Source organism: Micrasema longulum, unplaced genomic scaffold (genome assembly GCF_059751315.1).
Source record: "Micrasema longulum isolate JH-2025_06_02 unplaced genomic scaffold, ASM5975131v1 h1tg000381l, whole genome shotgun sequence".
In the NCBI taxonomy this organism is placed as follows: domain Eukaryota; kingdom Metazoa; phylum Arthropoda; class Insecta; order Trichoptera; family Brachycentridae; genus Micrasema; species Micrasema longulum.
In genome coordinates this window covers 178,576-232,202 of record NW_028277582.1, presented here as the reverse complement: position 1 = coordinate 232,202, position 53,627 = coordinate 178,576, and the positions used below count along the sequence as shown (strand labels likewise).

The following is a 53,627-nucleotide window of genomic DNA, read 5'->3' as shown; positions in this document are numbered from 1 at the left end:
CCATACTTTGGAAATAGTCAATTTCGGAAAAGAAAACTAAAATGAACATTTTTTAAATTCATTGATCGACTGTTCTGTGTAATTTATAATGACATACGATAGTGTACGTCTCTTTAATCGAATTGTTTTCGAAACGGCCATTGGTAAAAATCGACACGGCACTGTAAAACTAGGGAGTATTTATTTAAAATTTATTCAGCGGGTAGTCTTACGTAAAAATCCGTCAAAAGGAAATCGAGTGGAGATAATTTAAACTCTTCGTGTATTGGGTATTGCGTTTCCCTAACATTAAACAAAAAACGTATGTTATTTTTATTATTTAATAAATATCAATCTATCTTGTCGTGTGGATTTTTACAAATGAATTAATCATCAAATCAAATTTTACAATAGGTCAAAGAAAACTTTTAAAAAGGAATGTGGAAGTCTTAAATATTATTTTACATTTGAATATATCTTTTTTAATTCATGATTTATTTTTACATCATCCATAACATTTATTTTACTACAAAAATAATGTATCTTCCTTTTGATCTATTACATAATATATGACAACTACATTATAACAATTTAAAAAAATAAACATTTTATTGTTAAATTGAGTACAGGAAGAACTTAAAACGGAAGACAAATACACTGTTTAAATTTTTTTTATATTCAATAGTCGTTTATTGTTAATACATGAATTTATTTCATTTTAGATCTAATAACATAATTGAAGACTGTTAAGTAAATAACAGCATTTATTGATATTATTCCTGGCCGATTACCTTTCGTTCCCATCTTTCCTTTGACCCATCCTTATGGTACCTACCTAACCTCAAGATAGAAGATATTAAAAATTAGAAGATTCGGATTTAGAACAAAAACCAAACAACATTTTTGACTCGACATAAAATCGGATAAAGAAGTGGTTGAAATCGTCGCGCGTCGTGGAAAACATTGTCTCATTTTATGGTTCATTTTGTCATCCAGTGCCAGAAATTGAAGAACATTCAGACCATATTAAAGGTAGGTATCCATTCCATGTGCCTATTCCTTTCTCAAATATTTCCCAATCACAAAACTGAATGAAATTCTATTTTCATTTACAGTCCGCCTTTTCGTTAACAAAGACATCCAAATAAATACAATTTTTTTTTTAGACGTACTTAAACATAGCAGCATATTTGTGTTTAAAATATAAATCTGTAATTATTGGACCATTACTTAGGTATAATTCCGACTTACATGCTGTAGTTATCGATTTTTTAAATGAAGTATAATCATATTAATATTTTAGTAATCGTTTAAAAAAATGTATAACACAAATAAATTTAAAACGAATTCCTTCTACAAACACCATCATCTTACTCCTTAATTTTTTGTCCTAGCTTTAATTTTATTTTGCTTGTACCTGTATATATTATAAAGAAATATATTAACCATTGTTAAATGGACTAAATAACACCGCAAATAAATATATAAATAAATGATTAAACTTAAGGTGATAAGTGAAACTTAAAAAAATATATAATTTTCTCACTTTACATGGAATACCCCTTATGCAAAATAAATAAACATGTAAATTCCACTTTCCACCTTCACACAGTCGTTGCAAAAATATAAAAATTCCAAAAGAATGTGTCCTATCAGCACGTTGGTTTCATATTATAGTGCAACTACCGTGGTGAAGGTGCATAGTGGAATTTAGATGTTAGTATAATTAGTGTACATACGAAATCGGTGGACATAGAAAAGTCGTTAGGTGGTTACATACAAATATTAAAATTAAAATACACGAAAGATTTCAATTAAAATAAGTTTAAAAATAAATCATTAGTAAATAACGACTGTAATTTTAAATAATTACTTTTTAAATTGGTGTCATTTTAAAAATTTTTAATTACAATATTTAGTCAAAACCCACAGGAATGTTTGTACGTAGAAATTTATTTTTATATTATGTAAATAAAATAGCTATTTTTTTTTCTTTTGGAATGTTGATTATCTCTAATTGTGATTTAGAAATATTAATTATTTATTTATTGAAGAATTCAAATTCAAAATATATGTGCACTTTTGCTAAAATCAATACCTTCCAACCAACCAAAAAACTGGTTGGTCAAAATAAAAAATTGGTCAATATTTGTAGTTTTTCAACAGAATTAAAAAAAAAACTATAAATAAATACAATTTTGATCAAATTTCAGCTCTTTTTTAGTGAGTAGAGCTCGCTCATATAAACTTATTCATAAAAATACTTATGTTCAGCATATTGAATGCTGAGAAAAGCGGGATCAGGTTATAGGTTTGGTTTAGAGACAGATAGAAGATCCAGGAAAAAAATGGGAAAAATCAATTTAAAAAAAGAAATAATATCAATCCGAAATAAAAGCATGATCAAGAGACAGGCAAAAAGATCAGAGAAATCGGAGAAAATATGATACATTCAAAATTAAAATACAGAGAACAAAATCTTACATCTCAAAATAATAATATTATGATTTAAAAAAATGCCTTATCAAGAAAAACACACAAAAACCTGATAGTAAAAGAAAAGTGAATTCAAAGCTTGTCTTGAAAATTTTTGATGGTATTTAAAAAAAAACTTAGGGTAAACTATTTTTTGAATGATATACAACTGGTATACTGTTGTCACTATTTATATATAATAATATAAAACTAAACCGACTCAGATAATTAGAAAAAAAAAACTGTGCATAAAAAAACAAATCACTATTTTTTTGACATTCTTGAAAACTTGCTAAGAGAAATTGAAATTGATCATACAAAAATTACATTTCTCTGAGCCAACAATTTTTTTTTTATGTTAGCTCAGAGCAATGCAATTAGATAACTAGAATTAAAAAAAAATAAAAAAATTTTTAACGTTTAAATTTGGGGGTTTTTGGCAACACAACAGGCCAGGAGGCCCAATTATAGTGGCGAATCAGCACAGAACACCCGAGCTTGAAAAAATAACATTGTATTTTTTTGTTGGAAGGATCTCGTGTTTGAGTCAAACGTCTTAGCCGCGGAGGCCCACCTCATTTTGTATGTACAATATTCGTGTTAAGTTTAAACTTTACAAATAATTTTGTCTTTTTGAAGCTAACACCATTACATTATATTTATTAATATCATAAATATTGGATTTTTTGTATTTCGATAAAAAATAACGTCTTTACATTTTAATCCTATTTAAAACTATTTTCTAAAAATATTTATTTCCTTGCTCGTCTTTAAAAAATACATTTAAAAAAAAAACCGTAAGTAAAGAAAAATGTGCATACCTTTGCCGTTTCCAAAATTAACGTAAACACATTTCAAACATAATATAATACAATAAACCGTAACCACCATGACAAACAATACTAGAAGGTAATTAATTAGTGTTGTTGTTTATAAAAAAAAAAACTCTTTTTGGAATGATATATATTTTCGGGTTAAAAAGTAGCCTGTATCGATTACCAATCCTTCAACTATTGCTATAAAAAAAATGATGACGTAATATCGTTATTCTTTTCACAAATCCAAAATCTTACTACACAATAAAAACGAAAAGAAAATTAAACTGTAGATAAAGCAAAGTAATTTTTTTATGAATTTATGGTAATTTAAATTATTAATTTAAAATGTTTTTTTTTTGACAACCCACCTGATCGCCTATTTATTGCAAATAATGTGGCTCAATTTTGGTATATTTCTTTATTTTTTGTGTACTTTTTAAATTTCAAAATGAAAAGTAAGTAGTATGTAGCTTATTACACTTTCCGGCTATCCCTATGCAAATCACGTCGATCGGTCGCTCATTTGCGACGTGAAAGAAACACAAACAAACAGACACACACTTTCGCATTTATAACATTAGTATGGATTTACGTACTCGCTAAATCATCCTTAAAATAATATCAATTCTATTCTTAATGAATAACAAACATTTTGTTCGCTGTAAATATAATAAAATCGAACCACTTGAAGTGCGTAGTGCTTACCACTAGAGGCACAACTAAAAACTAATATTTTAAATACGTATTTACAAACAAATCTCCTTGGTTTATTCACTCGAAATATTTTTTCACTTCACTTCACTAATCGTCAAAAATAGAGCGTCCAATACACAATTATAAAAATAAAATAAACTATCACGATTCTCGTTTTTCATTTATCGGGAAAATTACGCTCGAGTAAAAACATATCGCTTAAAAAATTTTCATCCAAATCATCTAAAGTGTTTGGTTTTAATTTTTTAATAGTTTGATTAATTGTTAAACTGTAGTGTTAATGGTGACTAGTAAAAATATCGTATTTGTTTGGGTAAGTTAACTCGAATGATGTTTTTTTTATATATATATTATCGTTAAATTTTACTATAAAATGTACTTTGTTTTTACATGAGTACCAATGTGCTATTTTTTTTTTAAATTTCAAGAGGCCTTAACCCTTACGCTGCTACGCAGTTTTTCAAGAATCTAATCAGAAATCTTATTATTAATACATTTAAAAAAATATTTTATCGAATACGTTGTTTTCCAAACACACTACGGTTTTAAAAATTAATGGCAATTCCAAGAAAAATCTTCCATTTCATAATTATCTAATTCAAGCCCAGTAGAGTGAGCAAGATAGACAACTCGTGCCGCCCGCAACACATTCTCGTACAGCGGTTGTAAACCCTTTCTTAATCGAAAATAAAAACAAACAAAAATGATCTCGCACAGCAATCTCAGGGCGCATTGTTTTAATAGTTATTATTGAAACGACAGTATTATGATGGTTTTTTTGTTGATTGCGGGGCAAAGTGCCCTTATTATCAAACCTACCACTTCCATCAATGCATGCTTAACAAACTTTGAGTAAAATATACCTTGGATGACTCATATGAACAAGTGATGTCGTTCAAAGTAGTTCGTTTTTATTAAAATATTTTATATTATTTTTTTTATTTTTCAAGAAACTTTGCTGTACACAATTTAAAGTTCAAATTTTTACCGCGCTTAAGAAAACATTTTTTGTAGTGAATTTTCCGTAGGGCTGAAATAGGTACGAAACTGAATAATAACCCGTCGAATAAGTAATTTTTATGTTTTGAAAATGTTTTATACCACTGACGGTTAAGTGCAACAAGCAGTTCCCGAATTCATTTACCCTTTTGGGGATTATAACGTCAGCATCAGTCTAGTTAGAACTTTATGATAGGGATTAACAACAACGATATATCGTTGTTTAGCAGTCTAAGGGTTAATCTGCGGGTCGAAAATCATATTATATATTAGTTATATACAACTTTTAAGTATATATATTTTTTTAAATATAAGAATATTCTAAGAAAAAAAATATATGTTTTATCTAATGTTTTCTTTAAGGGCGCGATTTTGAAAGGACGGCATTTCAAAATGGCGAAATCGTATTTTTTTACATTTATCATTTTAGTAATAAGTTATGAATATTTTAGTTTTATTAATGGTCAATTATAACCGTTTGTTTTCTTTGAAATTAAAGTTAATTGAGTTTTATGAATTAAAATCATATTTTTTTAAGGATTAATTTAAAAAACAATACTCCACAAAAAATATTTTTCTAACCACCATTGTAATATGTGTGTAAAATATTTTAAATATGTAGTTTCTTCTTAAGTATAAATAATTGCTCGTAACTAAATATGTTTTTACAAAAATATTTATAATATTTTTTGTCAATAATAAGTTCTACATTTTTTTATTGGCGTATTTCAAGATAATTTTACTTACACTTATTGGAACACAAGCCCCAATTCCTTTGAGTTAAAATTCTATATTGAGTTGGAATTTAAAATGTTTTTTTTTTCGAAAAATTAGCGATCAAAAACGATTTTATTAAAGCTTGTAGCTTGGCATAACTTTTGGAGTTGGGTTCTGTGGGTCAAAAACCAGAAAAAAGAATCGGCGATGGTTTTTTACACGAGAGTTTGAAAAAATCGTAAATCACACGGGAAGCGTATTTTTGGCTTCCGGGGGCACGAGGGGCAGCGCGCTGGGTTCGGCGGGGGCCTGCGCGGGGGCGGCGGCGCGCGTCAGGCGGCGCAGGCGCTTCTTGTCCCGCTCGCGCTGGAAGTACAGGCGCAGGTAGTAGCACGGGAACACCACGCACTGGCCGCCGGCCTCCTCCGCGTCGATGTACACCCCGCGCACCATGACCGAGTTTGCGCAGTTCAGCAGCATGAGCAGCGCCAGGCAGCCCGCGTGGGTGATCCAGTTGCTGAGCATCGGGTTTTCTGCACAAAAACACATCGTATCACAAGGGCTTACATCATCAGAAGAACGACGAAAGAGAGGCGACTCGGTACAAACATATCAGACCAGAAACCCTAGAGCAATGGCTAGATATTATTAAAGCATAATACTCTCCAATAGCACGATTATTTGCCTCTTAAACATAGTTTCACTGACGTGAAATATGTCGATCTTCAAATGGGTAATGTTCAGTCGCCTGACTTCTTTCTATCGGCATGACCAGAGGCAAATTAGTTTTAGAAGCCGTCGGAGATATCCATCCGAAACATGCAAATTGATTCTCTCCTCCAAAATTGCCAAGTTCCCGATATAACCTCTAATCAGCCCCAAAACATTGGTTGAGCGTAAACCAATCCCTTCTAAGTTGCAAACTGCTGGGTCTCCATCATGTCCAATATAAATGCAGTGAGATAAAGTCACGGATAACTACCATACTCCCTCATGTAGAGATACTTCAATTATTTTGTATGGCCTAGCCTTGTGTAGACTCCATATTGCCGAGGCGCTCTCATGCCTGCTCCGAAACAACGAGTTAAGGATTCTGAGTGATGTGATTCATCATAAGTATTACGAAAGAACCCAGATTTTCAGGGAACCACTAGCTAAACCTGAGGGTGTGTGAGCACTAGCCCCCTACCTGAATATTCCAAAACTCTAAAGACCTGGCCTTGGAGGTTTGGCAATGGACATGATAAAACTCGCCCTCCACTCAGCAGTCCGGCTCTTTAAAGATCTAGGTTTGGAGGCCGAGTATTAACTTACGGGGAGACCGGTCACAATAGATCTTCACAAGTTGCAGTGGCGTCAGGAGCTTATTAAGCACCCAACCATAAAATCAATCTGTATCAGGACTTTAAGGAGTTGCCAAAAGAAATTAGGGATGCTTGGTCCATAGCATCGTTTCGTGGGATGGCGATGACTTTTGTTAAAAATAAACATCCATATGAGTTTCATCGGAAAGCATCTGGATTTTATAACAATGTTTTGTTTTTTAAATTATTTAAAAATATTATATTGTTTATTAGTTAAGGTATAACTAGATGTTCAAATTTTATTTGAACAACTATCTAAAATAAATACAATACAATACAAACCCCATCATTAAGAATAAAAAAATAAGAGATTATTAACTTAACAATTCAACTCTTTGCCAACGGATTTTAAAAATTATTAATGGAAAATTAAAGCGCTGACAGAATCAAGAGCCCAGTAATTAAAAAAAAGTTTCAGAGGTTATGTTTCAGTTACGTGAAAAGGAAATTTTTGTCTTAATTTTGCAATTTTATAATGTTTACAAATACTAACTTATGCACCCTAATTTTTCAAGTCCAAATTGATACATATACTCATATACACACCCTCACCCACCCTTTCACACCCTCACCCACCCTTTCACACCCTCATACACACAAACAGAGCCACCCTCACCCACCCTCTCTCTCTCACACACAAATTTTTATTCTATACCTACTTGATTATCTATAATGTATTTTAATGGATATTTTTGTGGACAGCTTTAGATACATCGACATATTACACTGTAAAAAATATATATAACAGAACAGATCTGTTAAATACATTTTAAATGTATCTCCTAACTTATAACTTATAATTTTATCTTTTAGTTTCAACTTTTTTTTAATTTAAATTTTAACTTTTAATTTAAATTTTGAATTGAAATTTTAACTTTTAATTTAAATTTGTAATTTTAATCTGAACTTTTAATTTCAACTCTTAATTTTTACTTATTCATATGTATATTTACTACCTGCATCTAATTAATTATTGTTGGTTGTGAATTTTTACTAAGAAATATAAATGTTCATGGAAGCAGAGAGAGAGGGGAGGAAAGTATAGTTGGAGCTATACAATGTCTTCTCCCTTTATGTACTTTTTATTTAATATTTATATTTTTATTTGGATGTATTTTTTTAGAATTTAATTATTTTTTCCCATCGCCTCCTGCATTCATAATAAATTAATAATAATTTTGTAATTGGTTTAACTTTTTTTATTGTTCTTTTGCACCTTGTACTTATATAAAGACTGTATAATTTCCTTAATAAATAAAGTTAATTTAATTTAAAAAATAAGTCAATATTTACCAAAAAGTACAAAACCACGTAGATTAATTACTTAACAGGAGAATCATAGAATATAATTATACTCTTAGATCAAGACTACTGAAAAATGGACAAAACAGCACCGACAACCCTGGCTAAGGCGGCGCTATATGTCTCCAGCTAGAGGGAGGGACAAACCTGGGATGAAGTAAATGTCGAGCAGCATCCACACGCTGCGCCACACGTTGATGGTTGCCACGAAGCTGAGCAGCAGGAACAGGTCAGCCAGCAGAAGGCGGCGTGCAGCCTGAAGGTGAGTGCAGGCGCGGCGAGCCAGAGGCTGTAGCAGGAACGTCACCACTGCCAGACCGTACCCCACAACCTGCGCAGTAACAACACATTACAAAACGTTTTTTTAATATTATTTTTGCATTTTGCGAGAGGTAACTCTTGTTTAGTAAATAACAGCAACTATCGATATAATTCCTGGCCGATTACCTTTCTTTCCCACCTTTCTCTTGATTCATTCTTATGGTACCTACCTTACATCAAGAAATTCAAGATAAGAAGATTTGTATTTGAAACAAAACACACCACATTTTTGACATAACATCACATTGCATAAAAATTGTTGAGTCGTCGCGCGTTGTTCTATAGTTATCATAAATAGTTAAATATATCATAGTGCATTTCATCACCCAGTGCCCGAAATTGAAGAACATTCATATCATATCAAAGGTAGGTGTCCATTCCATGTTCCTACTCTTTATTCAATTACTCCCAACCTCTTACAAAACTAATTGAAATTCGTTTTTATATTACAGTCCGCCTTTTCGTTAACAACTTTTGCTGTAAGGACCATTCTATATGCGTCATCTAACTTCAAAATACGATTGATGCACTTAACATCAATAGTTTTCTTAAAAACATTAAAAAATAAATATTGTTTCAATATTAAGATATATTATTTTCACGAATGCGCGAATATTCACGATTCGGAGAATTACGTTTTTTTTTTAAAATTCGCTCTATCTTTTAATATTAATGATTTTAGTTCAATGAAATAGAATTTTAGAAACTAATAGCTCTCGCGATTTCTAGAAAAACTATCATAATATATTATAATAGTATGGTAAATTTATCATCGAAAAAAAATACTAAAAATATTATTTTTTGCATTGGTATATATTTATACAGTAGATTTTATTTTACTAGTATTTAGTTAATTTTTTTTATTTTTTATTTATTAGTTTTTCCTTGTACGCTAAGCAAATTTAATGTGAAGCACTGCGAAAGGGCGCGACGTACAGCTTTGAATTTAGAGTAAGCGGCATATAAACAGTTAGTCCCTTTTACTCGGGTGTTTTACACGGCAATGTTTATCGATAATTTTTAGAAAAGTATTTCAAATTAGCTTAGTATTTTAATTATACTTCAGAGTTTTTTGTTTGTAAAACGAAGACTGACATAGCCAAACTTGTAATTTTGACAATGACAATAACTAAAACTGTCACACAACCGATACAGAACAACAATATTAAAAAAACAGACATTGATTTTGTAAGTAGTGTAAGTGGGAACATTAGGTTTAATTCAAAAAAAATAATCTAAAGATATCATTATCATCAGTAACGCTACAGCCCCTTGTGAACCCTGACATCCTTTATAATCTGTCTCCGTTCCTCCCTGCACCCTGCGGCTCTTCTCCAGTTCGTCAGGCCAATTGCTCTAATGTTTCTTCCCACATTATCCAGCTATCTTAATTTTAGTCTGCCTCTGCTTCGTCTGCCTTCCAAAGTGGTGTAAAGAATCTTTTTTGGAGTACATTTTTATGACTGGTGCAATTTTGGATTTCGCCATACAGTGCCTCTAATTCATGATTAAACTGTCTCCTCCACACTCTGTTTTGGTTGACAGCATCAAATATCTTCCATTATATTTTTATTTCAAATACTAATACCATGTTTTCATCTCTTTTGGTCATAATCCAGCTTTCGGCAACATACGCAAGGACCGGTCTGAGGAGAGTTTTGTAAATAATGGTCTTAGTTTTTCTAGTGAGGAATTTGGATCCCAGATGTTTAAACAAGCCATAATTAAATATGTTTGCTGCCGATAGCCGTGCTCTAATCTCGGAACTAAAATTGTTATCATTAGTTATTTCAGTACCTGAATATTTAAAGGAGTTGACATTGTCTATGTGGTGTGACCCAACGTCAATTGCCTATTGTGCATAGTTTATTTGTGACTTTCTCACTAACATATATTTAGTCTTAGATGTATTTATTTTAAGACCCACGTCACTTGCAGCCATCTCTAGCTTTAAGAAATCATCTTTTAATCCCAGAATAGTTCTGGAAATTAAGTCTAGGTCATTTGCATAGGCTAATATCTTGGTGGTCTTTCTAAAAGAAGTTTCTGTTGTTTACACTCCTGCATTGAAAAATATTTTTTCTAGAGCAATATTAAACAGGCACGCCAGTGCATTACATTGCCTTAGACTGTTGTACGTCTGGAATGGATCTGATTTGCTGTTTTGGACTTTCACCAAGCATTGTGTTTTGGACATTGTAATAAGTCGTATCAGCTTTTTAGAAATGCCCGATTCGCTTCGACCTCTTGATACTGTCACATGCCGCTTTAAAGTCAATAAACACGTGGCTGGTCTCAACATTATATTTCAGCATGTTTTCCAGTATGATTTTCAATGTGAATATTTGGTCAGTTGTTGATCTATCTGGTTTGAATCCACTCTGGTATTAAATTTTTAACGTTTGAGAGAAATCTTCTAAATAGGAATCCAGCAAAGACTTTATAAGCTGTGTCTAGCGGTGTCATGTCTCTATAGTTATCACAGTTCAAAAGGAGATGCCATGGCATCTCCTTTTTTGTGCAGGGGGCATATAACACCAAAAATATATACAATTGAAAAAAATCAATCTTAATTATTTGTAACTCGAAAAAAATATTCTTTGTTAACAAATAACAACAGGGATAGAGAATACCTTTAATAAGGGAATATGGAAGTCTAAGCATTTACAGGGCTTATGACCTGTCATTGGCTAGTTTAATTGGCCACTTTACACACTGTGTAACATTTACAATTTCGCCTTTAAACATCCATATTTCTTCAATTATTCCATTTGTTGATTTAAGTGAAGTTAAAAAGCTGAAACCTTTATTGCTGTGAAGAAATTCGTCTAACTGAATTGTTTCAAATACTAGGCAACGCTTGAAAACAATTTTTTAATTTTTAAACTTCTTCTTGGACCAGTTGGTTTCATTACAATATTTGAGTTTGTCCAAATGTTCGTAGACAAAAGACTGGATTTCACCCCCTCGGGAATCATTAAGATTGACAAATAACAACAGGGATGGAGAATACCTTAAATAAGGGAATATGGAAGTCTAGGCATTTACAGGGCTTTTCCAGTCCTTTGTTTACGAGCATTTGGACAAACTCAAATATTGTAATATTCTATGTTTTTTTTTATCCCAAGGGCAACAAAAATTCCATTTAAATATTTTTTAGGAATTGAAGACCCATTCTTTAAATAATACTTTGAAAAACATATTTAAAAAATCTATAAAATATTAAAAATTCTTATACCCTTAAAATACAAAGGGTAACATACAAATTATTTTTTTTTTATAATGCGTTGAAGAAATGATTACTTTAAAAAAAACAGGCTTCTTTTCTAATAGCCAGTACAGCCTGCTTTTTTTATTACAGAAAACTCATTCATTTCACATTTTTATTTTAGATGAAAAGTGTCTGTAACTGTAATTTCTTCTCGTGTTTAATGTTACTTTTTTAAACGTTCCGTTGAATATAAAAATCGGTCTTAAAAAACACGGCCATTATTTTTGATTAAGTAGACATTCGGGTACTATTTTTATAATTTGATAATCTTGTTTACAGATATTCTCGAAGCACTTAATTTATAACGGGCACCACGTGCTATTTGACGACATAATACTATTATTAAACCTTACTTGTTAAAATATGGAATCGTTAGATCTATTTATTGGTGCCAAACAATGATAACCTGTCACATTTATACACTACACTTTAGAGTTGAATAAATCCGAACGATAGATATTGTTTGTCTTTCGTAGTTTGGCTACGCGGAACGAATGGATGATAAAGGAATATTAAAGCTAGTATGCAAGTAAGTGTGATTTAAAACGTAGGATGAGAAAGTTCAAAGAAGACTTGTCATGATCGGATCGAATTTGGACATGATAAAAGTCCACATAATCGAAAAATATGACAGACGAATAAGCTGCTGACGTTCCAACTACTATGCCCTAATGACGTAAAAGGTGTTTTTTACCTTCGGCTACAAAATTATGATTTAAAAAAATATTTTAATGTCCCGGACCTGCGCTTTAAGCGTTAGACTGTTACGTTCATGTAACAGATGATCAAAATATAATGATAATGAAAATTAGTGAAATAACACCATGAACAGGGATTTTAAAAAAAAAGTACCTAATAAATTATATTAATCCTTAGCTTGTGATGACAAAGTACATTGTTTTCCTGAAATTACAAATTTAAAAAGTTGAAATTAAATTTATTCCTTTATTTAATCAATTTGTAAAGCGCCATTGAGGTATTATATTACAAAAATGGCGCTATATAAGTTATCCATATTAATAATTAAACTACAATAAATTTCAACAATATTTTGAGTTTGTCCAAATTTTTGTAGACAAGAACTGGATTCAACTCCCTGGGGAGCTGTTTATATTAACATATTATTACATAACATTATTACAAAACATATATTATTATATTAACTATATTACCTTCTCTTGAATGTTCTTCATTTCTGTTGTAATATGTTAATTAAACAGCTCCCCAGGGAGTTAAATCCAGTTCTTGTCTACAAAAATTTTGACAAACTCAAAATATTGTTGATAAATTACCTGGTCCATGAAGAAGTATAGAAATTGAAAAAATAACATTTTCAGGCGTTGCCTAGTATGCAGGTGAAATAATTTAATTAGATGAATCTCACTCGCATGAATAAAGCTTTCAGCTCTTTAACTTCACAAACATCAACAGATGAAAGAATTGAAGGAATATAGATGTTCAAATAAAGGTAGAATGGTGAATGTTACACAGTGTGTAAAGTGGCCACTTAAACCAGCCATTGACAGGTCATAAGCCCTGTAGATGCCTTGACTTCTATATTACCTTCTCTTGAATGTTCTTCATCTCTGTTGTAATATGTTAACAATAAATTTCCTTTAAAATCATGAATTTAAAGTAGGTGTTGTAAGCGAATGTCTTGGCCCATACTGACCTTTGATTGAGTTAAAATGAGTTAAAAACTGAAAAATTCTAACGTTTGCCGATGACAATCTGACAAGACAATTACTGTGTTGTTTACAGTTAGATAACGACATTTTTTTGTTCTATCAACTCACTTATAAATTGTACATAAATGGAAGATTTCAGCCGGTCCATCCGCCATAGCACAGTGGGTGTTATAATGTTCAATCTGGCATGCAATTTTTAGTCCGGGGGTTACAACTATGATTTGAGTTGAGATATGTTAAGATTAATGGCAAATCCTTCCCGTGAAGTCATGTTTAGCGGTGTAATTGGCGACGAAGGCTGCACACTCCAAGTTGCTTTTGTGAGCCAATCACCGCGAGCCAATGTCGCTTGGAGTGTGCGCGGAAATATGATGGATACGAGGGAATTATTAGCGGCACAATGCGGATTGGTCTGATTCAATCATAAAGATATTCGGCAACTCTCGACTGTTCCGAGATCGCTACTAGCAAATTGATACGCTAAAAGAAAATATGTCTACGCAACATGCAAAAAATTAACAACTCTAATCAAAATATTCTAATAGCTTCCAAAATATAAAGCTAAGTATAAAAATATATGAATAATAAAATAGATGGGCGCATATAATCATGAGAAAATATATTATAATTAATCATTTTAATACGAAGTCAATCAAATATCTTAATTTAGTTTTACTAATTATTTTATATTATAAACTTTAGGGGGAAATGCTTAAAAACTTGCGACATAACGCCTTCATTCAATGAGGAACTTCAGCTCTACGGGAAATTAGATACAATAATTCGATGGATCAGTTCTATACAGAGATAACTAGATATAGCTTGTTTTGGTAATGGCTGACCAAAGTACTGACAGACCTTAATTGATTTGTAACAAATAATTATTTACATCACCTTAAGTGTAGTACATATGAATATATTTATGTAAAATATGTATATCGGCCTCGTGGTGTAATGGCCAGCGCGTTAGCCTGCCATGCAAGAGGTCTGGGGTTCGATTCCCGACATGGCTGATGTGAAATATTTATTTAAAATGGTGTTTTCACACTAGAATATTTCATAGTCCCTGGACTGGTACCTGAAGCGTAAAACTGATCATCTTACCTGCATGTAACAAAAATGATCAAGATACGCTGCGATTGGTGTACCAATGCAGTGCCTTATGCACCATTAGGTGCGGAAAGGGAACGATGATAATGATAAAAATATGTATGCAATAGTTACTAGTTATAGGATTAAAGGTGTTATACAAATTATCACAGAGTTTAAATTAGTCACGACGCAGAGAGATTGTAAAGTTAATTTATTTCCATATGAAAACATTTATCTTTTGTGAGAAAATCAATATTTTTTAAGAGTTGCACCTTTGTAGAATTGAAAAGGGTTATTTTTTTAATACAATGAATAGTATAACTTAACATATCTTTTTTTTTTAGTTATCCCTCTATGGAACTGAGCCATCTAATTGTTTTCTTGCGCGCGGTAAAAATTGGAGTATTTAATTGTACCGCAGTTTCCTGAAAATGTACGCAAAAAATAATAAAAAACATTTTGATAAAAACGAACTACTTTGACCGACGTCACTGGTTCATATGAATCAACTAATGATAAACGAGTTATGGAAAATTTCTGGTTTGCTCACCGTGAATGGACCAATAGGCAGAACTGATCGAAAATAAGCGGAAGAGAACCTCTGACGCGGAGTTACTTCAGAAATGCAAAACTTTAAAAAATCGTAGCGCTGATAATACAATATATAAAAATTGAAAAAAAAAATATTTTGGCTTAGTTTAATAGTCAAATAACAAAAATTTAAAAAAAACCACTGAACTTCCTCATAGCTAGGTGCTGAGTCTTTTCGTTTGGCTTTTTCAACTTTCGTGTAGGTACATTATTAAGACCAATTAATTACAATTGTTTAGTATTATTGTATACTTTAATGTGATTTGTATAATTTTCAGAACAATAGGACAAAATGTGGGACAAAATTCTTTGGGATTGCTTTTTTTAGAAATGGGAGAAAATTTTGCAAAATCGTAGAAAGTTCGAGAAATTTCAACATTGCAATATGTTGCCAAGAATCACGCTCTGATTTCTATTTCAATATGCAATATACTCAAATAGACATATCTTTTAAACAGATTATAAATTAGTTTTAGCCGAACATAAAAAACGCGCATTTTGTTCAGGTTAAACGACTGAATATAATGGTGTGAAACAATTAATTTGATTGATTTAATAATAATAAAACATTTCAATAAAAGTAATGTGATGTTAGTTACACCTTTTTGTCTACAGTAATTGTGCCCTCAAAAAGTAAATAAAATAATTTATGAAAAAAAAAAAAAAAAAAAGTAGCATGGGGCGCATATTAAAAAATGAACTACGATTGAAGTCATACAAAATACAAAAAGTGCGAGATTTAACGCCTGCACAAAAGGCAGTTCACCTAGCAAGGCCAAAGGTGTTAAAACACTTGCAAATGTGCATTGAAAAAAAAAACGTGCATCAATTATGTTATTATATTAATCAATAAAAAAAATGTATTATTGCAATATGGTCATGAGGAAGAATGACAATATCTGACATAAGCCCTCCATATAATTTTTCAAACTCACAGTGCAAGAGGCAGTGAAAGCAGTATAGTTAAATTTAATTAAAATCGTGGCTAACGAAATAAATTTTTTTAAAGAGTAACTCGTTTATTGTCAAAAAAATATTTTTTAGTATGAGAGAAACCGATTAGGAGACCCACGGTCTTTAAAACGGTTTTCGGGTATGTAGAGGAAGCGATTTCATTGATGCCGGATGATGACATAAATAATGTTAAGAATTACCACTTGATCAGGCACTCGCGGGTCACCAAATGTGACGGTCACCGGGCTGAAAAGGAATTGACAACTTACCGCAGAGCCCCAAGCGCTCCACACCTTGTCGTTAGGGTAGAGGTAAAAGTCCAGCATGTCCCACGCCCCTCGCCAGACGAAGACCACGAGGGACCCCACCACGACTACGGAGAATATGCAGTCCAACACGAACAGCACTGGCTCTCGGGTACTCTGGAACCAGATTTAAATATGGTATATTATTTTGCAGTACAACAGGCTTCGAGTGCTGAATTACAGTACAGAATACTCATCATCAAACCCTAATCTGACCTTAATCACCTGACGGTACACAAGACACTGTTTTGTTAAAATAGGTGCCGTCTATTTCGATCATATGTAACAGGAAGGTAAGGTGAAAAATCTTACGCTTCAAGCTACTAAAAGCAATATATTGCCGTGTAATCCACCGTAAACTAAACTATATTTCTGAAAATAAAGAAGTTTTTCTATGCTTAAAGTATATGAATCGTGCATTTTGCTAATGACAGCATACGGACAAGAAACCATGTCTGTAACACAAACATGTAGCCAGAAATACCTAGGACTAACTCGAGGAAAAACGATTTTTTCTTTAGAGCATATCATTATTATAATACTGTTCTCTCCGGTCACGTAGACATTTTTTATCTCTCCTATATGAAATATAGAAGATTCTTTAAAGAAAATACGCTTGTTTATATATGTATGTTCATTATTATATTTTTTATCTTTTACATTATTTATATAGAACTATATATTTTTCTTTTGTATTCTTTACATTTTAAAAATATTTATTTACTTTATTTTTATTACTGTATATATACATACGTGTATTTTAATTTGTTTTTGTATTTTATTTGCAACTTTTAAGTGTCTAATATTTATCAACTTTTATATTGCTTTTATTTTATACCTATAATGTACTTAATCAATAGCTTACATCATTATGGAAAATTTATATTGACTGTTTTCACAATTTTAGTTTATATGTATTCTTATTTCTGTATGCAATATATGTAAAACAGTTTTTTCCCCCCAATAAATAAATTGAATTGCACGCAACGATCCATTAAAAGACAGATGCTCGGTGTGTGTCTAGAAGGCATAATAGGGAATGAAGACATAAGGCGCCGGACCGGAGTCGTAAATATCGTGGATCGTGCAGCAAAATTGAAATGGCAGTGGGCAGGACACTTAGCGAGACAAGATATTGCAGGTAAGAAAGACCCAGAGTAATAAAGTGGAGACCATAGGCAAACAGAAGAAATGTTAGAAGGCCACAGAAAAGATGGGTCGATGACACTGCCTCGATAGCCGCCAAAACATGGATGACGAAAGCGGATGATGGGAAACCACCGTAGAAGTGAATATTTTTTGTTTACCATCCCAGGAATCGAACCCGAGACATGGTAGGCGAAAACGTCAATCACTGCACTATAAGGCGGACTTATCTCCACTCAATTTGTTTCAGGATTTTTTACCGGAGAATACGCTATTGAGTCGAAAACACTCGTTCAGGATTCTGGTTCTATTTCACACACATAACTATGTTTTTCATCCGCCTGAACACAGACACTCAGGCGTGATAAAAATACTTTTGATTTTTGCGATCTTACCGGGAACCAAACTGGGAACCCTCCGCGTGGGAGGCCAGTTTACTAGACTTAACAATGTATTATTTTGCATTTGGCTGAGAATGTATACGTTTGTAGTGCATAAAAATATAATAAATTTTTATTCAATTGAAATGTAAATTAATGGGTACTATAATATGTACAAGCTTGCAATGTTAGCATTGATACATATAATGGAAGGAAGCTTTTCAATAATTTATGGGTTAGGGGAAAAAACAAGATTAGACACCAAAGATTTTTGAGTGAATTAAAGAAAACATTTTTTTAAAATGATGCCCGTTTTTTTAGGATTGCGGTTAGTTTTAAATTTACTAAATCTAAAAATACATGAATGTTTTAATTGATATATTTTACACTTTTTTCTATTTCTTTGTTTATTCTCTATGTATTAGTTTATTGTATTTAATTGTATTCTTTGTAATGCTGGCAAGAGCACCTGTCTTTTTTTGGAAAGACTTAGCTAAAATGTACATGTTTTGTACACATTTAGTAATATTGAAATTGAAAATTCAGAAAATATAATATATGATTTTAGTGGTACTGAAAACCTACAATAATTTTAAAACGTTTAAAAGAGATACGTTTTGAGGCCTTGAATTATAGAATATGTATGTGTTGATTTTAGTTTTAATTTCTCTACTTCAAAAATAATATATACTACACATAGTGCCTATTTACCTTACAAAAAATAGGTTATTTGTGGAAATAAACATTTGAAACATTAAGAAAACGAAAAAAGAAATTAAAGTTAGCATGAACGCCGCACTTAGTAAATCGTGTACATAAAAAAGGTAGAACAAGAAAAAAAAAGTACAAGTATATATTTAAAAATACACATAGGTAGATTAAACAAAAAAAAGTTAAAAATATAACTGTACAATTTTATTTCTTTTTAGAGCTAAAAATAACAATCCAATTAAATATATAAATATGTATTCATAAACGTTCAAAAGGTAGTAAAAAATAAACATATACAGCAAGATAAAATGAATAATAAATAAAATGTATATATTTATAGGTAGACAGAAATATTTTGTGTCATGTTAAAAAATAACACCTCAAAAAATGTACGTACAAAAAAAGTAGAAAAAAAAAAGAGAAAGTAAAATAAAAATAAAAATGTACAGTAAATATATATTATAGGTAGGTATATAACAATAGCCCGAAAAATGTAAATCACCGTTCACCATCTTTGAAATAATTAAATAGAGTTAATTTATATAAACTAAAATTAATGCTAAAAATATCAGCTACGTGAGAATAATTATTGCCAAGTGCATGGAATCGATTTAAAACAGCATAAGAGTCTATTTAATATATTAATTAAAGATCCGTTCTCCGATTCATTAATTTATTTTCTTGTGTTTAATACAAACTGCACCGAGCGTTGAAATTTCAATGAATAAAATGAATCTTTATAATTATATTTTAATCTTTGTATAAACAAGTAACGCTAAGACATTATTGTTGCTCTATGTAATTTTTTTTACGAAAGTGTCTTTTACTTTCATTTTTTCATATTCTTTAGTTTAGTTTTAAATATTTTATGTATTATGCATATAAAAATAAGATTTTTGAAAGTCACATTAGTTTCTTTGTTGACGTCGCTCTGTACGCAACTTCCGATTTAAATTCAACTATGGCGTATTGTGTTATTTTAAAGTGTAGAAATGCTGCTGGGATCAAAAAGAAACAGGATGGGATCACATTTTATGTGTATGTAGCAAATGCACGTGTTAGTAATCAATGCATTACATTTATTTTTCCACCTATAATATTGACAAAGGAAACAAAATGGACATTTTGTTAATGTTGTCAGGGTAGTAAATTTTTTTACGCTACTTTTTATAAATAAGAACATTGGTTTTAATTGACTTAGTGGAACTTTAGCTTATTTTTTGCTCATCTAATGAGAGAACTAACGAAAACTGTACCTCTCGGAATTAACAATGTCGTGGTGGACATTTGACCGAAATTGCTTTTTTGAAATATAATTATCTTACATTTGTGTTATGGTCATATTTTTCGCGATCTGGCAACAATACACGGCAACTTTATGCATGCGCGTGGCGAAAGTGGGGCAAAGTGGGGGGATTTTTGAACATGTAATCAAATATGATTCTACGCTCTCCTTCTGGACTATTCTTAATTCTATGGTGGAACGTTATATTTTATATTCTATGGATTGCTAGTAGTTTGTTATTGTTCCAAAAAATAAAAACCGTTTTTTTAACGGAATACAACCATAGATTAATTCCAACATATTAAAAGTTGTAAATAAAATAACCTGGCAAAAAAAAATATGTCGTTTTTTACTTTTGGTGCTTCTATTTAAATTTGCGAAACAAACGGACGCAGTTTATGTTAATAATTAATACAATAAAATAAATATAAGTAAAAAATAACAATAATTGTGTGAATATTACATTCTTAAAAAAAAAATGCAATTTAATGTCAGCGGTATTTTAAAACGTATGAGAGAATTTACTTCATTCTCTCGAACTCTCATTTCTAAAATAATTATTCTCTATAAAGTGTTCATTTTCACGTCATTTGAACTTAACGAAAAGCAAAACATATTTTATTTGAACCAGCTACTGAAAGCAAAATATAAATATGCACCGCTTATTTTTTTTTCTAATGAAAAATATTAAAAATCACAAGTTAGTTTCTTAGCCAAAAGAACGGAAACTCCTAGTTGTAGGCAATTTGAGTATCACTAGTGCTGACCCTGAAAATGTACGATTTTCAGTACACGTGTTAATTAGTATTGTTAATTCCACTCACGTTCAATAGTACACAAAATAAACACTTTTATTCCAAGAATTAAATAAAGGTAATATTTCTTATCTTAAGTACAATATTATTAATAATTAATTATAATAAAATACAATAATTATCACATCATTGGGTATATTTCGAATATGAGGTAGACTGAGAAAACATATTTTTGATTCAAAATAAAATAAACAATGTTTTGAGTATGTTGTTGCAACAGAGAAGTTGCAACAAATTAAGATCTTAATAACTCCTTAGGAAGGAAATTCAGCCTATTTGCAAACATTTAAACATACCCAAAACATTGTTGAATTAAGTAACTGGTATAAGAAGAAGTATATAAATTGGAAAATTGTTTTTAGGTGTTGCCTAGTAGGTGAATCGATCCAGCGAGATGAATTTTGCCCGCATGATAAAGGTTTCAGCTCCTTTACTTAACAAAAGTCAAAAGATGTAAGAGTTGAGGAAATGCAGATATTTAAACATAGGCGGGTGGTGAATATTACACAGTGTGTAAAATGGCCACTTCAACCAGCCCATGACAAGTCATAAGCCCTGTAAATACCCAGACTTCCATATTTCTTTCTCAAAAGCGTTTTTCTTCTCCATCGCAACAAATTTAGATTAAAATGAAATAACTTTTACAGTATCGTAACTCCAAAATTTAAAACACACATTAGAAAGAACAGGTAATGTAAATAAATTAAATTATTAATTAATATATAAAATAAAACAAATTAATAATAAATTAAATAAATAAGTAAACATGGAATTTTATTTTGATAAAGAGTGTAAAGTAATAAATAAGCTTGTAAGCTTTATACGAATTAGACATTTGCAAACCGTGCACATTTTTATTGTTAAATTAATTATTTATAAATATAAGTAAGCAGTTATTGGCTAATCCTATATTATTGTCCTTTATTTTTATTTGGAGTTGAAATTACATTTGTTTTTAAAAAGACTTACTTTATAATTCATAATTAGCGATAATTTTACACATTGATGTAATTTTTTTATGGATTAAATTGGCATTAGCTTTGTGGAAAAACATTTTTAGACCATTTGAGTTTATTTTAAAGCACTACTAGATTCAGAAAGCTAATATCTTTCCATCTACAGAAACTAATCATAAATGAAAAATCTTTCATTTTATAGATAAACTTATGATAATTTTTAAGTGCTAAATAAAGGAGTATTTATTTATTTTAATGATAAAACATAAGAACGAATTCGCATAATAAAAAAGGTAAATTTAAGCTTACCTAATGACAGTGTTTATTTGTAAAGAAAACTGTGTTTTATGGAATACTGAAATTATATAAAACTTCGCATGCGTCTAACTTGTTGAGAAGGTACTGAAGGTATTTCACTCACATGACACAGAAAAAGTTGTTTTTTTTTAAAGATTCACATTCTTTCCTATTTTTTAATATTATACATTTTTCTTAAGATTTATTTTTATAACTGGCTTTATTTTATGTTTATCAATGTTAATGCGTTTAAATTTATATTAATAATACAATGTGATTTCACCAAAAAACAAAATATTTTTTAAAAAGACACAATTTTTCATTTATTATTTTGTTTTGCAAAAGAGAACAAAAACGCTTTTGAGAAGGAAATATGGAAGTCTAGGCATTTACAGGGCTTGTTACCTGTTGTTGGCTGGTTTAAGTGGCCAGTTTATACACTGTGTAACATTCACCATCCTGTCCATATTTGAACATCTATATGTTTATAAATTCACCTGGTCCATGAAGAAGTATAGAAATGGAAAAAATAACATTTTCAGGCGTTGCCTAGTATGTAGGTGAAATAATTCAATTACACGAATTATATGAAAATGGATGTTTAAATATGGGCAGAATAATAAATTTTACATTTTTTTGTGTAAAGTGACCACTTAAACCAACTAATGTCAGGTAATAAGCCCTGTAGATGCCTAGACTTCTATATTACCTTCTCTAAAATGTTCTTCATCTCTGTTGTAATATTTTAATATTAACAGCTCGCCTGGGAGTTGAATTCAGTCCTTGTCTACAAAAACTTGGACAAACTCAAAATATTGTTGGTATTTATATTATTTTGCTTTTTTGATAAATTGTATTTTATGGGAGCTAAGACCACTCAAAAACACAAAGAAGCGCCCAGTTATTTCTGCCGTCTTCGGACGGACGGATGGTATACAATTATCATAGTTTTGAAAAACGGAAAAGGTACCAATACAGTAAATTTCACACTAATACTCTTTCGTAAAAAAAAACAGTTCAATTGTGGGGTGCTGATAATGGGAAAGCAAAACATCAATGTAAGTAAGGTTAAATTGTCCAAGGCATTTGCAAGAGAGTGGCAGATAAACAATATTCAAATACCTGTTCATAAAAAAACATATTTCGCCTATTCTCTTAAGGCTGTATGTAGTCTGGTAAAACGAACGCAAAATTAAGAAATCAAACGATTTTGCCATTTCATAACGAATATTTTTTTTGAATCGCGCAATAATAAAAAAATAAAAAAACATAAATTCTATAAAAACAATATTTTTTAAAGGTATTTATTTCTGTTAAAAAATATACTTAAAAACTTTATGTAACTAAAAAATAATTACTTTTAGACCGGCAGATTACGCCATTTCAAATTTAGACTAAACTTTGGTATCTAGGATCTCAATAAAGACTAAGTATTGAACAAAAATTTGGTGTAATAATTAATTTAGAAGATAATAAGTTGAATATGAAAGTGGCCTAAGCCAAATTTTAAGTTTTTGATTTTAAAAAGAAATACAGGCATTTTAAATCACATACATTTTTGTGGCATTTTCTTTTATTTCTACGTAAAATTATGCTTTTGGTAACACTTTGTAAAAATAAAATTTATTGAAATACTTTAGTTGAAAACTTTTTTATAGAATTGTATTCTCTTTTTTTAAAAAAAGAAGATATTTTTAATTTTTTTATTATTGCGCGATTAAAAAAAAAACATTCGTTTTGAAATGGCAAAATCAGATGATTTCTTGATTTTGAGTTTTTTTAATTCGTTTTTTGGGTAGTCTGATAATAAGTAAAGAAATCATACGTTGTTCTCAACTCGGTCCAGGATCAGGAGGATTGGAAGCGTATTATATATACATCAAATTCCTGACACCTCTGAAGACTACTACGCTCAGGTTTGAGCAAAACAATGAAGATAATGTCCCACATCCTTACGCTAAACAAATCAAATTTCATATACGAGGTAACATAAAAAATAAACAATTTAAATTAATCAAATGCCATTTTTTGCATTTTTAAATATTTTATGGTTTATTGCTTCAAATAAATAAACATCGTCTTTAAAGACACGAAATTCATTTATGTAGTACAACCAAAAAGCTTATGAAATACTGAAAAAACCGTTATGTTGTTTACATATTTATCGTTGGAAAATTTCGAGTATATCAAATAATAAGTAAATGAAGCATAGTAAGATTATTTCTAATTAATAATTTCGTCAAATAACTACAGTAATTGGTATTGTTATTGGTTATTAGACGTGATTTTATTTACTTATCACGTATGATAACATAATCCGACCTCATGTGGATAACGGATAAAAATGCTGATAATAATTTCGTAGTTGTTGGTGATTTTAATCTTAGCGACATAAAAAGGGACCAATCTTCGGGTGAAGTGTACCTTATTTATTTATTTTACTGAAACAAACAGTCGACAATGATGTAACAACATAAAAAAGATATGGTTTAAAGACAGATCAGCGAAATTTCTAAATAAAAATTATACATATTAAATTGTGGTACAACAAAAGGGTGTGTTTGTGTGTATTCGTATGAGAAAAAGTGAGAGGTGTGTTTGTGTGGGATTAAGGTTCAGGTATTTGAAAGTGTGAGCATCATTAAATAGCAAGTGGGATCGTATCGCAGCCAGAAAGAATGAGTCTTGATTTATTTTTAAATAAATTAAAGGTTTAATATCGTGTTTAATATATCAATAAACGAAAAAAAAACATTATAGTTGAAACAAGAACGATAGAGGAAAGAGTGTTGTGCATAGTTAGTGCTACAGATTCGCAGATGGAATAAATACTTATTTCTTGTCACGCGAAAGGGGACATTAAGATTAATTTTGGAGAGTAGATTAAAAGAGTCTACTTTATTATTTAATAATTTATCCAAATAGCTTAATTCAGATATAGTGCGTCTATTTTCAAGGGTAAAAAATCCATTTTGTTTAACAGATTGATTAAGTGCAAAGCGTTTTATTGATTTTATAATCTAGGTTTTTAAAAAAAACTTGTCGAACATTTTCAATCCTTTCTATGTTTGTTTTGTATTGTGGGCTCCACACAATGGAAGCAAACTCCAAGTTACTGCGTACAAAAGTATATACCTTATGGCAACATCTTACACGTATTCAGTTAGTGTACGGCTCATTGATCTTATGTCATACATAAATGCGAAACAATATAATCATGTACGCAATTCTAACTTAAGATGTCTGGACCTTGCTCTGGAAAATGTGGAATTAAACATAACACATTTTATGATTCCAATAGTGGCCGAAAATAACCATATTGGAAATAATTAACTTATATATATTGCCACTAAAAGAGATGCAGAACAAACTATTTATTTTTCATAACGCCAATTATACCTCAATCGATAAAGATCTTATAAACATTGATTGACATGACAACTTCTAGGAAATGAATACTGAGCATGCTGTTGACTCTTTCTACCTCCACCTTCATAAAACCATTGAAATTTACATACCTTACAAAATACCAAGAACCACTTAGTTGCCACAATGGTATTTTAATGCTCTTATTAAGGTTATAAGAGAAAAAAAATACCATAAAAAATTTAAAAACTACAACAACATAGCTGACAAACACACTTCAACCTTTTACGACCTCGTCAAAAGCGTTTAAACTGAAAGAAGAGTTTTACAGGTACATACGCAACACAGAAGCAAATATACTCGTTATTAGTGCCCCAAAATGCACCTGGAATTATGTTAAAAGTAAAAGGAAAAACAATTCTATCCCAAAAACAATGCGTCATGGCGGTAAAATGATTGAAGAAGGTATAAACATATGTGAAAAATTCTCCGAATACATTAATTCCACATTTAATAATTATGATCAAATTTATATACCAGATAAAACTTAAGTAGTAAATGACAGTTTATAAATAATGTTGATATTTGCGAAAAAACATTAATTGTACCTTAGTAAACTTGACGTCAGTACAGGTGCTGGACGTGATAAAATTCCTACTATCTTCGTCAAAAATTGCACTAAATCTTTAGCTTTACCACTAACGGTGATGTTATAATGGTCTATTCATAAAAGCGTAGATCTAAGCAATGAGAAGAGGCTTTAATAATGCTTATATACAAGTCAGGGTGCAGAAATGAAATAAATAACTATATGTAGGCCTATTCTTTCAGTATATAGTAAAATGATTGAATCTATTAATTACAATCAGGTTTATCCCGCAATTAAAAATATATAAACATCAATCTTCATGGTTTTTTTCGTAAATATCTGTTTTAACCAATCTAGCGTATTTGATTGACTGCGCTCATAAAAATATGGACAAAAAAATACAGGTTGACGTTCTATACATGGCTTTATTTAAAGCATTCGACAAAGTTTGTCACACGGTTCTCAAAGAAAAATTAAAACTGATTGAATGGTTTAGCTTTTATATAGAAAAAAAGACTTTACGCCGTGGTTGTGGCTGGGTTTGTATCTTTATTTAAATGTGCTCCTTCAGGAGTTTCCCAGCGATCGATTCTAGGTCCTCTTCTTTTTAATGTTTACATAAATTTCATTTTTTACTGCTTTGAATTTGCCTTTTTTTCCAGTACGCCGATGATATGAAAATTTTCAACAAAATTAAAACTTTAGAAGAAATTAACAATCTCTATAAAGACCTTGATAAGGTCGTTAAATACTGCGATGATAACTACCTTTGTTTAAATGTCTCCAAATGCTACCTTTACTAGAAATAAAATTATAAAACCATCCCTTTATTTTATAAATGAATGCAAAATTACCGAAGCAGTATTAGTTGATGAGCATTTGTATATTACCTTGGTGTATATTCAGATAAAAAATGGACATATGAAGAAGACATAGTGAAGACAGTTAGCAAAGCTTACAAACCACTGGGCTTTACAATAAGAGTCTGTAAGCCTTTTAGCAATCCACCGACACTAATAAAAATATATTTTACTTATGCACGCAATATCCTTGAATATTACTCTAAAGTCGTGTCTCCTCAATATTTCAAATATATTTTAAGAATTAAAAAGATTCAAAAACAAACTTTGAAATACTGAAACTATCGGCAAAATTTGCATTTCAATAACTATGAAGAAGCTGCAGTACATCACAAAATCGGTACCTTGTAATCCAGAAGAACCATCTTGATACCGTCTTCCTTTACAAAATAGCAATAACAACTTAGATTGCCCACAACTGCTTGAGAAAATTTAAATTCCTATCCCTCAACGTACAACTCGGCTGCAAGCATTATTGAATTTTTTTATTTGTGCTTAAAATCTTTCCCTAGAAACCTAAATTATTACAACTTTTTTTTTCCTTAAATCGATATATATTTCCTTGCTTTAAACAACTTTAAACAAAATGCTAAAACCTTAATGGCAAATAATAGTTTTAATTTAATCAAAATGTTCCTATTGAATTATTTTTTACCTATTTTATTTTTTGTATGCTTTTATATTATAATTATTTTCTCTTGTTTGAAAAAAGAAAGGAGGGAATGCTGATATGGGGTTACTCTGTATGGATCCACTGACGAAAATAATTTTTAGGACCGAGTAAGCAAAAAACTTTTTCTTTCGCATATTCTTGTTTATTTGTGTTGTAATATTTTTTTTTACAAGTGGAACGATGGATGAATGGAATTATTTGGTTAGGTGGGAAGAAATTGCCTTAATGCAATATGCTCGCCCTTATTAATATATACGTAAATATGTATATTAAGTACTTAAATAATAAATAAATTATACGGAATGGCTTTTCACGGGTCGCTTTTTTTCTTATTTTTTGGCATTTTATTTAGTTATACAGGATGGCCGGAGAAGTGACGTCCAAAGGTAAAATGTTCGTACCTCATCCGAATGTATCCGAATCACCCCCATGTATGTTCCGCGATTTTTCGTAGTTTTCGAGTTATGATTTTTTTAAATGGGGTTTTGAGAATTTTCGAGCGGATTGGTTTTATTTTTTTAAAATTTGTAGAAAGTTTTTTGGGATTTTTACTCATTCTTTATAAATTGTACTTTTACGCATAAAGTAATTACCTTTGTATCATTTACGGAAGTTACAAAAGTTTTTACCTTTTGCGTTTTAACGCAGAATTAAAGTTCGAGCGAGTCAGAAAGAAACTTTCAACTTAAAAATAAAAATCTAAAATGACAATTCCATAGTTTTTAAGTTATTTTAAAAATTGCGCTAGACTCTAAGCCTTTGAAATAATACAAAAAAGAAATAGCACTTCATAGGCTATTATTTTCTGAAATCATCCTTCAAAGATACGGAGCCGGAAAATTCCTAAGGATAATTATGATAGATGGTGTGTAAACAAAAAATAACTGTTAAAGATAAAATGGCGACACGATTAGCGAGTAGTAAACACAAGGTGAGAAAGACTGAGTGATTTTCCACCTCAGTATCTTTGAAGGCTAATTCCAGCGAATAATAGCTCATTACGTGCTACTTTTTTTATATTTAACAAAAGCTTAGAGTCTAGCGCAGTTTTCAAAGTTACTCAGAAACTAAATTAATAACTATAACCGAACTAAATTTATAAATATATATATCTATGTATGTATGTGTATGTAAGGGTGTTTATGTATATGTATATATGTATGAATATATGTGGGTATATGTATGTGTATGTGTACATATATGTATGTATATATGCATGTATATGTGTGCATGTGCGTGTATGTATGTGTGTATGTGTATGAATGTTTATAACGGTGCACACGTGTGTGTGTGTGTATATATGGCAATATATAAATAAACATATATGTTAGTCTGTTTTAGCACGGGTCTTCTCCTACTAGGCATTACTTTATAATATATATTTTTTTTAAATAAAAAAAAAGAAAATAACCGATTTCCTTCGACTAAAAAAAGAAAAGAATTGCATTTTAAGATTTTAATTTTAAGTTAAAAGTTCAAGTCTGACTCGCTCGAACTTAAATTCTCCATTTTAGGTTAAAACTTTTGTAGCTTTCATTAATGTCACAAGGCTGATTACTTTATGCGTGAAAGTACAATTTATAAAGAATGAGTTGCAAAAAAATCCCGTAAAAACCTTTCACAAATCAAAAAATAAAAACCGATCCGGTCGAAAATTTTCAAAAACTCATTAAAAAAATCATAACTCCAAAACTACGCAAAGTCGCAGAACATACGTGAGGGTGATTCGGATACCCCTCAATATGAAACACCTACCCTACATTTTACCTATGAACGTTATTTCTCCGGCCTTCCTGTATATAGAAAACTTTAATTATTAGCCTATAGTTTTGGTTTATTTGTAAATATTGTTTTTTTTGTTATAATAGTTGTCGTTTTCTTTTATTAAATAAATTAAAAAATATAAATACACCGCAAGAGTTTTTAACAAATAGCGGATTTACTATAAACCTTTTTAAATCAGTCACAATATTATTATCTATATGACGTTATAATGTTTTTATAAACAAACAGAAAAACATTGAGGTTATTTCAAATTCCGGGTGGTAAAGTAATTTTGTATACCGAGACCTGATTTAATTTTATTATGAAAATATATTGAGAAATTAAAAAAAAATGTTTGGAAGTAAGTCATTGGAGCATTTTATGTACTAATTATTTTTTTCATTTTTACTTGTAGTGGTAGGTAACATAAAATAAATATAAAATCTGTATTTAACAGAAATTTTTACTTCTACATGAATGTCTCCAATGTGTCCCAAATCTGATCAATGTAATTTGTGTATTGGGTTGGGCATCTCTTTATTTACATTACATTTCTGATTTGACATTAAAAAACTTATTGCACCTGTTATTATTGTTTTTGCTAAAACATACTGGTTAATATAGTTTTTTTAAAAAAATAAAAAAACACAATTCAATGAACTATAATAAACAAAAATTTCAATAAATAAAGGTTAAAAAATAAAATTAATAATTAGTATGTTTACATTTAATCTTAGGAACTTATTTTTACTACCGAATAAAAAAATTAAGATGTTAGAAAGAGTGACAATAATAATTTACAAGTGGTAACATCAAAATTCCAATACAGGGAGTGCTAAAGGTATTTTTTTTTAGATCTTCCTCAATTTTTTACCCATGCCAATATTTCCGAAAAAAAACACTTATCTTCCAATTCCAAATATTATAATGTTTGCTGATTTTGTTAAATAAAAATCGTATAAAATATCAACACTTTTTGTTCGCACAAAACGAATAGTGCAAAATTATTATAAATACCTAATATAGTGAGGTGAATAAATTTTCGATAGGTCGCGTTTAATAAATATGAAAATCTTACCGAAATACGGAATATTGACGGTACATCGAAGTACTCTTTAGGTTTGTCTAAAACGAGCGCGAAGGGGGGCGCCGTGATGTTCCGGAGACAGCGCAAGGCAGCCAGCGCCACCAAGCTCACCACTATGGGGGCTGCGGAGCTCCCGCGCCCCATCAGAATGCCCATGAGGCCCCACGGGCCGCGCCACGAGTTGACGCTCACCACGCCGTACACGTAGGTGTAGAGCCGCGAGCACACGTAGTAGCGCAGGCGGCCCTCGTCCGGGTGCAGGTGGCGCTTGAAGAAGGCCTGCGACAGCATGAGCGCCAGGTGGCCCACCGTGCCGAGGGCGAGCGACAGCGCGTGGCTGAGCACGGGGCAGTCGGGGTACAGCAGCAGGCTGAACAGCTCCCACGTGCCGCGCCAGTAGCCCACCACGGCGGGCGCCAGCAGCGCGCACGAGAACAGCGTGTCCAGCACCGCCAGCAGCGCGCGGTGGAGGCGCGACTCGCCCTCCAGCGCCTCCGCCAGCCCCGCCGTGCTGCCCCTCATGAGGCTCCGCGCGCGGCCATCCCGGGGGCGAGACGCGGGCCGATCAGCGGAGAGTAGCGCGCGCTCCGTCCGATTCTCTCCGTATCATGTTATCGTCATACGCGTCGCGCACGAGCGGGCGGGGTCCGGGACGGAAGCTAGGGGCCGCAGAGCTCGGGGCCGGAGAGCTCGGATAGCTGGGGAGACCGACCGGCCGCCTGCGCCTGACTGACTGCCGCGCGGCCCCCTCGAGAGGAGGTAATTGCGCCAGGCCAGGACTCCGATAATCGGCGGACCTTCACGCCCCCCGCTCCCCTGACGCTGCTCCGCCGTTCCTCTTCGCCCGCCGTACAGTACTCGCACCTGTGCGCGCGATCTCCTCGATCACAAAAGCAAACTAACCACTGACATTCGAAGTATAATGTTGCGAAGAAACGAACGGCAATCCGCTTTTCCTCGGTAGCCACTGCGTTATCTAGTCGCGACGGAAGTCTCTCGGTTTATCCTACATATAAATTAACTCCACGATTATATAAATTATTTTGATACGTAATAGGTTTCGATATAATCTCAACGATAAAATCATTCACTATTCAGGTTTTTATAAGCGCAACAGTCGATTCAGTGACCTGACTGTAGCAGCTAGCGGCACCGACAGACGTCGCACACGACCGACGTCAACTCTCGACGTGACGATCAACGCTGACATGGACAGCACGTGAGTAGAGAGGATTAGGAGAGTACGAGTTCTACTAATTGGCTGTCGGTATCTACAAAGTTCGAGGAGCCGAGAAGCCGAGCGCGGAGAGGTATGAGATTTGGCGCGGGTCCCGCGAGGTCGTCGGACTGACTGACCGCTGACTGGTGCCGGCCTCAGGAGGCCGGAGGTCGGAGGAGCAGCTCCCTCCTCCGCACTACGTGGCCGGGTCTCTCAGACTCCCATCTCCGTACCTACTACAGGGTTATCAGTACGGTCACGTTATTATGTGTTTCTCTATTTACAAGTACAAATGCATCGTGGCTTATATCGCCATTATTGTGTCATTAGAAATATAAATCACAGTATATTGTTATTATTTTATAAGGTAATTCAACGATACATTAAAAAAAAATACAACTCGTCGATATAATTCCACATGAATAAATAAAATAATGCACGAAAAACATTTTTAAATGGTAATAATAAATAAATACCCTTTTAAAAATTTATTGCAATTTTTATTTTAATAAAATCTTTTTTTTTTTAATAATAAAATTGCAATCGATCATCAAACCCCCCGTATAATAAATCATCACCAAAAACATCAAAAGGATGTATTGATTTTAAGATTTGTTTATTCAAACTTAGCATATCAGTAAAAAAAAAATTAAATACATGCTTTCATCAAAATTCACTAATTTATGTAACCTGAAAGATCGACAGATAACCCATATAAAAAAGGTACGCACGATAATATTTTTTCATATTCTGACTGTTGCATGCTCGATATAAACCAAAAGACAATCCAGTAAACTGTAAATAATTCATTTATTAGCTAACAAAACAACATGACTACCTTGCGAACTGTCGTATGGCGCGTATTTATTACAATTTGTGTATGATGAATATGGATATTTTTAATATACGCTTATCAAAATTTAAACAACTTAAACGATTAGAAATAAATTTCTAAATATACGTAGTATCTATATTGACGGAACATTTATCATTTATTACTGTCCGGTCTCTTTTTAATTTAAAAATATTATTCAGTCGATAAACGAGCAATATTAGTATAATTCGGATCCCAGTGAAACATACATACAGAATATTTTTTACTCTTTTTATTTAGTTTTCTGTCGATTTAAAGCAAAAAATTATTAAAATTATTTATTGACAATTCTTGATGAAATTCCATTGTAATAATATAATTACTTATATCATCAAAAAATATTAGTTAATATTAAACTGTCCAAATAGATCTACGTGATGAATAACTGGTGACTACGGCTATAATTCATAATACAATGTTGGATTTATGTACACGTGTAGATAAGAAGATTGAATTATTGCATTATGAAGCTTATTATGATTGCATCTGACAGTAATTTCTTCTCATATCACGAATGATTTATTATTTAAATGTTACCAGCCGATTCTTATATCTACCTCAAACATTTTGTAAATAGGAACGAGCGAGGTAGAGCGTTCTTTCTTATTTTATATGAAACAGAATTATCACTATCATACCAATTTGTGCCCCCAATGCATAGAGTAACAAACAAATATGTGGGAAGTAGAAAAATTAGTACAATATTATCATTAATTATAATATTGACCATACATTTGGTTTAGAGAATGTACATCTGAATGTTCCCAATAGGCGAATTAAGATCTTACAACACATTTTATCTTCCAACCTTCAATAATTATATGGAGCTCTTTGATGCATTATCACGTATGTTTAGATAATATAATTATGTAGAAAGTTATGCTGACATTGATGTATTTAATGATACGTTAAATAATTATAGGATAACTGCAACGGAATTTATAAAATCAAATAGTCCCTTGTGTTGGTTGGGTAATTCAATGGTCGACTAACCGCGGCTCTTTAGACACTCGAGTGCGGCTCAGTGCAAGTTACACTTTTTGCTCAAATTATTTAGCCTCAAGTTCTAGAAAAGAACTTCTAGGACTATTGCCCTTTGAATTATTGAGGATATTGCAAATACTGTAATCGAATGCATGGAGAAGCATCATATTAAACTTGATGAAATTATTTCAATTTCAACATATGGAGCTAGTATTATGACCGAAGCGAGAACGGTTTTTTTTCTATTTTTGAAGCAAAAATTAATCACGAGATGCTTTTTTACGTTGCGTCATTCATCAATAGGTGAAAAATTTCAAATGTTATGGATTTGGTGATCAAGATTGTCAACACAATTGTCGTTAAATCTCCTTTACATCGCTAATTTAAAGAATGTTTAATAACAGAGAGTAAATACGGAGATCTTCACTGCATAATAAGGTTCGTTGGCTTTGAAAAGGAAACAGTTCAGCGAAAAGAAATTTGGCTCTCAAAAAAAAAAAATCGTCGTAATGCTGATATTTGGCTCTTTTGACTGATAAGTTTGCCGACCACTGGTAAAATTTATTGACTAAGCTTATCCATTTAAAAAATAATTTTAAACTTGTTTTTACTTATTTGTGCATGAAGTGTTCACATATAATTGACGATCAATATCGAAACATCACAAATTATAATTATTACACCAATGTCGTATGAATTGTTCATTAACTTAATTTTAAAGTTCATCCAACTCCCCGGGGAGCTGTTTAGCTGGAAGCTATTGTTGATAAATCCACCTGGTCCATGAAGAAGTATGGAAATTGAAAAAATAACATTTTCAGGCGTTGCCTAGTATGCAGGTGAAATAATTCAATTGGATGAATCTCACCCGCATAAATAAAGGTTTCAGCTCTTTAACTTCACAAACATCAACAGATGAAAGAATTGAAGGAATTTAGATGTTCAAATATGGGCAGAATGGTAAATGTTACACAGTGCGTAAACCAGCCATCGACAGGTCATAAGCCTTGTAGATGCTTTGACTTCTATATTACCTTATCTTTAATGTTCTTCAGCTCTGTTGTATTGTTTATTGTTTGTGAACCATAATGAATAAAATAAAATAAAATACACAAATTACTCCGAGTGCATTCTGTGTCGGACTGACATACTTCCCCTTCCTATTCCTTACATATGACCAGCTTTACTACAAACTGCAGTGCACACTTCTAAGGCTTCGATAATAAGGAAGTTCAGCGCTACGGGAGTTGAATATAAAAATGTTTTCTTACGCGTGGTAAAATTTAAAGCATTTCATCGAAGTTTCTTGAAAACTTATTTTAAAAAAATATTTCAAAAAAACTAACTGCTTTGAACAACGTCACAAGTTCTTCCAAATCAACCGATGTAGCGTGTTGTGATATGGAAGCCAATTCACCAATCAGCAGAAATCACCAAAGAAAACATGTGACGTCACACACGGAGGAATTAAAAAACATTAAAAAACCATAGCGCTGATAATACGATACACAAGATATTTTTTTGAAAATATTGTATTGGTTTGAGAGTCTTTTGACAATTTTTTTTAATAAAACCACTGAATTTCCCCATTCCTGTAAATCGACTACAAAGATTTTTATTCCTACCTATTTGTACCTTTATATTCAAATTCAAATAAGGATATTTTGTAACAAACAAAAATAAATAAAAAGTGCTTGTACAATAAGCACCGTTCCTTTGGCTTCGTTTGATAGTCTATTAATATATTTAAAAAGCTATTGGACTTAATTTATTTATTTTGCTAAATTCCACACAGACGAAGGGCAAAATTATTATTGTAAATCTTAAATAATATTGGTATATTTTATGAAATTTATCAAAAATACATTAATTTTAAATTTTTTAATTACATTCGTTCCATTTTTATGTATAATGTTTAATTCTAACTTTTGGTTGTTTTTTTTTTCTTTTTCACTTTTCAGACTAATTATTGTTAGCTAATAAGTAATAATACTATTTCAAAGAAATTTAATCAAGGCTAATTCTTAGCGTTTTTTCAATGTTTTTTTTTGTTTTGTTTTAAGAAGTATGTACTAAGTTTTTCGTAAATGTTTAATATTATATATATATATTTTTCAATGTTTGTAGTACCAAAGAAATAAATATTCGCACTTAGATATATAACTTGCTACGGCTTACTGCTAGAACCTCCATTAAAAATCATAATGCTTGAAATTGTATTTTATTTCCATTATTTTTTTAATGTCACCCTTGTACAAACATATACTTTCATCATCATAATGTCCCTATCCGTACCTTGTGATACATAGGGCACTGCGCTAGTAGACCAAATGCAGTGTATATTAATCATCAGTTACATTACACAGAAAAGTATTATTAAGATCATCAACTATTTCCCAGTAATGCACTATACGTAGAGAGTGGACTTCTTAATTTTAGAAAATTACATTTATTTCAGTGCCTGAAATATGTTTACTTAAATAGGGAATTATTTAGTAATAATCTAAAACGGATTAACAGTAGATCCGATAGTTTACTGTCGGTTCCAGGATGCAGAACTAAGTTCGCACAGAGGCACTCCTCACATGTTGGTCCAAGATCTTTCAATCTTCTACCTAAAGAATAACAAAACATTAAATCACTGATACCGTTTAAAGTAGGTTTGAGGTCTTGGATTCGAATGGAAGGAATAGATAGATACCTTCTTTTAAAAAAAAAGATTAAATTTTATAATGAAATACTGCAAATAAATCCTGTCTTTTGTTCTATCAGCATTCGTTAATCTTGTTCGTTTTTTTCTTTCTTCGTGGTTATGTCATACTATATTTATATGCTATAAACTTTTAAATCATTAAAAAAGGAATGGCCCACGCTCAGACGCTGAAGTCTTTGTAGGCATTTTTTCCAAATTATGTTATAGCTTAATTTTAAGATGTATTTTTTAAAAGTATATTTTTGTAATTATAATTCTATGTAAATATATGCATGGAAAAATAAACAAAAAAAAGGTGCGGTGATCAGTCCTATTTTTCGGATGCCAGTCTAAAAAAAATAAATATTCCAGTGTAAAACCAGCTTTTAAATCAATATTAATTGTCCACCTTCCCGGTAATCGAAAACGGGACCTCAAGTACGGTAGCGAATGCGTCTACCACTACACTACAAGGAGGACATCTCCAACCGATTTAGTTTTTCAGGATTTTTACCCGAGAGCAGCCATCGAGTAGACAACCCTCGTCCAGGATTATACATATTATACTTTACTCGTGTAAATTATATTATGTGCCTGCCTAAAATATGCAAACCATACGTGTTATTTTCGTTTTTCGTTCAATTCCTAGTTTCATAATACATAGTTTGTACAAAACAATATCTATAAGTAGGAAATCATAAATTAACCATATTTTTAAAAATGAAATATAAATGTTGTTTGTAATGGTGTTGTTTTCTCAAAATAAAATAATAACAAAAACAACTGAATTGGACATGGATTTCTTTTTAAAAATACAATCGTTCGGTAAAAAAAAGTACAGTAGTACTCAAGTGGATGAATAAATATTGACAAAATTGAGCACATTCGTTTGAGGTTTAAAAAATAATCTAGTTTCTCAAACAAAATTAAGAGATAAGAAAATTTAATTAGTCCCAGAACATAATCTCACAAAGCATAGCAAACAAGGCATTACTATTTCATCTGACCGTTACATTGTAACTAGTATATGGTTGTAAATGTAATATAATATTGATACGTATTTCAACAGAAACGAAGAACAATTTTGATAAGAGAATAACATGGATTTCTTTATTGTCATATTTTTTTAGATGGGAGTTGTTATTTTTTACCTTCTGTATTGTGCAGCGGTGTTTTTTGTGCAAATTTTTTAAATACTATTTTCATTATATACGTTAAAACGAAACAAATATGCATTTATTGCATCTTTGTTTTGAGTTCTTCATTGTCTCTTTTTGTATAATTGAACAGATTTTGATTTCTCGTTCATTACATAAAAAAATATCGACGTACCATAAATAACTTATTTGTTTTAAATATGATAGTTGTAGCTGTTGGTTATCCGAATAAAGAATTTTTTGAAAAAAACTCTTGAAATACTGTGGTAAATAATTTCTTTACGTGCGTTGAAATGTAAAAAAATAAAAAATCCTCATAAAAAATATAATAAAAAATAAAGAATCTGTTTCACAAAAAACATCGGCCACAGAGCAGCGTCTCTGTCTTCCTTGTTCAAAGTTATATTCTCGTGAGATCTTACACAGATTTATTGCAGTATTGACGTCACGTTCATTCTTTGACACCATAACTAATATAATGTTTTTACTGTTTGTGTTTTCTTAACTATTTATTTATTTCTGTTTTAAATTCATTTTTTATAATTATTGTATTTTTTATTTGTTTTTCGCCAGTCTGTAAGAAATTGCTTGTGGCAATAAGTCCGCCATTCAATCATGTATACCTTTATTGTATTTGTTTGTATTTATCACATTGTATATCATTGGTTATCATAACATATTATGGTTAGTAAAGATTTTTCACTATTATTATTAAATGAGTTTTTCCAACAACTCCTTGGGAATATTAAATAAATTCACGTATAATCTAATTATCTAAACACAGTAAATAACGTACTTTATAAGTTTAAAAAAAGTTTTAATCATGATTCTAACGAGCCTTTACGTCTGATGAATATGCCTATTTATCGAAAGTGCACGTTGGTCAATGAAAAAATAATTAAAGCTACACCAAGAAGATAGATTGATAAATTATTTGTTTTTTGCTAAAAATGATTATTTCACTAAAATAGTTCAAAGTGATATTTAAAAAAATATATAATTAACGGCCGTAGCTAATTTGTACAAAATTGAAATTAAATATAATAGAAAGAAAACAAAGTTAATTGTTATAGTTAAAATCAATAAAAGTAATGCATAGTTAATAAAAATAATAAAAGATTTATAGTAAAACAGTGAAATATAGAAGAAAAGTAATAAATAAAAGATGCATTTTAGGTTTGTAAATCTTACATAGGCACATATTATTAGGCACACAAATTTAGCAAAAATAAAACTAAATAGGCATTTATACGAGTATATTATACAAACAGACTAAATCTCTGGCACATCGGTTATTGTTGCAAAGTCAGTAGTACCCAATTCCTTCTTATGTACAACCGAATGAGCATGACCTATCTAGGTAGCAAGTATGACTGCTTGTATATTTACAGTTTTAGGGGTCTCAAACAAATTATTTTATTTGTTCTATCTTCAAATAAAAAAAAATACTCATTAAAAATTAAATAAATAAAATAAAAATATTGCATATATAAAAACTGATATAAATGGCTTTAAAATATATAAACAGTACACAAGAATTCTAAATAAGTAATGCTTTAAAAATGATAAACAATCATTTTGTTCATAACAATTTAGAATATGTCTAGAGCAACCTGAACTTATTATAATAACTGTGCATTTTTGTTTCAAAACTGCTCCATAGATGGCAATAAAAACAAATACGCATAGTGCGCCGCGACGTAACGTGATGCGATGCCAACGTGACGCAGCGTACGGTGAGATCATAGTTACTGAAAATTTGAGAAAATGATTTATGCTGTCTATTTATGATTTATAATTGTCAAAACATTATGATTAATAACAAATTAATGTTTATTTAAAACGAAATCTATAAAATAGTGACACTATTCACACATAACGTAAATAATTATTTATAATCTGAGCAGCTGTTTTCTCGTCAACTCTAAAATTTCTTTGGTGTAGGAGGAATAAGGAACTTCAGCCCTACGGGAAATTGGATACAAAAAATATTTTCTTATGCGGTGTAAAAATTAGGGCATTAAATTGTATCACAAGTTTCTTGAAAATGGACGGAAAAAATATTTTAATAAAAACGCACTACTTTGAATGACGTCGCTGGTTCATATGAATCAACCTATAATCTGAGAGCTATGGAAGATTTCCGGTCTGCTTGTCGCTTCTGGACCAATGGGAAGAACTAAATGAGACAAACAAACAAACAAACCATCACGCCGTTTCCCCGTAAGGGTAGGCAGAGAGGATAGAACGCCACAACACTCTATCTTTGCATACAGATCTCGCTTCCTCTACATTCATACATCTTCTCATGCACGCGCGCCGATTATTCCGACTTTTGACATGTCCATCTTTAAGTATTTGTTGGATTTGGTCATGCCATGTCTTTCTCGGTCTTCCTCTATTTCTGCATCCATCAACATTCGCATTGTAAATATTCTTAGCCGTTCTCTCGCTGTCCATTCGTTCTACATGTCCAAACCAGCGCAGAGCTCCTTTCTTGATTTTGTCGATAATGCTTGTCTCAGCCTTACATAATGTACGGATCTCAACATTTGTGCATCTATCGTACATAGTTTTACCACACATTCGCCTGAGAGATCGCATTTCGACAGCATTCAGCTTACTTTCATCCCTGTTTTTCCAAGTCCATACTTCGCTCCCATACATCAGGGATGGGACCAGGACTCCGTTGTGAACTGCCAATTTTGCCTCTTGTGACAACCATTTATTTGCCAAGGTCGATTTAAGTGCACCGTTCACTCTGTTCCCGGCACTCACCCTCCTTTCAATATCTTTCTCAGTCATTCCATCCCTAGTGAACATACTTCCCAGATACACAAATTCCTCTACTTGTTTTAGTATAACTCCATTCACAGTGATTTCACATTTAGTCATACTTTCATTTCTTTCAAAAACCATCACATTCGATTTATCGACATTCATCAACAAATCGCTTCTCTTGCATACATCGTAGACCTTTGTTACCAAGAATTGCAGTTCCTCTTTGTTGTTAGCAAGGAGTACAGCATCGTCAGCATACAAAAGACAATTGACTTTTAAATCACCCATTTTTGCTCCCATTCTTAAGCCTTTCAGTTCTTTCATGCAGTTATCGATATACACGTTGAACAGCCATGGTGACATAACACATCCCTGCTTCACTCCTTTATGAATGTCAAACCACGATGTGTATGATCCATTTACCCTAACACATGCTGTGCTGTCTTTATACAGAGAAGCAATAGCACGTGTTAGATTTCCGCTTACTCCGTACTCCGATAACACCTTCCATAATTTTTCTCTGTCAACTCTATCAAACGCTTTTTGCAGATCGACAAATGCGCAGAAAAGCTGACAGGTGATAAGTGACAGTAGTGAATTTTAGTGTTAAGGTACTTTGTGAATGTTTATACTGTAAGTCTTAGAAATAATCTATTTAAGTCATTTATATCAATTCATTATAGGTCTTGTGTAAAATTAAGTATTTAAGTAGTAGTAGAGATGAGGGGTAGCGTAATTAATATTAAGTAGGCAGGTAGAACGGGAGGATGCCTTTGACAAACTTCGATGAGGCTCGCAACCCGTCAGGTCGCTCCTTCCGTGGGGGCGCACAGAGGAGGAAAACGCAAGAATGCAGAATTGCGACATGGAATATAAGGGGACGCATGGGTGAAAAAATGAACGAATTGTGTGATGTGATGAGGAATAAATGTTTAGATATATTATGTATAACGGAAAGTTGGAAAAAAGGAAGCGGTTCGATGGAACACGGTGACGCCCTGGTTCTTTGGTCAGGTGTCCCAGATACAGACAGAGCCTGCCAGGGTGTTGCCGCGTTTCTATCGCCCAGAATGATAGAGTGTATGAAAGAGTATGTCCTTATAAGTTCTAGACTTATGTTTGTCAGATTCAAGATTGGATTGACGAGTATTATTTTAATAATAGGATATGCTCCTGTGAATTCCGACTGCGAATCTGAGAAGGATAAGTTTTGGACAAGTGTGATGAATGTAATGAATGGAAAAAAAGATAATGAGAGAGTAATACTTGCGGGAGATTTGAATGGGTGGGTGGGAACTCGAAGAGACGGGATGGAGTCAGCCCTAGGCACGTTCGGGGATGGAAAACAGAATGATAATGGAAGAAGACTGCTAGAAGTATGCCTGGAATGGAATCTTTTTGTGTCAAATACGTTCTTTGATCATAAGGAAATCCACCAGTATACGTGGGAGAGAGGCAATGAAAGATCTATTATCGACTATGTAGTCATTGACTCTAGATTGAGGCCTGTAACAGTTGATACGCGGGTGTATAGAGGAGCCGAAATAGAAACAGATCACTTCTTGGTGGTATCAAGGGTAATCTTGTTTCAAGGATGGCGGTCCAAGACCCGCAAAATGCAGGCGCATTCTAGAGTCAAAGTTGAAAAACTCCAAAATGATTGCATAAAAGATAAATTTGAAAGGGCCGTAAATCTTAAACTGATCGATGAATGTGTGGAAAATATGAGTATTGATGCAATGTGGGAATGTTTGAAAAATGGTATGTGTGAATCTGCTATGGAAATATGCGGTATAACGAAACAAGGAAGAAAGAAAGGTGATGCTTGGTGGGACGATGGAATAAAAAAACTAGTGCAAGAAAAGAAGGAAGCATGGTTAAATCTGCTGACAGTGAATAAAGCGATTGGTAATAGGTATGCAGAATTAAAAAGCATATATAATGAATGTAAGAAGAGAGTGAAACAAGGTGTGTGTGAACGAAAAAAAAATGTTGAAAAAAAAAGAGGGAATCAAAATGACCGAGAACTTCCAAGAAAATATAAAGATATTCTGGAAAGCGGTGAAAAATTCCCGAAACAGTAATGAAAGTGGATGTATGACAGCTATAAAAGGAAAAGATGGGAAAATGGTGACAAATGATAGTGGAATAAAAACAAGATGGAAGGAATACTTTGAGGAGGTGTATGAAACACATACAGGAAATATAAGCACTGCAGCACCTCCTCAGGTAAGTTTAAATGCATATGATGGTACGACAGAGATAAGAATGGAAGAAATAAGAATTGCTGCCAAATATATGAAGAATGGAAAAGCGCAAGGTTTTGATAATGTTGCTACAGAATTCATAAAGGCGGGCGGTGAAATAATTTTTGTATGGCTGCACAAACTTTTCAACCGATGTTTAGAGGAGGAATACACTCCTCCAGACTGGAGAAGGGCTGTTGTTATGCCTCTATACAAGGGAAAAGGTTCAAGAGTAGAATGCGGAAATTATAGAGCAATCAGCCTTTTGAGCGCTGTTGGCAAAATGTATGGAAGAATACTGATTGATAGAGTAAGAAAAGTTACAAAGGATAGAGTGTGGGATATTCAGAGCGGTTTTATGAATGGAAGAGGATGTATGGATCAAATATTTGCTTTACGAAACATGACAGAAAAATTTCTTGCTAAAAACCAAAAGCTTTTCTGCGCATTTGTCGATCTGCAAAAAGCGTTTGATAGAGTTGACAGAGAAAAAAACTAAATGAGAATAAGCGGAAATGAATCTCTGACGTTACACGCGGAGTTATTTCAGAAATACATTTTTTTTTAAATCGTAGCCCTAATAATACGATATACAAAAATTGAAAAAAAAAGTTTTGGCATTGTCAAATAATAGTCTATTAACATTTTTTTTTTTTTAAACCACTGAACTTCCTCGTTAATATTTATAGAACTATATATCAAAGGGATTTTTTGCCTGGCAAAGGGGTCCTATTCTCAGTATCACGTAGTCCGAATAAAATTCAGCTTATTTCTTACGTTCCGATTATATTTTTCTCTGTTAATTTTTCTCGAGAAATGTTCGCGATATTTAAAAAAAATATATCTTATTGGGGCCCCTTGTGCTTGTTGGTTCACGTCGCTATTTTTTACTGAAGAAGTCCGAGAAAAGTTGCCTAGTGAAATATAGCATAATTGATCTAGAAATGGAATTAAAAATATTTATTCTTAATTTGACCGTTAAAAGATCGACTTTATACCAAAGCAACCCTAGCTTGAAAACAGCATAGTTGATCTACAAAATGTAGATTTTAAATTCGAAGCTGCTACAATTTTTCGGATGAGTTCCTGTGACGGACAAACAAACAAACAAACCATTTCATATACCATTTCAGCATTTATATTTTGTGTATTTTGCATTCCATTTGTACGTATTTTAAACGTGCATCCGGGGGATAAATTGTAAAAACAATTCAAAGACGTATAAACTATAATTTAAAAGGTAACTTTTGTTTATGCTGGAAGTAATATAGGTTACTAAGTACTCTCACGCTAAAGGGTTACCGGATCCTAAAGATCATTATACTGGGAGGCCCTTAAAGTGAATTATTGGCCGTTCTCTAGAGAGCCCGATAGATGCGTCATACGCCATTACTGTAATGTCTCTCCATACTGACTAAAGAAACTTGAATACTATCCTAGGTAATACATATCATTAAATGTGACAAGTGAGCGACATTTATTTCAAAAAAGTATCGAGAGTTCATGTACGAGTATAATGATGTTATCCATATTCGTATATATAAAACGCAATGTTCGTATGTGTCCTCGATAGACTGATGACTGATGGACCGATTTACCCGTGGTTTTTTGCATATTGACGGGCATTGTCCTGAGTATTTTCATAGCTCTGAAAATATTTCATCTGTTCAGTAAAAAAATTTTGAAGCGTAAATATATTCGAGAAGAATGTATATTACTAAAAAATTAGGAAGATGTTATTTTTTTTATGTAAAAAAAAATGTTTGAATGTTTACAGACAAAATTCGTTTTTTTTATGGATTTCAATCAGATTATTTCCTTAAATTCCTTATAATTGAACCATTTTTAAATGGATTTTTTGTAATACTAAAATAATATTAACTGCATGTACTTCATTTTTTTCAATCGTATTCCTAGATTAAATGCACTCCTGTTGGCAAAAAGAGCAGTTTGAAATTTACAACAAATATAAATACAATAAATAATAACGTATCCCTAACTCTATGAGGCCAAGATCCCTGTGTTGAGATCCAACATAGTAGAAAGTGGAAGCATGCATATTATTAAAGAACTCTACAAATAATGACAAAAAACAAAAAAAATAAAAAAAATAATTATAATATAAAATAATTTTATATTTGAATATTTACTATTTTAAGTTATAGAATTCAATCATAAACTAGTACATAGGTACCTACTAACAAATGAAAAGTTACATTTTTGTTTTTACGCTTATCCGAACGGTTTTTTTTTTTTTTTCGAATTAAATGTCAAGATCACCTTAAAACCCGGCTGATGGTTTAGTTTTTTTTTTCATAGTAGCAAATTATTTGTACCTTGCTATTTTTATATGCAAGGTTTTATCGAATATATTTGATTGGAATTTTCAGTTTATAGAAGGGAATATAGAAGTCTAGGTATTTATATAATTCTTTTTGTTATTTTATTCAGATTCAGTTTCGTCTATCGAAAAATGTGCCAATTATTTATTTTATATGTAACTGTCTTTGCTGTAAGAACACATCAACCAAGCTGTTTTTGGATAGTTCATTGTAAAGCCTAAGCATTTTTGGTATAAGAAGCTAGTATTGTTTCTGTAGTTTTTCAAAGCACATAAAGTGTTAGTGCGGGTATGGTAATTTGATAATTGATGTTAATTTGTGATAAAAATCTTGAGCATCCATCTTGATTTATTTAATAAAATTGTATGTAAGTTCATTAATGAAGTAAAAGTTCTCCTAAATTTAAAGCTAAAAATATGAAAATATTCCAGTCTATGGAAATAATTTCTTTAATGAGTTGTTAATTGCTTTTCCTCGAATACAGACTACTGAGTAATCATCTCTCTCGCAAATTCGCAGAGTACAATAAGATTTATAAGTACAATACGAAACACATAGATATTTTTGAAAATTCCTTAAGTGAAGTCAAAAATAATTTATTATTTATTTTTAAGCATTTTTTACAAGTACCCATATTTTTTCGTTTATTAATTTTTCCAAGGCTTCCTTAAAGATGTTTCTTATTCATTTTCTCAGTTTTACATATATATTTTTGCTACATCTAAATTTGTTGCAACAGAGAGGTAATTTTTTTTTGAGAAGGGAATACGGAAGTCAAGGTATTTTCGGTGATGCCAACTGCGAGCCATTTTGTATTAGCTCATTTTTAAACTAAAAAAATATTCATGAAAACTTGTTTTGAATACGTTGATAGTTATATCCATAGAATTAAGAATAGTTCAGAAACCGCATACGCGCATCAAACGGAAGGTGACTAAACTACTCTTAAAAGAGTAGTTTTACGTTTTGACCCATTAGTTTCCTAGTAGACGTCGCTTAGTACGCAACTCCCGATTAAAATTCAACTATGCCGTGTTGTGTCGTTTTGAAGTGTAGAAATACTGCTAGGATCTTAAAAAAACCGGATGGGATCACATTTCATGCATAATTAGCAAATGCATTACTTAAAAATTTAATTACTTTTCCATCTGTCAGATTGTCGAAGAAAACAAAATGGTCATTTCGGTAGTGTTGCCAGGGTACTAATTTTTTTTACCCTACTTTGCTCATCTAATGAGAGAACTAATGAAAATTGCACCTCGGATTAAACAACGCCGTGGTAGACATTTTACCGACATTATATTAAAAACATCAAATATTATTTGAGATGATATAAAAATATCAGTTTTATGTCAAAAAAAATTGTTTTATATTTTAAGTTCAAAGTTCATTAATTTAATTACTATTATTAAATGACGCTTTACTTATCTACTCTGTTGTGTCAATCAATGTTTCCACGTGTACAATAAAACTTTAGAGAAATTAACTAATTGGTTTTTTTTTTACCTTACATTTGTGTTGTGATTATATTTTTTCCCATTTGGCAACATACGCGGCGACTTCACGAATGAACGCGGCGAAAATGAGGCAAAGAGGGGGGGATTTTTGGACACAGTCCGATGTATTCAAATATGATTCTACGCTCCTTCTGGACTATTCTGAATTCTATGGTTAAATCATTCGAATCGTAAAATCTGCTTTAAATAAACATGATATTTTTAACGTTATTCCCGACCTGTGAAAATATTCAATTGGTCAAAAAATGCGTAGAACGTATTTAATTAGCTTTTTATGAATAAAGTAAATGGAAGACTATATTTATGTTTAGAATAAAACTCAAATGAGCTCCTTACCCGGGATTTATATAGAATAATTGCCACAACTGGGCTTTTAAATGGTTTTTATTTTCTTAGAATTCATACGGACATAAGAATGAGTTTCAAAAATATCGGAAATAGGTCGCCGTACCTTCCTGAATCGGGTGTGGAAGTCGTAGGTGGTGTCGGGGCGGTCCACGGACACGAAGTACGGCATGGCGAGCAGGTTGCGCAGCGCGCGCGCGCCCGCCAGCGCCGCGGCGCCTGCCGCCGTGAGCAGCGGGCCGCGCGGCGGCAGCGCGCGCGCCGGCGCCGCCACCACGCGCGCCGCCCACAGCAGCCACTGGCCGCGCCACTGCAGCACGCACGCCAGCATGAACAGCCAGCAGTAGGCGCGCCCGCACGCGCCGCGCCACACGCGCGCGCGCAGCGACGCGGCCGGCGGGCTCATGCGGGAGTGGAGAGGGCCCCTGGAAATACAGGTGTTATTAGATTGTCTTTTTAATTTGCCATTTCTGCATTAGGAATAATAATCGTCTAAAATATTAAATGGAAAAAACATTTTTTATTTATTCATTTTTTTATTATTTTTAAATTTCATTGATAAACCCTTACATTTAACAAAATATTTTTACTTCTGAAATTAACATTCAACTGTTAGTGATAATATTTTTAACGTCTTTTGTAAAGGTGGTCTGAGTCTTTTGCTTAGTTTTGACTGGTAGTTTATTGTATAATTTCAGTCCATGGTTATTTATTGGTTGGTTGGAAGAAATTGCCATTTGGCAATAAGCCCGCCAATGTACAAATAACATTATGTACAAAAAGTTAAATAAATAAATAAATAAATAAATTTATACCCGTATGCAGAGACAAACCATAAGGTGAGGAAAGTACATTCTATTGTCTTCACCTTCGGGTTATTCTCTGCATTTGAGATTAGAATGCACTTTCCTCACCTTAAGTTTTGTCTCTGCATACGGGTATAAGTCTCGACTACCCCTGTCTCGTTTTAGAAGATATTTTTCTGATATTCTTGTTTTGTGTCCATGTTTAGAACATTTTTTTTTAAGTTTTAGTTCTTTGTCTACAATTACATCACTGACTAATTTATGAATAAATTAAGGGTTCTAGTTTAAAGAGTTCAGTTACATTTAATTGCTAAATTTGTTTAAAAAAATCTTTAGTTGCTGTTAGATAGGGTAGGTCATATTCTTAATAGATTCGATGTGAAAAAGACTAAGAAAATTATTCCACATATTTTTAAAGGTTAGAGGTATCTTATCGACGAATCAATTAAAACAGTTTATTATGCTCTAGTACAGTCAATCATTCAATATGCAATAGTTGGATGGGGAGGGGCTTTTAACGCCCATCTTAGACCCTTAAATGTTCTTTACAAAAAATATTAAAATAATACTATATAAACCATATTACTTCTCAACTGCCGAACTGTTCAAAGAATTTAATGTTTTAAGAGTGGAGGATATCTACGGAAAGTGTTGTATGCTCCAGGGGCATAAGGAGAGCCTCCCATCGGACCGTATTACGGGAAGGTTAAGGAACAGGATGCCTCGCTCTACAGAGAATTAAAACTACTACGGCTAAACACCATTATTCCTATATGGGACGGAAGCTGTTCAATCATTTACCACAAAATCTACGGAAAGAAATAAATTACGGAAAATTTAAGGATAAATTAAAGAAAAGCTTTTTGACATAATTAACAATAACCGTATTTTGAAAATAAAGATGTATGTATATATGTTACATTTTCTCAATTTTTAAAATTGCGTAACTTTTAATTTATTTTATTATTTATTTTGCATTTTTGTTTTTTTTTTCAATATTATTTTGTAAACTTGCCAAACACAAGAGCCAGACGCTTTTTTGGCAAGTTCAATCTTAAGTGTTCCATTTTTTTTAATTTTATGTATTGTTTTTTATGCTAGTACAGATTTTTATAAAAAATATAAAAAAATCTTGGGAACCAGATAAGTTGTATTGACATTTATCACAATAAGTTTAAGTTTACACTTGCTATTAAAGAAATAGTTTAGGAATCTAATTACTGTTTGAATATCTATGTTAATTGTAGAAAAAAAATTAATAAAAAATACATATTAAATACATACATACGTATGACTAGATTCTTGCAACTTTATTTAAAAAATATTTTAAATAAAAAAATAAATTATTTTGACTATTTTTTTATATTGTTGCAAAACCCCGAGGTCTTAGCACAAGATAGTTTGTATTATACCTAGGGCATTCAATATCAAGACATTGCAACAATACCAACAAATTAAGAATTTATGATTTTTGACAGTTTTTATTTTTATTTACTTAAGTATGTTAAGTACAGTGCATCGCATATAGTATTATAATATCGTACAATATATCAATATTATTTTTGAAACTATGTAATATGTAGAACTAAAATGTTTTGGTATTATTTTTTGGTTTTGATTGTTAATGATACGTATATCATGTATGTTTATGTGTATAACAGACATTTGTGCCATGTACACAAATAAAATAAAATAAAATTAACATGTTTTTACTATTTTTGTTTTTATTTTATTTATTTCGAATACAAACAGATGTACAGGTTAAATTATTATGAATGAACTAAAAAAAATGTATATATAAAAATAGTAGGGCCGGCCATCCAATAATATGTGTTCACTTAATTATACTAAAATAAAGCGACGACGGTTTGAACTATACAAATAATAAATATACTGTATATTAAAATAAAATAGACATGGACAAAATAAAGAGATAGTGGGAAGGAAAAGAAGGAAATTGACTGAGTGGTGAAGGATGAATGAAGGAAAGTAGGAGTGGAAAATTGCATTTGATTTAATGATTAAAAGCAAGAAAAGAGACAAAACGTCTATTCTGTTATTCTAAATCAAGCCTATTAGTTCTCTTCTGTACCTATTATATAAAGTGCTAAATACATCAAGACTATTAAAATTCTTGTTATATGCTTCACATCTACGAGGGATGGTAGAATGTTTCCGATGATTAGTTTTAATGTTACGAATATAGAAAATATCAGACAGTCTAGTTGATCTGGAGGGGACACGGTAAGCAAGTAGATTAATTGGTTCTGGGGAATTAAATGTATTATATACTATTTTGTTAAGCAGGATCTGATCGCAAATATCTCTTCTGTGTGTAAATGAATCAAGATTATGACATTTTAAAGAAGCTATATAATTTGGAAAATGCAACGAAAATTTTTGTTCTACTTGTTTCAGGATTTTTTTAAACTCTCGATTCTATTAATATTTCATTTATAAACAGGAGACCAGGTAGCAGTGCAATATTCAAGATGGGGGCGTACGTATGTTATGTATAGCATTATAAATTTATCCGTTTTTAAAAGATTTACACAGCCGCATGATACATCCAGTCATTTAGTATGCCTTGTTAATTATTGTTTCTAAATGCCTATTGCAATTTAATTTTGAGTCCAAAAGAATTCGTAAGTCACGTATTTCGTTTGCTTCTCTAATTATATTTTCATTTATCAAATAGTCATTTAATTTAATTTTTATTTCAAGTGAAAGATATTATGTAACATTTAGAAACATTGATATGAAGTTTGTTTTCAATACAGTAATTTGATAATGCATTGATTTTCTTTGTGCTATAAAAATACAACCAGCAATAACGCTAATTTAGAATTAGCAGGAGCAAAGTTATTTTGGACCGATTGCGTTTTAGATATTGTAGTGAAGACAAAAATCATAATTAGTTAGAATATCGATTTTGGTGTAGGAGTATTTATTTGATGTATTGTACAATATAATATTAGTCTAGCCAAGCCTGGGCTATTAGAGGTGATATTGATATACGTGACATATTTGACATTTCTCTTCAGCGCTTTCATCTCTAGAGGGAGTAAACATATTTAATCTAAACTGGAGTATTCCACATATTTTTATATGCGATACACAGGGCAAATGATTTAGTATCCCTCGTATCGCGAGTTATCACTCTCGTCACAAAATTTGGTATCTTCAACGAATGTTGGTTCTATACTTCATGCAAATACTTAATAAATTAATTACCCTTTTTACCTTAGTAAAAATGTATATAAAAGTAAGGAACATCAGCCCTACGGGAAATTTGATACAAAAATGTTTTCTTGTGTGCGGTAAAAAATGGTACCGCAAAGTTTCCTGAAAAAGTACGAAAAAATTCATAATTAACATTTTGATAAAAAACGGGCTACTTAGAGAGTTATGGGAGATTCTTAATTCACCAATGGGCAGAACTGATCGGGAATAAGCGGAAGAGAACCTCTGACGTCAAACGCGGAGTTATTTCAGAAAAAACGTAACTTTAAAAAATCGCAGCGCTGATAATACGATGAATAAAAATAAAAATAAAAATTGTTGGCTTAGTTTAATAGTCTATTAACAAATAAAAAAAATAAAAAAAACCAGTGAACTTTCTCATTCAGCCAGATGGATCTTAAACAGAGACGCATATCAATAAAGGCTTTAACTATGTAATGTATATGTTTGTGTATGTTTTATATGTGCGTTCATGTGTGTGCGTGGATGGCTCGGAGTGTACATTCGGTATTTTTATTTATTTTAATTTATTACCTCCATGGAAAACGCAAATGTCAACAATTATCCTTTTTTCACTTAAAATTCTTATTTATTTTTTGTCACATTTAATGTTTATATCTTTTTAATTTATGAAAACTTAATTGGTCTTTTTATGTTAAAAAATTGTTGTTTTTAATACTGATTTTGTATGACTGTATGTTTTCTAAATAAAATAAAATAAAATAAAATAAATAAAACTGTTACGTGCAATGGAGAGTTGAGGAAATGTGGATACTTAAACATGGGCAGAATATTAAATACTACACAGTGTGTAAAATGATTACTTAAATCAGTCAACGACATGTCATAAGCCCTGTAAATGCCCAGATTTTCATATTCTCTTCTCAAAAATGTTTTCTCTCTCAGTTGCAATAAATTGTAATCTTAAGAAAATTTTAACCCAGGGGCATTTTTGTGTAACAATATCATTTTCACCATTTTTATTTGCAAGGGTTTTTTTTATGTTGTAAAGTATGTAGGTGTAGTAATTTTTTAATTATTGTGTACTAAATAAACAAACATTTAAAACGGATTTCTTGTTTTTTTTTTTTAAATAAACCTTTGTTTAAACATTAATACAAACATAAAAATAAAGGTAATTTTAAATTTGTTTCTATGTATTTTAAATTAATTCAATGACGAAGTTCAGTGCTACGGGAAGTTGGATATAACAATGTTTTCTTACACGCGCTAAAAATTAGAGCATTCAGTTGTACGGCGAAGTTTCTCGAAAATGCATGAACAAATGAATAAAAATAAACTACTCAGAACTACGTCACAAGTTCTTTCGAATCAACCAAAGATTGAGTGTTGTGTTACTTTTTATAAATATATATTTAAAAAAAAAATAAGTTTGAAAAATAAAATATATAAAAAACCTCTGAACTTCCTAATTGAACTTTAAATTTATAAAATCGCATGTTATAAATACTCCGGAAAAATCTGGTCTATAATTACGCACCTAAGATAATTAGCATGGGATGACGTAAAAATCTGTAAAAGCTGTATGGCTTATGTAAAACGTATTGCGAAGAAGAACTGACTGTATTATGGGGAATAACCCCATTTGAGGTCAGATAAACAAGTTAATTGAAAGGAAAGTAAAGGGCGGGAAATGGACACGATTTCAAATTATTGCGAACGCGACATTAGCCAGACGATCATAGGAACAGGAACTGTTAGAAATTGTCGGGGCAAATTGTATTATCACTTTATTGTTCAAATGCCGATATTACGATATTATCGTATGGAGTTAATTACCTTTGTAGGTATTGTATGAGTTGAAATTAATGATATTTTTCGCAGGAAAGAAATTCAACTTCCCTGCATTTAAAAAAGGTAATCTTGACGACTAGATGTTTTTGTACTAGATTCTAAAAGGCAAAAATAATCGAGTTGTGGTCCCGTGGCTAGTGTCGTGGACTCATGGATCAAAGGTTCGGCGTTCGCACACCACTCCACCACAAAATGATTCCCATCTTCCAATAGTGAGTTATGTACATTTCTGAAATATTTTAGTAAATCGTAAGAACGCAAATGTTCTTTTAAATTAAAAAAATAAATCTAACATTGCAAGTTATTAATGGGGAAATATCACTTTTTTCAACCACTTAAAATTAAAAGGGTCTATATAATACTGTCGAGTAAGAAAAATAATCGTACAAGATATTTATAATTTCAAATTCCCGCAAAAACGGTTCATTTCATTGCTCCCGCCCCTAATACGAAACGATTCGGTAAAATTTTGAACATAGTTTGTGACCGTTTAAATTTAAGTAGAACATTGTCACGAATCTTGACGTCACAATTGTCAAGAACAGACATGTCGCGTTTTTGTAAAGACACATATTTTTAACAATGTTATTTTCAAAATTTTGTGCATCGTTCATCGCATATAATAAATTAATTTTAATTTTTAGAAACCCCATCAAGTCATTGACTAAATGCCATAAGTCAAGCCACTATAAAATTATTTTTTAAAACATGAAATTCCCATAACCGCGATAACCGTCGTATTTTTTTATTAAATAATAATATCCATTCTTTCTTATGAAATTGCAATAATAAAATGGATGCTTTCGTACAGCAAAAAAGCCAGAAACTTTTTTTTTTTATAACCCTTAAAAAAATAATACTTCAATTCTGTATAAATGCTTTTGCGGTTTCCGAATATTACGACTCGATTAAAAAATAAACATAATGCTAACGAAAATGTATTCATTTTATCGCGGTAATTCTTCTTTCACCATAAAACTTTCTATTTCTTAGATTACAATAAAATAAATGTTCGATAAACGGGGAATTGTTGCGAGCGATATCGGTAAACACTGTAAGTTTGTAATAGGAATGGCGCATTACAATG

At 31.7% G+C, this 53,627-nt stretch overlaps 1 protein-coding gene across 1 annotated transcript; it reads right to left on the bottom strand.

Moving 5' to 3' along the window:
* Nucleotides 1–5,801: 5,801 nt before the first annotated feature.
* Nucleotides 5,802–31,873, bottom strand: fusl (transmembrane protein fuseless). Its single transcript, XM_088225690.1, has 4 exons — nt 30,511–31,873; nt 16,555–16,707; nt 8,516–8,699; nt 5,802–6,235 (listed from the first exon to the last, which is right to left on the bottom strand). The coding sequence occupies exons 1-4, from the start codon at nt 31,039–31,041 to the stop codon at nt 5,946–5,948; spliced, it is 1,158 nt and encodes a 385-aa protein (XP_088081816.1). The 5' UTR covers nt 31,042–31,873; the 3' UTR covers nt 5,802–5,945.
* Nucleotides 31,874–53,627: the final 21,754 nt, after the last annotated feature.

Bases quoted from the DNA above. Each gene is read 5' to 3' on its own strand.
- fusl (XM_088225690.1), bottom strand. From the start codon at position 31,041: ATGAGGGGCAGCACGGCGGGGCTGGCGGAGGCGCTGGAGGGCGAGTCG. The intron at 16,708-30,510 runs GTAAGATTTTCA...ATCTGGTTCCAG, and splicing joins CGTCAATATTCCGTATTTCG to AGTACCCGAGAGCCAGTGCT. The intron at 6,236-8,515 runs GTTTGTCCCTCC...GTTTTTGTGCAG, and splicing joins CGACATTTACTTCATCCCAG to AAAACCCGATGCTCAGCAAC.